The following is a 60948-nucleotide window of genomic DNA, read 5'->3' as shown; positions in this document are numbered from 1 at the left end:
GATTGTAAACATCCAGCATCTTATTGCCTTATGCTGCTTCACGGTTCTATACCCCCCCCCTCTTTTTTAATTACCCATACCCCCCCAACCCTAACCCTAACCCAGAGACTGTGGTGTTTGAATCCTTCATTGTTCTGGTCTGTTTTTAAATGTCTTAACGGTCTTGCGCCTTCTTATTTATCAGATATTTTAGTAAGATATGAACCCTCGCGGACCCTGAGATCCTCTGGCACTGGTCTGTTAACCATTCCAACTGTAAAAACTAAAACCTATGGAGAGGCTGAATTTCAGCACTATGGCCCCCGTTTATGGAACAGTCTGCCGGAGGACCTGAGAGCCGCAGAGAGCATCAATGCTTTTAAGAAAAGGCTCAAGACCCATCTTTTTAACCTGGCTTTTAGCTAATTTTTCACTACTTTTATGTATTTATTCAGTTATTTATTTATATGTACTTTTTATTTTTTTTATTCATCCATTTTATCTTGTTTTATGAACTTGAATCTGATTTTAACGCGTTATTTTAATTTACCTTATTTTAATGTTTTATTGTTTTTATCAATATGTTTACTTGTTTATTCTCATTTTTATTCATTTTATTTCCGGTGCTTCCTCAGCTGGAACCCCTCCTTCTGGGTCGGCTGCTGTTCAGCCACTGCGGCTCTGGATGGGGACCTGCATCACCACTTAGCTGTGGTGGAGCGGTCCCCACCTGTGATGCTGCATTTGGCTGTCTATGCGGCTGTTCACGGAGGGGGAGGTTCCAATTATTAGCGTTTCCAGCATCCCTTTTTTGTGCTCAGCCTATTTCTTACTGTCCTTTGCCATCACTTAGGGGGTAGGAGGTGTGAACGGAGTGGGGGGCTAGGTACGGGGAGGGGGGCCCTATTTATTTATTTATTTTTATTTTATTTATTTTTAAATCATCAATGTTTGTTTTTATATTTTGTTGTGTTTTAATGTAAATCACTTTGTGTTATATTTATATATGAAAAGTGCTTTATAAATAAAGTTTGATTTGATTTGATTTGATCTGAAAAAGAGGAATCACAATGACCTTCCAGCTGTTTTTTTTTTTAGGTCAAAGTTTCTCACCAAACCTGCAGCTAAAAAGATTAAAAGTTATCAAAATCTCAGCCTGGAAGCAGAAAATCCCAGAAATCCTTTGGTGTGATAGCTCTGTTTTTGATTTATAATTCTAAACTCTCTCAACCTTTATATTAAAGTTGGTCTGAAATATTGATAAAGACCGTTGTGCATGAATATGTAACAAAACACTGTATCGCAGAAAAGGGATTTTGGTGCGTATTTAATTTATTTTTTATCAGACACTGGTTTGTTTTGTAATGTAAAACGTACCGACATGTTTCCGTGGAATGTCTTCCACCTTCATCAGGGTTGTCATCAGGTGGTGGTGTGTGACGTCTTTAAAAAACAGCTGATTGTGACTGAGGCGGAGTCACCTGTCAAACTTTGACAGGTGACTCCGCCCCTTGATGTCCGTTTTTTGCTGGAGGATGTTGCTCCAGGTGTGGGAGAGCAGGAAGGCCCCTTATCCCTGTTCATGGAAGTGTGGGCTCACTTTCTTATCTCCACCGCCTCCATGATCCATCTGCGGTGTCTGTTGTCTTCAGTGTGGAGGATTTTGGCCTTTGGCCCTCCTAGGAAACACAGACTACCATTGTGAAAATGCAAAACAGCTGGCAGAGGAACTCAAAGACACAAAAATGGAAGCAAACGAAATATTCATTTCACATGATGTAGTATCATTATTCACCAGGACTCCAGTAGAAGCCACACTGCAAATAGTCCAAGAACAGTTAACAGCAGACAAATCGCTAAGGAAACGCACAAATCTCACAGTTAACGACATTACACAACTTCTCCATTTAATCACTACATCCACGTATTTCCAATTCCGTAACACAATTTACAGACAAAAGGAAGGCTTTCCCATGGGCGACCCACTATCAGCCACAATGTGCAGCTTTTTCATGGAGGACCTGGAAAAGAAAGCAATAACATCTGCACCAGAGCACTGCCGTCCAACCCATAGAAACTTACGTCGATGACATTCTGGAAAAGATCAAAACAGGACACACGCAAGAGATCACAGACCACCTGAACACCATGGACGATACGGGACAAATCAAATTCACACATGAAGAGGAGAAAGACAACTCCATCAACTTCCTGGATATAAACATCACGCACACCGAAAACAGGGACATAAAAATAAAAGTACACAGGAAACCAACTCACACAGATCAATATTTATTATGGACCTCAGAACATCCTACCACTCACAAAATATCTGTCGTAAGAACCTTATTTGATCGTGCAGAACTGGTAACGGACGGGGAAGACAAAACATAGGAAAAAAAACACATACAAAATGCACTAACCAGGTGTCGATATCCTTAATGGGCCATAAAAAAGGGACAAACACAGGTGGAGCAGAGAAAATACAAGGAAGCAGGGAAGAAAAATCTAACGAAGAAATCGAAAAACAAAGGCATGGTTACATTGCCATACATCAGTGGGAATAACAGAACGCATCCAAAGGGCCATGAAAAAACATCACATCAGCACCCCAGTTAAACCGTATAAAAAACTCAGGCAAATACTTGTTCACCCGAAAGACAAGATCGAACAAAATAAGAAATGCAACGTCATTTATGAAATCCCATGTCACACCTGCAATAAAACGTACATCGGAGAAACAGGACGCACCTTCATCACAAGAAAAATGGAACATCAAAAAGAATGTGAAAAGGAAACAAATAAAATACTAACAAGAGCCAGACGACAACAGGCAGTAAAAGAAAATATGAAATCAGCCATAACGGACCACTGCAAGCAGGAAAACCACATCATGGACTGGGAAAAGGCCAAAGTCCTCCGCACCGAAGACAACAGACACCGCAGATGGATCATGGAGGCGGTGGAGATAAGAAAGTGAGCCCACACTTCCATGAACCGGGATGAAGGGGCCTTCCTGCTCTCCCACACCTGGAGCAACATCCTCCAGCAAAAAACTGACATCAAGGGGCGGAGTCACCTGTCAAAGTCTGACAGGTGACTCCGCCTCAGTCACAATCAGCTGTTTTTTAAAGACGTCACACGCCACCACATGATGACAACCCTGATGAAGGTGGAAGACATTCCACGGAAACATGTCGGTACGTTTTACATTACAAAACAAACCAGTGTCTGATAAAAAATAAATTAAATACGCAGTATAATCTTATAGACACGATGAACCTCTTTGAATCAAGTGATTTTGGTGTTTTTTACATCATTTTCTGATGATGGAGCACGTGCAGTAAGAAAATTAAGATTGGAACCGCTTTTCTTTGTAATTCATATTCAAATCGTGTTGAATCAGGAGCAGATGAAAAGAAATAGCATTGGGAAAACCCCCCACTTCCCACCACCCAAATCCACGTAGCCGGGGAGGAGCCAGGCAGAACACGCCCCCAAGGGTCAGAATCCCCCACCCAGAGCATCCAGGACCCCAAAGGGAACCCTTGATCTCAGACGCCAGACCCCCAACCCCACCAGAAGACCCCAACTGCCCCCATCCCCCCAGGAGGCCGACTTGTTACTTCTTTTGGTCATAGTTCGATTCTGATGGGTTCTTCAATGCCCCATCCAATAAAACTTAAAAAACAAACAAACTAGGAGCTGCTTCTCCAGAAGAAAGTGCAGCGTTAAATGCTATATTGATGAATGAAAATAAAACTAAAAGGGTAATAATTGGCAAAAAAACAATAAAGAAAGAAATGATCAAAGTTGACCATAAATTAAGTGAAAACAGCACAATAACAAAAAGTACATATTTGTGAAAGATGCCAAAACAGGGATTCAAACCAGCAAAGTTCTGCACCTCAGCTCACATGTCATTTAATAGCACCACCAACCAGGTATAGTGAACAGGACATAATTATAAAAATAATAGTAATAATAGTGATTCACTATTTGCAGAAAGAGTTACAAAATACTCAGATTTCCTTCATTGAGCGCCAGCTGTTTCTGTTTAGCATCACTTTCACTACAAGAACTGTCAGAACACCATTTCCCACAATGCATTGTTTTTTCAGTGATAGGCAGTTAGTGCAGTAACACATGTCCAACTGCGCTCGCCTTGGTAGGCCTCTTCAATATAACTCATTGGGCCCCTTGCTCCCGCTGCTTTCTCAAGATATTTTTATGATGATTGACATGTGACCAAGCAAACTACCAGCATGCACCACACACCAGCTGATCTGCTGCGTCCGCCTGGGTCATCTCAAACACCCTTATTGTAAATCACAGGGCATGCAGCCAGTGGTAGTTGATTGTAGAAGGGGTCCAATTTGTGGCAATACTAGCATCTGAAGCCTGTCCTTATTTTCCCAGCATGCTTCACGTTTGCATGTACGATCAGAGGACTCTAAAATATATATATACCATAAAATTACCAATTTCAGGCAGTTTAATCTTCCAAAAATATGTTTTTATGATCAAATAGCTGATCTAAACCATTGTCTGGGGTGTAAGTGTGTAGGGGATCATTTTTCAACACAACACCGAACCTTCTCTTTTAAAAATAATAATTTTCTTCTTACATTTTATTCATACACAACATATAAATCAAAAGTGTAAATGCCAATTGGATTAAAAAACACAACAAAAACAACCGGAAGTTCTTTTCTGGCGGGATTTATTTCCTGCATGAAGGCGTGGCTATCTGAACTTCAAAGGGACTGGTCCCGGAAGAGCAGCTGGTCACGTGCTCGACGCACCTGCTGATAAATGTGATTGGACGCAGGTGTGCTGATTGGGCTCAGTTCTCCGGCATGCGGCTGCAGCGGACGTTCAGGTCAGTGGCTCTTCATTCTACCAGGTTTGTTTGAGAACATTCTGCTTTTATACCAGAACTTTGGAGTCAAATGTGATGTTTTCTGGAGCTGCTGTGGGATGTTTAGAGGTTCCGTCATCATGGTGAACGACGAGAGACACAGAGGAAAGTTTAGACTCACTGACGGCCTTTTTTTAGTTAGAGGAAAACATTTTAGTCGGTTTCGCTTTATTTCCAAATGTTCTTTTTAAATCATATTTGAGGATTTTAATAATTTAGTTTTGTAAACTATGCAAGGCAAGTGTGCTGTTTGATGCAATGCAGGAGCTTTTGAACACATCACGACTCTGGAGACAGTCAACGGCGTCAGCAGGTTTAATATTTAAAAGGTTAAAACTGAAAGCAAATGATAAAAAACAATTAATGTGTATATGCATAACATTGCATCATAATTGTACAACACTCAAAAAATAATAGACTGATAAAGGCATTTCTTTTACCAAAATCCAAAAGTCCCCAAATTAAATTTTTACCACTTACCAGCGATGAGACCTCTGACTTGAGATGTTTGCAGCAAATTCTTTCCACTGAAACAACAAAGTGCGTGCATGCTGATGCTAGCGACTCCTACATGTGCACTTTGAAGTACATTCTTGGATGTATTTAGTTCTCCCCTTTTTTTTAAATGCAGAAGTGTCTGTCGGCCATGTTTAAAAACCGATTCCTATTGGGAATGAAGTTGGGACTTTTCCTGCTAAAGCAGAGCTTAATTGTGGCTGTATTCTGATTTCTTTCCCAGGATTCCTTGCAGGGAATATGGCACCTGTCCAAGAAAATGAAAGTGGACCTGAAGCATGCGAAGAACAGAACAGATGTTGCTATTGAAGGACTACGTTCAATCAGAAACCTGAAAGATGGCTGACCATGAAGGCTTTGGAGGGCAGCTCTTCATAATGGGGCAACTTTTAAACAACTTCAGGAAGATCTTCAACCTGTAAGTCCTTCATTTCTTGGTTTGGCCGCTGTGCCCATCCTTTCCTCTTTCTCAAAGCTTGCATTGAAGGTGAGTTTCTTTCTTTGGTTTAGTGCAGCAGTGAACGCTCGGCCTCATTTCGATGGGTCACCATAGGGATAGAACTTATTGTTTTAGGGCCTTTTCAGCTGAAGCTTCCAATTTAAAATTGTCATTGCGTGTTGCATTTGCATTAAGTTTCATTTGCATTGGGGGTTTTCATTGGGTTTTGAATTTCTTATTGCATTTTCATCACGGTTAACATTGGGTATTGCATTTGCATTGGGTATTGAATCTCTATTTGCATATGCATTGTTTCATTAGCATTGGGGTTTATGTTGGGTATAGAATTTTTCATTGCATTTTCATTGGGTGTTTTTCTAATTGCATTTTCTCTGCAGTTTACATTGGGTATTGCTTTTGCATTGCGGTTTACATTGGATGTTTTCATTGGGTGCATTTCTTATTGCGTTTTCAACGTGGTTTACATTGGGTATTGCATTTGCATTTGGTATTGCATTTCTGTGTGCATATGTATTGGGTTTCTTTAGCATTGCAGTTCACATTGGATGTTTTTCTTATTGCATTTCATTGCTGTTTGCGTTGGGTATTGCATTTCTATTTGCATATGCATTGCGTTTCAATTACATTGGGTATTGCATTTTCATTGAATTTCATTTTCATTGCAGTTTGCATTGGATATTGCATTCCATTTTCATTACGTTTTCATTTTCATTACATATTGCATTACGTGTTGCATTTGTATTGTAGTTTACATTGGATATTGCACTTGCATTTGGTACTGTATTTCTATGTGCATATGTATTGCGTTTCATTTGCACTGGGGCTTATTGCATTGGGTTTCATTTTCATTACGTATTGCATTTTCATTGCGGTCTATATTGGGTATTGCATTTGCGTTGGGGTCTACATTATGGTGTTTTCATTGGGTGTTGCATTTCTAATTGCATTTTCATTGCATTTCATTTTCATTGCAGTTTGCGTTGGGTATTGCATTTCATTTGCGTTGGGTGTTGCATTTGCATTGGGTGTATTGCATTTTCATTTCGGTTTATATTGGGTATTGTATTTGCATTCGTATACATTGGGTATTGCATTTGCGTTGGGTGTTTTTTTTCTAATTGCATTTTCATTGCATTTTATTTTCACTACGTTTGCCTTTTATTGCGGTTTGCATTTTCATAACATATTGCATTTCGTATTCCATTTGCATTGGGGTTTACATTGGGTGTATTGCATTTTCATTACGGTTTATATTGGGTATTGCATTTCATTAACTTTCATTTTCATTGCAGTTTGCATTTTCATTACATATTGCATTGCGTGTTGCATTTTCATTACGGTTTATATTGGGTATTGCATTTGCGTTGGTTTACGTTGGATGGTTTTATAATTGCATTTTCATTGCATTTCATTTTCATTATAAAAGCTTAAAGGTAAAGTGTTAAATGCAAAAAGATTTAAATGTTCCTTAGAATCAGACTTAAATTACTAAATGTTACTGAGTGGAATCTTTCCCAAGTGTGCTAGCTTCCCAAAAATAGGTTAACATCAAAAACAAAACAAAACAAATTAGGTTTGGTTAGGTAATGCAACCACATGGAGCACAGGCCAGTGCTTCCATGCGCCGGTCCCAAGTCCGGGTAAATGCAGAGGGTTGTCGGTGAGAATCTGACGTAAAAGATTAACCAAATCTAATGTAGCCATCAGAAAAGTAAATGACTGCGGTGGTCCCTAAAGGCAGGCAGCAGCTGACATGTAAATTTGATATTTTAACGTCAGAACTGTACTTGATCATAACATCCTCTACATTTGTTAGTCACAGAATCTAAAACCTTTGAGAAACTGAAAAATCTTCTTTATTGCAGGTCCAGTCCAACATGGAGGACTTAGAAAAGCCATCCTCCCACCTGAAGCATTGAGACCTGTTTCCAGATGGTTCTGCTTAGATGACCTTTTTTTTTTTTTATAAACTCCTTTTATATCAAGCCTAGAGGTGCTGATGGGAATTTAATCTTTTTTTTTTTAAGTATGCAGAAAGTTTATTGAAACTTAAACATAAGCTTAAATCATTGAATAATACGATTTAAAAGAGCCAGAAATGGGGATTTCCTGCCAGCAGTTGCTGAGAGACACGGTTTGTTTTCCAAATGTTCCTCAGTTAGAATCTAATTGTTTTTTTTTTTTTTTTTTTTTTTTTTTTAGGACCAAAACCAAAAGTTTGCAGTTTCAGCCCAGCAGGTCTCAACAGAACCGAAGTTCTGGATTCCCCCAACGCTTCCTCCCCAGAATTTATTTGCAGCTGCCATGTTTTAGCCTCAACTGTTTAGAACTCGTTTTCACGTGTCCCTATGAAAGTTTTTAGGTCAGTTTCCTGACTATAGGTATAAAACACACGTCCATTGAACGCATGTTGATTTGAAATTCTTTATTTCAAGCAATCAAATGTAGAATACACAAACATTACCCTAACCATTTGATTACATGATTTATCATTATCCGGTTCATAACTTCTGTCAGACAGAATTAAGAATCCTGAAATATCAAAGGACATGACAAAGTATTGACTCACTCTGCTGATCTCTGCAACATTCTAGTTTGTGCGCATGCTAATGGGAGTGATTATGGGTAATTTCACTAAGGTTGGTTGACCTGCAGCGCCTGACATTATCAGAAGTTAATTGCAAACTCAGATGAGCTTTTCTAATGCATGTGCAGACAGATCTACTGCTTTTGTCACCTCCTATAATCCACATGTTCTTATTTCCATTTAAAGATGGTTGAAATAAATAAATGTTGTGATTTTACTCTAAAAAAAATGTTTTTGATTTTGCTCAGCTGTAGTAATAGAAATAAAGTTTCAGGGTGAATGACTGCAAGAGTTCTGTTTCAAGGAAACATCAGTGAGGTTTTTGGTTCTAAATGTCCAGAAGAGACAGCAATGACTGAACGGAGAAGCTTTTTTTTTTTTTAAACTTTTGATTTGATTACTTTATGCAATTACATTCAAAAAATGTTTTAAACTGTTTAGAGCAGGGGTCTCAAACTCAATTTGGCTGGGGGCCACTGAAGGCAGGGTCTAGCTGAGGGAGGGCCGCAACTTCAACGCACACACGCAACTTGAGTGTCTGAGAGCCAGTAAATTTGTATGGAACATATACTATACTCTATTAACAGTTTTCTGCACAAAATTTGCTTATAAAACTCTGATTCAGATAAAATCTAAATAAAAAATCAATAAGTAAATAAATCAGTAATACATTTCTGTTTATTCTTCTATATCTATTTCCTCATTTAAACATCCTTATTAACACAGTTCAGTTAACACTTTTGAATTCTAACTATTAAACACAAAAGACTCCAATTCTATAGTTCTGTAAATCCATCAATGGTTCTTCTGAACACGGTTTCTCTTGTCTTCTTCTTACTGATGGACACTTGGCAGCACTTCCTCCACAGCTGAGACCCTCAGTGTGGATGAAGATGATTTTCATTAAGTCTGGACTGGACTTATTGAAATTGAAGGTGGAGACGTCAGAGAGGATGTGCTCTCAATTCTGAGTCTGTGTTTTGTTTTTTAAGCTTGCTTTTTAAAACACAAATCCGTAAAGGAGAAACAAAATTCAGTAACCATTTTTGGATTTTCTTATGACTTTTAGAACATTTAAACCCTGGTCACAAGTTATTGTAGAGCAGCCAGTCAGCCACTCCCATATTTTTTTATAAAAAACAATGGAAATTCATCTTAATTATTACTAGTTTCAAAATAAGCGTGTTTGAGATCACCCAGGTGGACGAAACGCGGCAACAGATCACCTGGTGTGTGACGGATGTTTTTGCTTTTCCTCCAACTGTCAATCATCACAAATATCAGGAGAAAGGGGCGGGGACAGCAAGGCCCCAACCTGAGCGAACGCAACTGGAAATGTAATACTATACTGACTGTAAGCCGCCAATCGACTACAAAACAATGCATTGTGGGAAATGTGTCCTGATGGTTTTTGTAGTTGAGTGATCAATTAAAATCATTTAAAATACCTATTGATTAAAAAAGGATACATGCATTACAAAACGTTCAAATCAATATAAAAGATATAACAGATCGTACTAAGGGGAGAGGCAGATTAAAACTAAATTGAATCTTAAGGACAACTCCAACTTCCTGTCCTCCACTGTTACTGCAGATCCCCCCCCCCCCCCCCCCCCCCCCCCCCCGAGCCTGGTCTCCCCAACATACAGGTGTGGCGCTGGTTCATCTCAAACACGTCTACCGTTGCATTTTCACACGTCACACATATTTTCAGTGTCTCAGACTAAATCGTGTTGTCTTCTAGCACGTGTTTAATTTTAGAGCCCCGTTAGGTGTCACGCACGTACGTGTGGGACATTTTTTTGCGCAGCGACCCGACTCTCCTGCGGGAGCAAAGAGACAAGTTTGGTCGGGGTTGAACGCCGCCGCGCGCCTAACCGTAACCATAATCCTCCTCCGGGTCCATGCGACCCAGAAACAAGTTCAGCAACTGCTGCATGGATTTAGAAAATTACGAACGAATAAATACGTTCTAAAAAGGAAAGTCAAGAACTCCTTAATGTGGTGGGGGAGGGGGCTGTCAGGTTTCTTGCCTTAAATGTTTTCCTGCTTTCAAGCCCGGAAAATGTCCCGCCCCAAGAGTATTTACCCCACTGTGATTGGTTGGTTGTCAGCTCCGCGAACACTGAAAAGGTGTCATTCACACAGACTGGCGGGCCGCATTAACATTAAACTTTCATATTGAGGCGGGGGCCGCAAAATATCATCTTGGGGGCTGCAAATAGCCCGCGAGCCGCGGGTTTGAGACCCCTGGTTTAGAGGATGCATTTGTTCTCTCTCCTATAATTATTTAATTATCTTGTGCTGAAATGCCTGGCTCAGTAAGGCCTTTCTGACCAGAATCACAGGATTTCTGAGAACTGTGCTGCAGCCACATAAAGCCGTGTTGATGGCTTGTAATAGACATGCCCCACACCCTGAAAGCTGCAGCGCCTGATGGATGACTGAGAGCTTTGAAGTCAGAGCTCACTTCCCAGCCTATCATCTCACGCCTCTTGTTTTGTTTTTTGAAATGGAGCAACAATGACCTCATAGGCGCCTGAAACCCCAGAGTATAAAACACAACAGATCCATTTCTGATTTCTATGTCAGTACTTTAGCTAAGTATTCCAGAGATGCATCTGTTTTAAAAACTTGGACATTTCTTGACTTACTGAAGCCCTCAGGAAGTCTTTAAAGTCAGTCTCCTCCTTTTTCAAAAAATATAATTTGATTTGCATGCATTTAACCATAAGGTAATGCACGGAAGTCCATTTGAAAGAACGTAAAAATGTGTACGCTCAAGCATGCAGAGGGGTTTCCTGGAGGGCTACAGCCTTCGTCTTTGTCTGCCTCTTTAGAACCATGCAGCTCTCCAGAACCTGGTTCCCTATGAGTTCGTTTTGTTAGTGCATGTCTGACTGTCGATGGATCATTTACTCCAGCAGCTGCCATTCTAAGGTTCTAACTTGTCTAATTGATCGCTTTATTCATTACTAGCTGGGGGGTCTCACCGAGGTTCAGAGATCTCCTGAAACTTTTTTTTTAAAGTCTGGAAGTGAGAGAGAAGAGGCGGCGCTGAGACTCTCCCTCTTTGCTTCCCGTTACTCCCGCTCTGTCGGTTCCCGCGCCTGAGCCGTGACACACATTAACCGGCGTCTTCTGCTCCCCAAACTCCAACCTTGATGAAATAACTGCAGCAGTGTCTGAGGAGCTGTCAGCCACTGACTTGAATGAAGAAAATCGCCCGAAGGGACTGAAGCAGCCGCAGACGAGCCGTGACAGCCGAGGGAGGCAGGAGTCTGGCCGAGTTCCGATGGAGGCGCGCGGCTCGCGGGACTAGGACGCGCCGCCTGTAGAAACGCTTGGTGTTGTGGATTAAGCAAGTGCTGATTTTTGGCACTGAACGGAACCGAGTCTTTCCACCAAATTCTCTCAGACCATGAACGATTCACCGGCACAGCGGATGAAAAGCATGCGACAGCTGGCTTTGGAGATTGGAATCAGAGTTCTGCTTTTCGGAGTTTTCGCGTGAGTAAAGCATCAGCAGGAGACTTTTCTTTGCCGTGAATAACCTGGCTGTGCGTGTGGAGGATCTGAGATCTTCTTCCTGAGGTTATCTGTCAGTCTGCTGTGGTTTAGATGTTGCGGAAGTCTTGCGGTTCCCGCTGATCGGCGCGGGTCCTTGTCTTGAGCCCTATTTCAGCACCATGGACAGATCCGCGCCGCGTTAACAGGTTGCCAGCAGGCAAAGAATCCGTCGAAAAGCGGTGATTTGGTTTGATACCTACGTGTGGTGACATGTGGCGAAAGAGCAGGCGCTGGTTTATTTCTTCTCACCAGATGATCAGAAGCTGCTGTCCAAAGAACCGCAGGCGAAGAGCGCAGCGACCATCCATACAGAACCTGATTTATGGAGATTTTCTGCAAGGTTATGAACATTAACAAACCTTGCTGCTGATGTTTGCTCTGGACTTTGGGGAAAAAAGGGTGAAAAGAAAGTCGTTATGCATCTGTGTGAGGGAGTTGCATGGCTTTGTTGCTCAACACTTTGGGTTAAATAGTTAATATCTACTAAATGATTACACTGAAGCTGCACGTTCAGTGTTCAACATGGGTCTAACCAGGTGGAGGGACCAAACTGGGTCTTGCATGAAAAAGTTCAAGCAGGAATGATACCCCCCCCCCCCCCCACCCCCACACACAATACATTCATGAATCAAATAATTGATTCTGCCTGAAGTGAATCAGCTGCAAAGTTCTCGAGCCTTTTTCTGGAGAGTTTGCTCTGTCTTTGCATAAAACTTTCAACATCTGTGTTGTGACATGAAGAAAAATCTGTGCTTATGCCGGTGCAATTTTCTGCTTAATTCCATCCAACTATGTCACAAGAATAGGCAGATGGCTGGATCCAAATGCAGCAGGTTTATTAGCTCAGCCAAAAGTCCACAAACTAAAATCAGGGTCAGGCAGGCAGGAGTTGATAGTCAAATCCAGGCAAGGTTTGGGGCAGGTGGCGGGCAAACAGTCAGGGTCAGGAGACAGAAAATCAGGTCCAAATGCAACACTCATGGCAGAAAGGCACAAACAATACTTTGCATGGGGCTGAGCTCAGTGAAGTGCATAAGTCTGCTGCGGTTGGTGAGTGAGTCAGGTGTGCAGCATCCAGGAAGGGTGGCGAGAACTCTGGAGATGCTTCCTGCTGGTGACCAGAGGGGGAGACAGAGATCTGACAGTATGACGATGACACAAATGAAACATCTAATGCAGCTGTTCTCTAAATGCTTCTTTGCTATCTGTGAAGACCTGACTGCATGTTTGAGTAGCAAAAGCATTTCCTTAGCCTTACACACATGTGTATTTTGAATAGTCTGTGTTCACTCGGGTATTCTTCAAAAGGTACAGCAATTGCAGAATTCACCTTAATTTCAGCAGAGAATTGACTTCTGGTCCTAAAGAGCAAAGGATAATCCACGTTTTCAACTTAAAAAAAACATTAAGGCAGACTTTTTAGGATCAGATTTACAACCTTTTTTTTTTTGTTTTTTTTGCAGAAGGTGTAAAAATGTTGCTCATCTTTAGCTATAACCACATTTAAATGAAGCAAATATATTTTGTTTTCTTGGATACTTTTAAAGGATTATGAAAAAGATTTTTTTTGTCTTTTAGCTTTTCTATCTGAAAATACATGGATGTATTGAGAGAATTTCTTTCAACTGAAATGCCAGACTTGTAAATCTGATCAAACACAAGCCTTCATGTGTTACTGGAAGGGTCGGGTCATGACAAACACGCCAATATTTTAATTCAGAATCCCCAAAAGATTCATTATCTAGACTTTGTCAAAACCAAATCTCTTCAAAGAAAGTCGGTTTTAGTTTCTGCCACTTTCTACGTTACAGGCTGGCAGCATTGGCTATTGCCTATATCATGCAAAATCAACTTAAGCATTTCAAGTGTTTTTTAATGTTCATTCCTCGCTAAAAACAACCCAAAGTGGTATTTTGATCAGTTCACGCATGAGTACTCCTCTAAAACCTGATCTCTGAGCATTGTGACATCACATGAGAGAAGCAAAAACGCCATAACCAATTTCCTTTTCTTTAGAATTCCTTGACTTTATTTTCAATGTTGTTCCGAGCAGAAAACACAGCAGCTCTTTCCTCCGTGTGGTTGTATGAAGCAGCCAGAGTAATCCGGCGATTCTCTGCTTTCTCAAAATAAAATATATAATTCTTGAAAATGTGTAAATTGTCTGCAAATATTACAGATTTTATCATGAAGATAATCATCTGAGGATGGAGATTATTGAATAAAGAATGAGGCAAAGAAAACAATGAGAGCAAAAACCTTTCAGAAGTGTTGTCAGTTTTAACTCCGAGTAAAAGTAGGTTAGCTGTTAAGCAGACGTTCAAAACGCAGTAGAATACATTAGTTTGAGGAGCAGCAGCCCAGTCTGAAGGGGAATTGATTCTGTGGAAAAAGGGGAAAGTAATGCGCAAGAATCCGTGCATGGCACAATATGGACTATCTGCTTAATCCAGATGTGACTGAAACATGTCAAATGAGGTCACCAATGCAGGCTCAACCATAGTTTGTCTCTGAAAACAATTCCTGCTGCATTCTCAGAGGAAAATGTTCCCCCCAAAGCCTTGTAGAGCTTTTGTCTTGTGAACGGTGGACCGCAGATCTGAGAGCTTTTCAAAGGTGAGCAGGATGTCCATCCAGAACACCAGAGACCCTGTTGGAAATGTCCCAGCATCGGTCTATGCTGAGGACGAAACAGAACCTCAGATCAGAAACAGTTTTTCCTGCAGTTTCTCTGGTTGCTTCACTAAACTGCAGCACTAAAAATAATAAATACAAAAACCGTGGAAGAATAAGGGAGTGTGCTCTGCTGCAGCCTCTATTACAGCTCTGTAATTGAATCTCACTCCTGTTTTGCCAGTTGAGTGCTTTTAATGTGAAATATAGCCTCGAGTTTTACATTCACAAAGAATAAAGACACAAAGTGATGCTAATGCGCTCTTAAAGATGTCAGCTGACATGCAGTTTACATGTAAATATTTATTATTACCTAAGAAAATAACAAATGATTCCCCAGATTTCTCATTTCCTGCTGTCATTCTATTGGTTGAGTTCATCTGTTGCTCTCTTTGGTCCATTCTACTGGACAGAATTAACATTTCTTCATCTCATGTTCATCATTTCCTCAGCAGACCTGTTCCTCATTGGTTGGGTTAGAAGAACCTCTTCAGGAATGATTCCGGTTTACGTTTTGGGGCCGACAGTCCTCATCAACCAACAATGACTCCTTCTGGAGGGGACGTTTGTGAGGCTGCTCCTTTCTGCAACTTTGTCTGCTGACATTTTGCTCTGAAGCCGATTTGAAGTGACTTCTTCTTTGACCCATCCTCAAGTTTTCACTGAGACAAAGAGGATGTGGAGAAAGGTGCTGCTGGAACCACCACAAAGATTTTTGTTACTCTACTAAAAAGAGGAAACAGTTTTTTTTTATTTTTTTATTTCCAGCCTAAATTTGATAGAAAGCTGAATAAACCTGGATCTAGTTCCTGCACTTGTTGGATCTTTTTGCTTCTCTCTGTCATGACGGCTGTTGAAGATCTTCTTTCACATGATTCAGTAGGGAGAGCTGGTCCTCCACCCCCATCAGCTGCTCCACCCTTCATCTGAGGGATGACTTTAGCACTTTGGCTGAAGCAGATTTTTTGATGTTTGTCCTCTTTAGGCAGATGCATATGACCCCCCCCCTCACCCAGAAAGGCCTTGTATAGCTAGAAAACGGTCAGGTTCAGCATCAACTGTAGCATCAAAGTTTCCCTGGGGGTGGGTCCTGGTCCTTGCCCCTGGGCGCTGGGCCCCGCCAAACTTCCAACATGGCCGAGCCTGGTCGGGCCATATTTATAACATCCCTTATGGGCCGCCCTTTTTTCCCCGGGGTTCCCCCCTCCTGGGCGGGGGCGGCGGGCCCCTGCCTTGCTCCTACCTGGACCAACCGTGGGCCGGGTGGGTGGCTGCCTGGAGTGCGGAGCGGGTCTCCCTTGGGGGGTCCTGGCTCGTACCTGGGGTCGGGGCGGGGGGATGCCCGGAACTCCTGGGTGGTGGTGGGGTGCTCGTCTGGGGCTGTGGGCGTCCCTCTCCGGTGGGGCCCTGCGTTGGGCTCTTCCGGCGCGGCGGGGGGCTGCTTTCCTGGCTGGGCTGGGGCGGCGCTCTCTTTCCCTCCGCGCCTCCCTGCTCTCTGGCTCTGGGGGCCTCGCGGCGGTCCTGCTGGCCCTGGCCTGGGTGGCGGTCTTGGTCGCCCGGGGGGCGGTTGTTCCCTGCCTGTTCCCGTGTGGCGCTGGGGGAATTCCGGCTGCCGCTGCTGCTGCGGCGGGGGTATGGGTGTGGGGGTGGCTGGGCGCTCCTCCTCCTTCTTTTCACATTCCACCATCCATTTTAGAAGAACATAAACACTCACCTGAGCACAGGTGTTAGCTCACCTTTGCACTAATAGTTTGCATGATTGAATGAATGAAAGATTTCACACTAGTTGGTTTAAAGGCATAAGTATGCGTTCGTGAACACTATCTGTTTTGTGTGCATGTTGACATGTGGACATTTCTGCGGCTAGCAGGTGTGTTGATAATATTTGAGTGTGTGTGTGAACAGGCCCCGCCCTTTTTGTACTACATGTGAACCGTACCGTAACGATAAACAACCAGTAAACCTGCCTGCTCTATGCTGCTTCATGGTCTTACCCCCCTTCCCCTCCTATTATCACCCTCCTACCCCCCCCTCTCTCTAACGTCCCTCTCTCTTGTTCCCCTCTTTCCTTTTCCGTCCGGTCCAACACCAAAGATTTTCAAACATGATTGAAATTAATAAAGTTTGGCCTCAATTACAAAAGGGGTTTATTCAGACATACCTTTGGTTTGTCTGAAGATGAATAACCCCTCTTGTTAGAATAAAATATGTCCAACACAAGAGGCCCTCAGCTCTCATCTGTTTGCCTAGCTGCTGGACAGGACAAGTTAAAAAAAAAAAAAAACTGTAGCATCAAAGTGGTGACCAATCATGAAAAGTGGTCACTTGTTTGTGTTGAGTCAGTTTCCTCATGTATCAGTAAAACATATTGGAATTATGAGCTAAAATTACTCAGAACAATTCCTTTTAAATCATTTCTTTATAGTTGTGGTGACTAATCTGCTTCCCTGCATGGATCCACAGAACATCTAGCATGAATCTGTTCCTCTGGACTGAACTCCTGATCCATCCTGGTCCTATAGAGAACCTCAGCATCTTCATCTCTGCTGCCTCCACCTCTTCCTCCTGCCTCTGCCTCAGTCTCTAAACCACCAACATGGCTGCTCTCTCCAGTCTTCTACAGCTTTCCTTTGGTCAAACGTCAGACCTGGAGCCTCCCTCCACCTGTTCCAACCTGCTTCCCTCTTCATGTCTTTCTGCTGTTCTGGACTTTCTACCCTAAAGTCCTCCTTCCCCTCTGCTCCCTGTAGCCTCCCAGTTCCTCCCATTCAGCCACAGATTCTCCGTCTTGCTGCGACTGACCTCCTTTTCAGAGCAAACCTCCACCTCTCTGGATGTTCCTCCACCTGCTCTCACTACAGATCAGTGTCATCTGCAAACATCCTGATCTATAGAGATTCATGCTAGACGTCTACAGTAATGTGAAAATCAGGAGGTTGGCTTTTTTTGGTGATTTATTAAAAATGTCAACTTATATTTAATTAAAAATGTGATGTTTTTATTTAAATGAAACCAATCCTTTGAGGTATTTATGATGAAACTGATCGTGGACACACCCTCCTGTCTGTCCCACATGGTTTAAAGAATAATTCAATAGTTTCATATTGATTGTATTAATTCATAAAAAAATGAGGAAATGTGTGAAGTGAAAAAACATAAATCAATGTAACTATTAAAAGAAACGGTCCTCACCAAACAGCAGAGGACAATAAGACAATATTCCCACAAATTTGCAGTTAAAACTTCACTACAGCTTTTTTTTTGAATCATTTTAATTGGAAAAGAAATTTGGATCTTTCATCTTTGTAATAAGATGAGGCTGCACGGTGGTGAAGCGGTTAGCGCTCTTGCCTCACATGCATGTTCTCCCCGTGCATGCGTGGGTTCTCTCCGGCTTCTTCCCGCCGTCCAAAAACATGCTTCATAGGTTAATTGGCAACTTTAAATTGTCTCTAGGTGTTAGCGGGAATGGGTGTGTGTTTGTGGACATTCTACCCGGCGACAGACTGGCGACCTGTCCAGGGTATCCCCTGCCTTCGCCCACAAGTGGCAACAATAGGCTCCAGCAGCCCTGTGACCCCGAAAGGGAAAAACGCTTAAAATGAATGAAAGAATCTTTGTAATAAACTATGTAAACCTCTCCAAACAAGAAGAAAAAACTGCTCTTTGTTTACTGAAATGTGAAAGTCGGCCCTTTAAGGCCAACACAGCAGATTTCATGAAAGGCAGAAGTAAACTCTGTCAAGAACGTCTAATGTGGAGCTTTTAGACTCGGTATTGTTCTAGAATGAACGATCGCGGACGCAGCGGCAGACTGATCGATGTGCAGGAGCTCGCTGACGGTATGCCCACATGGACGGCCTCTTCTTAGTTTTCACGCTCAACATCAATGTGATCAATGCCTTCTGACTACCTTGGTGGTTCTTCATTTGTGACGGCTGGCATCTGCAGCAGACCATCCAATCTATAGGCTGCATTATCTACCTGTGCAGAATTAACAAACACTTGTCACCTGGATGGTGACAATGCAAATCAAGACGGCCAGAAAACGCTGACCTCAGATCTGTGGCCTCAACTGGTGCTAATCCAAAGAAGCTTTAATGAACACAAAAGACCAAATCGGTTGAATTAGCCGTCTTGTTCTTTAAGAAGGCGCTTTTGTAAAGTGGGAGTCCCACTCACAGAAATCCAAAGAAGCCAAACAAAGATGTAAAACTGAACGGGAGAGCAAGAAAAGAAGCAAAAGAAGTGAAAAAAGGGAATCTGGGGCCTGAGCGGGCTATTAGGAAAAAAAGGCTTGATTGGTGAAAGTATAAAAATACGACAAATTATGAAGGTAAAGTTTCAAAATGGACAAGCTTGTAGATTTGATGTGAAAACTTGTGAAAATTGAATGTGAGAATTTGCTTGCCAAAAATTTCAATCTGGGTATAAATCTTCTGTCAAGTCGACCAATCGGAGTGCAGCACTCAGAGGTAAAGTTAGATTTGGACTTGGACTTCCAGCCTCAATAAATCTTCTGATAAACGTTGAAATGTGACAAAAGTATTTCAATTGTTTTGTATTAACTCAGAGTGAACTCCAAATGCATTTCCAAAAAAAAAATGTTATTTTAAATATATAAATATGTCTGCATTTATATGAGCTGGTAATGAAGACTCTACAGCAAATTCATGCTACACTCAAAATTTTGTCAGAAAGTCAATCTTTATTTTATTATATATATATATATATATATATATATATATATATATATATATATAAAAAAATAAAGATGCTCAATAGCTCTGAAAATATTGAAGCCATTGTTGCCAAACTTTCTGTACTGACTAATCATGACCTTCCTGTCCTACTACTAGAAAGATTGTCATAAATACACTTTGTTTATTTTTAAAATTTAAATATGGAGCATATGGTACCAGATACTGAAGCTAAAGTAATGTTCTGTCAGAGCAGTGATTTGAGGTTGTAACTCTAAATGAATACATGCAAATGGTATTTTGTCAGTTGTGATTTTATTTTTTAAACTTTACAGCAGAATATTTTTACACACAGATGCAGATTTTTGGTGAGCAAGTTCTCACATTCTAGTTTACAAGTTTTCACATCAAATCTACAAGCTGGTCCATTTTGGATCATTAATACTTTCATAAAAATGAAGCAAAGGTGGGATGCTAAAAGAAAAAGATGGCGAGAGAAGGGAGGGAGGAGTGACGGCCGGGAGCAACGGCCGGCAGATCAGTCTTTCAGTACTGCAAGTGACTCCTGGCATTTCCTTCTGCACACTCATTTGATCTGCTCATTATGTGCCGCTGCCTCTGCCGTCGGTTATCCAGTCCCTCTTTTTATCTTCCGTCTGCCATTAGATCATTCAGCCTCTCTCTGAGTTTTTGTGCAGACGCCACCCTGAGTCCATCTCTGCATTAGGAAGAATTTGGAGTGAGGACAACAAAACATTGCTCTGTGGCTTTTTTTTTTTAATGAACTTGTAGATCCGTCAGATTACTGTCATCTCTTAAAATAATCCATGAAAGTAAATGAGGGGCTTTTCTCCAATACACAAAGTCTTACTTGGTGATTTCCATGACAGGATCAGAAACTATAACAAGCCAGCTGCTCTTCCTGAGGGAGAGCCTTCATGTTCCTTTGGGGGTCCCTTGGGGCCCACCGGTTTTTTTTTTCCCATCCCCTCAGACTTGATTACTCCCCCCATGGTCTTCTAGCAGCAAGAGCTCCTTTCTACCGTCTGCAAAGAGTTCCTGCATCGTCCTGGATGGATCGTAGTTTGAGGAAGGAGGAATGCAGAATGTTTCAAATGTTTTGTGCAAAAAATATTTCTGGCACTGATCATCTGGATAAATCCTACTTAGTTATCAAGATAATGAGGAATTTCTGGAGCTCATCCCGGCTGCAACAATTATTTTTACGACAGTCTGATATTTCTGAAAAAATCCTATTAACTATTTAAGTACAATTTAAGTATTAAGTATTTAAGTACTATTTAAGTTCTGTTTGTTTAATGTATAAGTAAGTATATTCCATAAATTTCATAATGGCTGCTCAGAGTTTAATCTCTAGTTTATGCCAATTCTGAGAAGAAATGTCATAAATTTCATTTGATCTTTAGAAAACGCATCAATAATTTACGCTCTACATCACCTCAGATTTGTTACTCATCCGTCTCCATCCCATAATCAGTCGTCTGCACATCAAACTCATATTGTAAGAAAAGAGTTTGAATCCTAACGCAGCTCAGGTTAGCCATGAGTGCCTCCAGCTGTCCAGACGTTGACCTTGACTAATTGACCCTCTCAATCTGCAAATGCGGCGATGCACGGCAGACGGTTTAATTCAAATCAATTACAGTTTGCTGATTAGAGCTGATCTCAGGACTGACAGCCTGATTGAACAGCCCTTGACTTGTCTGTGCGTGACTGTCTGACCTCTGACTCGCTGCTGTTTTTGATGGCTTGATTACAACAACACGCCTCGGTTTGAACACATTTCCAAGAGCCTCCAAAATACTACATGACTTTCACACAAAAGACCTTTCTCTGCTTCTCTGTAGTTCTGACTGTTCAGTGCAGGGAAACACTAACGAAGCGTGTCAGGAAACCAGCCTTCACACTGCAGCTTGGTGTTTCAACATGCCATTGAAACTGATGGTCGGACACAACACTACTCTTAATAGTAATACAAAAGCAGACAAAAACGCACCAAGTTTGGACAAATCCTTCCCCATAGAAAGTGTACCTCTGGTTAAACTGTTCAGAGAAAATTTTCAGAGGAAGTTGATTCTACCCAGAGTTGTGTTAAAGTGCTTTTATTTTGAAAGATCTTGACTAGTTTAGTTTGATGGGGGAGCATCAGTTTCATATTAAGTGGAGCCTTTGCATCCGGGTCACTCGGAAAATGGAAGAACAAAAGAAGGAACCAAACCACCAGACGTTATCCTGCAGTTCCAAAGATAACCAGATGGGGGCAGTAATACATGAAAGAGTTTTGACCAGAAATTAAAGATATAATTGTGAAGAAGAAATCAGCGTAGTGATCTCATGAAGCGCCCGCATGTACAGTATTTACTGTGAAGAAATGTTCAGACTTTTTGTTTTTTGTTGGGTACTGCTTTAGACTCTTGCAGTGGATTCATTTTTCCTTTGTCATATCTTTCACTTCCAGTGTTGTTGACCGGACGGTCATTCACACTGAAGTGGACCACATACAATTGCAACCCATTTGCATGTAAACTGGACCCGTCTTTTTAGGGGACCAGAGTTGGCACGTTTGGTGCACACCTGGATTCAGGTGAATCTTCACTCTTGTGTTCAGTGCAAAAGGAAATAAGGAGTCTCCACATTATTTTCTGCATGCAAACCTTTGTTTGCAAGCTGCAGGAACCAGAGAGGAGGTCCAGATTTTGGTTCCCCTCTTCCTAACAAAACTTATTGTCTGTATGGAGAAACAGGCTCTGATCAAACCTGTGAGCGTGCTTCTTTGTTCTAGAAACCAACTGTGTTCAAACCGACGCTGGACATCAGAGCGCTTCCTTCACTTGGAAATAAGCCAGTTAAAATAATTTGGAAAGCTGTCATGATTGCCCCCCCAGATGTCTTGCTAGTGAGCCCGTATGTCCATCAAAGGAGACCCCCCAGCCGGGAGGAGCTTGGTTATCTCCTGGATGATCTAAAGGGGTAGGCAGGGTCAGGGTGGCGTGGACATCCCATGATGACACTGCTGCTTGTCCCCAACAGCCTGGTTTCACCTACGCTTACTTTTCACGCAAATGGGGAGAACAAGAAATCATAAAACCAACAGTGGTGCTTTTTGTGGCTCCAGCAGCTTCTAAAGCTGAGCTTCTTCCAAACTGCAGACGGGTTGATTAACCTCTGCAACCCCTGATACCAGTTATTCTGCTCAGTGGGTTCAGTGTCTGGCCTGACATTACTTTTCTAAACCATTTCAAAGTATAATAAATCACCTAAACCTCACAGATGAAAGTATTTTAAAACATAAAAGCTCATAAACAAAGAATATAGATAAGTAATGTAGATATAACTGTCTGAAAACTCAATTATTTTCTACTGCTACTTCTTAAAAGTACTATTACTTATACTTATTAGTATTTTGTTCTGCAAAATTAAGATTTGTGACGTTTGAACTTTACACTTCAATGGAATCATTGTTAATAATAATGATGATAATAAACGTTATTTGTATAGCACCTTTCAAGATAGAAATCACAAAGTACTTCACAGTAAAACACAGAATATAAAAATGATGAATGATGCAAAAGCAATTTTAACAAGATAACTGTTTGCAACTTTAGCTGATCAGTCTGTGAACAAACTACAGAGGGCATTTTAAGTAAAAACAGAAACAGAAATAGTTGTGTAGAAAACAATCTCATCTCTAGAGCATCACAGACGGTTCTAAGATAAAATGCTGACTCACTGCTGGATCATCATGATTTCAGAGCTGATACTGATTTTTTTTTTTTAGGAGACACTTAAACCTCCATCAAGCTGCTGGATGTGAATGATGAAAGGAGGAACACTGGACAGTCTGCTCAACATGGCCTCAATACCTTTAGAACAAATGCTGCAGTCATCGTCTCTACGTAGAGATAAATCTATAATATTTACAGGAAACAAAGCATTTTGTTTCTGTTTTAGGAACGTAGGGTTTAAATGCCATCTGGTGTTTCTGTGATGCTAAACTAGATGTTAGCAGTAACGCTTGAAAACCCCTTACATCAAAATATTCAGCCTCAGAGATCAGGATGTCAATCACCAGTTTCATAGAGGTGCTCTTCTGAACCTACATTTAAATCAAAAAATCCGTCCATCCATTCCTTGTCCAGCTCTGGTCTTCAAGGGGGAACGTCTAGACACCCAAGCTTCCCCTCTTTTGCTGCACTTTTCTAGGACAATCATCGCGAGACACCAGCAGAATCCGAATCCTTCGCCTACATTTATCCCTCCAAGCAGAGAGATGTAGGGGGAAAAAAACGTCTTCACATCCGGACGTTACTACCCCTCAATGATGTCATCATAGTCCCTGGTGAGCTACGTTAGCGCGTAGCTGCCAGCGCTGGGAAAGTACACATCCTCGGTTTGACAACTTTAAAAAGTCGTGTAAAAACAAGCATCCTTGCGTTTAAATGTCAATTTCTGTGCTTGAGAGAACATCCATGTGAAGAAATGAGTTTCGACACCCAACCCAACCCTAAGTCACTGTGGCTCCTCCTTGAAAAACACTTTCAGACACCACTACAGCTTCAAATGCCCCTACGATTGCAAAGATGGGGAGGAGCCAGAGGGGTAGGGAAACAAGGTTGGACATGAATGTAACTTTTTGGAAAAAAAAGAGGTTAGCTCCAAATTCCATTTCAATAAGGGGGATCTTTTCTGAAAGATTTAACAGAAAAGCATGAATAGTCAGAAGTCTTTGGTGGTTGGGCTCTGGGCCGGAGAAATCTTCCATGTTTGCGATGACCTCGGTCCAAGTTAAAAGACCCCAGAGCCCGGACGCTGATGGCGGTTAAGACCAGACCGCGGCGAATCAAAGAGCTAAAAGGAGAAAAGTACAGAAGTCTGTGACTAAAGAAATTACAGTCAATTTAAAGGCAGGAATTTGATTGTGATGAGGAAAGGCGCTATTGGCTCAGAGTGAAGACCAATTAAGTAACGTTTGAGTGATGAATCAGCAAAGCCAGCATACCTGGAGCTGAGGTGGATCTTCCTTTTTGCAATTTCATCAAAACTTCATATAGCCGGAAGTCCCACATCTCCTTTCCTGAGTGCAGCTGCTCTCTTAGGACGATCTTTTTATCATTTGTTCTTCTGCCAAGAGTCAGAACATAATCTGCAGTTTCAAATCTTCGCCTTTGGACTTTTACTGCAATGAACAGTAGAAAGTTAGCATTACGCAGTGATCAGTCTCACACTCCATCCCTTTTCTTCAAATCTTAAGAGAATAGTTCGACAAACTGCCACTTATTTTTACCCTGGAGGATGAATTCCTCCGTTAGCTGGCTAACTGGAACTCTTGGCTCCAAATCTTTGATTGTGACAAAAGGAAGTTTGAGGAAGCATTGAATCCAAACTCTGAAGCTCTCTTAGACAAAGCCCTGCACCACTTCAGGCTGCCCTGGACATGACTGTCAGAGTAGGTTATGAACAGAATCTGCGACAAAGGGCAGCTCTGACAGACTCACCGCTGGTTACACAAAGCGTGCTCCTGCTCCGTTTGTGTGCATGTCAAACAGCTTTAAGACAGTTTGGTCTGGGTTTGATCCAGTTCTGTTCATGATCCTCATGTTTAACATCTGGAGGCGGTCTAAGAAGACGTCTTTTTGCTGCAGCGTTAAATCCATCATGGGGTGCAAACCTTTTGTGCAGCTTAATTCACTGAGTCGTCTGAAAGGAAATGCTCCTTAAAGTTGTGTGGAGTTGTTGGAGGGCTCCTTTTAATGGACTGGTTCACTAGTTTAATGAAAATGGGCAGAAAAAGTGACTCTTATTTTGCATAATGCCTTGGCTGGACTGAATGATCAGCAATTACCAAACCTGAGTGCAGGAAGTTTCAACAGTTTAATCCATTTACACTTGAAACATCCAGAAATGTAAAGTTCAGACTGAGTCGTGTAGGAAGCCTGTGATCCGTAAAACAGGAGAGAAAACAGTTTTTGCTGTCAAGTTTGACACGATCAAAAACAAAGTTGTCTTTAAAATACCTGAACATGCAGCACTGCAGTACCTGTGTAAAACATCGTCCTCCTGCTGACAGTCCCAGCCATTCAGTCCCAGTGTTTGCATTTTTTTATTGTAGACTTCAATAATTTATGTTTGAAATAAACCAACCAATCAAATCAACAAGTGCTAAGTCACGAGTGAGAGCTTTTCTTCCTTTTAATTAGCGATCAATCCATTTTGAACAAATGTCAAACTGGAATAAAAGGTTAAACATTTGAAACACGATGAGGAAAAATGATCAACCATTAGGTTCAACAGGAAGATGCAGGACTCCACCAGGAGTTTTCTTGAATAGACTTCCACCAAATCTTTGTCGTCCCGCGGCTCCACTCTTTGCTGTTGTGCTGTGGGATATCTCTGTACGCTTTCACACATTTCACACTCACTTCCTGAATCCCTAACTGTCCGTGTGGCTGCATCATGAAAGCCTCAGGCTTCTGCACCTGTTCTATTCTCCACCTGCCTCAAATCCACGTCTGTGGCCATAGGCATCTGCTGCCAGTTGCAGAGGGATTTATTTCAGCCTCCTAAATTAGACATAATCAGTCAGGAATGAAAATGAAATGATGTCAAACTAAAACCCCTCTGCCCACTGAACAGCCCACCAAACTTTTTTGTGACATTTCTTTCTTCCTCTCCCCTTTGGCCACCTTGAGAAGGGATCTCTCTGGGGATCTTGCTGAGTGTCACCCAGCATCTCCCAGCTCCCTGCCTCTGACAGGCCTGATGCTGTGTATTCCCGACACGTTCGGCATGCAGCGCCATGACTATAACCAACACAGAGAGGGGGTGTGACATCAACTTCACATCCTGATTTACATTTTTCACCATAATCAAGTCTGTGGTTTGCCAAAGAGAATTGACAGATGGAAGTGTGACTTCAATTCTAATCCAGATGCTGAATACAAATGATGAATATTGTTAGGCAAATGCTGCTGGCTCTGTTTTAAAGTCCCCATCCTTAGAAATGGATTCAGCATCATTATATGAGCCTTTAAACCCTTTGCTGCCTTTGCCAGCGTTCGCCGTCTGCTTCCTGCTGTTTCCCAGGTTCCTGATCTTTTCAGCCAAAACATTCGCGGCTTTGGGTGTGATCAGACGCTCGGAGTCCCCCAGGAGTCTGTCAGGGAAAACGCTGCTATAGCTGGATTGACACTTGCATGCATAAACATATAAGAACAATAACTGAAACTGCAGATGATTATTATTATAATTGAGGATAGGTCTGCACAATGAATTTAAGATATGTCATCACAATATCAGACTGTAACGTATGTGTATCACAAAACCTGGGGTAAACTGCACAGAATGGCTACCTTAAGACCCCACCCCCCCACCCCCCAGTGAAACAAAGAAGCCACAGGGCAGTTTTTTTATGCCAGCATCTCTCCTTACCTCCTCTATTATGAAACTATAGAAGCTGAGCTTAAAGACCTAAAAGGTGTTTTGGGGTTTTTAACATGTTCTTGATGATGGACAATTATAGAGAACTTAATCTGAGTATTCTTTATTTTTAAATCGGTAGTAAACAAAAAAAATCTGTTTGACAAAGAGCCCCAGGCTTCCTGCTCTGCTCCATTCTGATCATCCACTGTCAGACCAACGGATCCATGAAGGTCTTTGTTTTCCTGGTCTGAGCTGGAATCTGGATCAGAACTGGACTGATGGATCTGATGTTGCTGCTGTTTTTAACGCTAGTGTTAGGTTGGGGGTGTGAGGGGCTGTAAGCTAGTGAGAGAGAATGTAAACAGAGAGCTCTCAGCAATGAGGTAGAGAAAGGGGGGGATAGGTGGCTGTGCATCAACTGTCCCGTCTACAATTTAGAGGTGAATTTTTGATTAACTTGTTACTGTTAACTTTACAAAATAATTCAGGATCTGACATGAAATAAAGAACATTAAACTGATTTTTATTTTTATTTTTTTTAAAAAAACAAAAAAAAAACTGATTTTTATTTTTGTCTGGGATGTTTGTCTCTGAAAAGAGTACATTTTAAAGCATTATCGTCAGAGTAATAAAAGTAGACAATATAAAATACCACAGAGTTGACAACTTTTTTTTTTTTTTTCATTTTAGTTTAGGATTCAGGAGGACAACCAAAGCAGAGAAACACACAGGTTAGACTTATTAGAGAGAGAGTTGGAGGAAGTGGATTTGCCCCCAGATGCACACGTGGTAATCATGGCTCCACGTTTGGGGTGGAGATGATAAAGATCTCTCTGGCAGAAACTCCGACAGACGATGACCGACGTCGAGCTGCGTCTCTAAGTGAGGCAAGAGCTTCAGACGGAGGAGAAATACAGGCAGGAACTTCCAAAAGGGACAGGCTGAAACTCTAAATCTAAGGCCAGAGACGGGTCGTGAACGTGAAAAGGTGTCACTTAACTGACGCGCTGGAACGGGAAAAGACTCAACCAACTGGCAGTGTGGAAGTGAAACTGAGCGCCTTAAATAGTGTGAACACAGCCGGAGCACAATCAGGATTACTCAGGAAGTGAAGGTGCAGGACTGAACCATGACCATTTTGAACAAGACATCCAGTCTTTGCCACTGAGATCCCCCTGTTACAGCATTGGATTGTGCTGTCCTCCTTATTTCATTCTTAGTTACCCAGAAAATGATCATCAATAAAAGTTGTTTGGGATTCAACAAACAATAAAAATGAATATTTGAATACAAAAATATATTTAAGCACTTTCCTTCAGTACAGCAACTAGAAATTGTTATGAAGCAGAAGAACTTTCATTAAAATATTCTGAAGGAGTGGGAGAGGACATAAGGAATCCTGAGTCAGACTGATATCAGCAAAAGTCTAAATAATGTATCAGGTTTTTATAGGAGCACCTCAGCCATAAGTTTTAAAACATGTAAAAACTAAAAGACCCCCCTTCACAAGAACTCCTGTGGGAAAACTCTAGACGTGATTACTTTAGGAGACTGTTGTCCAAACCATCCAGCACATAGAAATGAGGGAAAGAAACTCAACGAAAAGACTTTTTCCAGACAAAACAGTATTGAAACTTCAATTCAATTCAATTTTATTTGTATAGCCCGAAATCACAACAGATAGATGTAGGGTAAAACATAAAATCAAAAGGATCATGAACACACACAATTCAATAGATTCTAAACAGAAAAAACTAAACTAAACTGGCATCCCTGCCTTTAGACCCTCCTCTGTAAGGAAAAACTCCTAAAAAAAAAAAAAAGATTCTAGCAAAAACAAAGAAACCTCAGGGGTGTCCACATGGAGGGCTCCTCCCCCAGGATGGACAGGCGATGTACCAGAACTCAGAGAGAGGAATTAACTTATCTAACTCTACAACTACATGTTTAAAGTCCAGCAGACGAGCTTCATCCAGACGGAGTTGGGGGGGGGGGGGGGGCGGCTGGGGGCGCAAGGCGAGCTGCAGGCAGAATCCACAGCCAAGTGTAGGAGCAGGAGCAGAGACGAGGTACACGGTCAGGAACTGGAGCACGGATGAGCCAACTGGAATCTGGAAGCTCTCCCACTCCCCAGGAGGGGAGAGGAAAAGAGGGACAATACATGAATCACTGCAGCAAACAGAGGCATGGAGAACTAAATGATAAATAATGATCAAGAATAGAGGAGAGTAGAAGAGAAGTGGATGAGAGTAGAGGACAGAACCCCAGATCACCATAGTTACCCCAGCTTCTGGTTAGAGTTAAGCTTAGAGGTCAGGGCTGGGCTTGGGGGGGGGGGGGGGGGGACTTCTTAAGGAACTCTTAGGACACGCTGCTAACAAGGAGTTACAGTAATCCAGCCTCGACGTAACAAATGCATGGATGAGTTTTTCAGCATCACTCTTAGAAAGTATATTTCTGATCTTAGCAATATTCCACAGATGAAAAAAGGCAGTTCTACACGCCTGAGATATGTGAGCCTTAAATGATAAATCCTGGTCAAATAAAACCCAGAGGTTTCTAACTGTGGAATTGGGGGCTATACTTATGCCATCTTCAAGCAATGATTCTAGAAAGTCTACAAATCCAAAATACCACAAACAGGCTTTAAGAACCAAACTAAACATCCTGAGCTGGCATAAATAACTATGCATAACCATTAAAGAAGCCTCCATGTTTGACCTTAAATGTCAAAGGTAACAGAAAAAAAACACCCCGTTAGAAAAGAAACCAGCAGATTTAAGACATGCTTCTCTAAAATGACAAACTCTCAGGAAAAAATCTTCAGCAAACATCAAATGTAATCCAATGACAGAAGCTCCTCATGTTTGCTGCTATGCATCCATAACTGTGTTAGAAACACTCTAATCCCCCAGGATCATTTGAATTGAAACTACAACAGGACATTAAAATCTCAATTAGAAACATTTCTGTGAACTTACATTCTTCTTTTCATCTTGTCTGCAGCTGTAATGTCTCATATAGCTTGAAGTACAGCTGTCAATCAAATTCATCCAATGTTTTACTTCCTGGGAATTCAAGCTGGATGTAATCAACTTTTAAACTAAGTTAAAAAAAAACTAGAACAGGATAACTAGAATAAAAAAAATAAAATAGAATTAGACTTTATTGTAATTTGATATCGCCCTCAGCTGTGAATTTATTGTCATTAAATATGCAAATTCTCTTTGGACAGGCGACAGACAGTAGTGGGGAAAAAGGACCTAAATGCCTATTATTTATTCAGATCATATAAATATTTTATTCTAAAATGCCAAAAGCTCCAGTGGAGGGTTAAGAGTCACATGTGGCTCTTTTAACACGTTCTGACTTTAACACTGAATCATACTGATCAGTCTGAACTTGAATCCAAAACGCCTCCTTATCAAAGCTTCTCCTGAAAAGTTTTCTCTTAAGTTTTAATCAAGACCAAAAGGCATCAGTGGAGTCTGTGCATGCACGGGCATAGCCAAGCTCACATATTTCACCAAGAGGACCTGCGGGGCCCGTTGGTTACCATGGTGATTGCCACCTTTTCAATGGAGAAAGGGGAAAACACAGGATCATTCTGTCTGGGAGACAAAGAAGAACGAATGCACAATAATAGAAAAGAAGATTTCAATTAGTAAAGAATCTTTATATAGGAAAAAACAAAAAATCAAGTAGTAAAATAATAAAAAAAAACACGTGGATTGTATGGCTTTTTAATTTTATTTAACCCTGTCTTTAGCTTTTTACAATGACTATAGTCTATAGCATGAAAGAATAAACAAAGCTCTCTTGGCTGAAAACTGCTGTCATAAAATGAAATGTTTGAGCACAAAACCTCCTCAGAACATGAAAACATTCTACAGAAGGATGGACGACATGAAACAAAGGTTGAAGATGAAACAGGAGGAATGAAGAGTCTGCTAAAGGCAACCAACAATTAAGTTAGTGTGGGAGGGGCCTCTAATTAGAGACAGTAGTGCTCTTTCTGCAGGTGGCCACTAACCACTGAGAAAGAATACTGTTAAATTAGGCAGGTAGCCATGTCTTTTGCTAAAATGTCTTTTTTTTTGTCTTTCCAAGTCTTTCTTTTGAATTTGCCAAATCTCATAAAAAAAAAAGGTGAGCCGGAATAAACCCTGAAGGGTAAAACAAAGACCCACTTCTGGTCTGCTGGTTGTGCTGGTTTGCCATCTGTTAATATTTGGTTATTAACAGCAAAAGGGTGGGGAAGAGGAGACAAGCTTGTTCTGTGCCAACAGCCCCGCCCACAACTTAGACAAGAATTTCTAATGACCTTCTGCCGCTCTGCAGACACTATGTCCTAGAAAACAGCACAGGTTTTTTGATTTAGTTAAACATAGAATAATCATAAATTTAAAAAAAACTGGGAACTCTTTAAAAATAAACGGACATGACGTATACTTATGCAGAACTTTTCTACCTTCTTAGAAAGCTCCAAGGACACTTCAACAGAAGGGCGTGCACCGAACCTGAGATCTTCCAATCAGAGGTCGACCACTCTTCCTTTGCACCATGGCTGCCTCACAAAATAGATCGAACGATGATCGGAGTGGGACTTTAAACAAATTCAGAATCAAAATAAGTTTTATTTTATAGTTTTTTAATCTAGGCTTTGATTTTTGGCATTTAACGTTTAGCATGTCTGCTTAATGGTGAGTGAATAAAAATCACTATAGAAACTGCTTCTATAATAATAAAGAAATAATAATAATAATAATAAATAATACTAATACTGCTACAACTAATAATAATAATAAAAAGAAATATAGTAAAATAAAGAAATAAATGTTTATATTTATAAAAAACTAAAATAATAATAATAAAATAAACCCACCCAAGTGAACCCTTTAACCCCTGCTGTGAATGCAACATCGACCCCCGGGGGGCCAGGCCACGCGCCAACTGCTGGCCATGGGCGAAACACCAGCCATTGGTAGACGACCCCAGGCCCCAGAACCCCAAGCCCCCCCCAGCCCCCGCCACGGCGGCCAGCCACCCAGCATGGCACCCGTTCCCGGTCAGCCGCACAGCCTACCCTGCGCCCAGAAGGCACCCGCCCAGGAACCCCTGCCAAGTTGCCGGCAGAGAGCCCACCCCCCCAAATCCACCCCGGCCCACCCAACCAGCCAGGACCCGGCTCAACCCATCACCATCCCACCCATCCCCATCCCACCCCTACTAGGTGATGTGACTAACCAGCTGGAGCCAGGGAGAGTCTGAAGCCGACAGGTTAAAGTCGTCATGTCGACTTAATCAAGTTTAGAGAAAAAACTCCTCGGCACAAAGTTTCGAGAAAAAACTCGTCTTGTCGAGATAAAAGTCGAAATAAAGTATCGAGATTAAAGTCGCAATGTTGCGCGCGAGAGAAAAATTCGTAAATTTACGAGATTATTGTAGAAGTGAGCATGCAGAGCAGCAGGTGAACGCCGTGCAGCAGCAGAGCAGACCGACTAAACTTTGTTGAACAGGTGAGTTGAATGATTATTGATAACGTTCCAAATGTCTGGAGGCTCATTTGATTGATTTACGATTCATTAAAGTTTTATTTATTGATGGTTGGTTTGCAGGATCTCTGCAGCCCAATGATGAAGCCGTCATCGGTTGTCCCTGCAGCTGTTTGCTTGAATCATTTCTTCCTCCACCAAAGACCAGATCTCTACGTTTGTGTGATGCTTCCGTCTGAGGAGGAGGAGCACTTTTTGCCTTTTTCAACGTTGTAATGCTAATATAATAGACTATTTTCATTCATCTTTGTTTTTTAATGATCAAACGGGTCGCTTCATCTGCAGGAGGGGGCGTATGGAACACTGTTTACTTCCGCATTTATGTTCGGATGACAGGTTCATGACGTAATGTGACAGATGAACTTCAGGTTATGTGAATGAAAAGGAGAATAAAGGCTGCAGCAGTCCTCTACACCCAAACGTGTCTCTGAGCTCCTTATTTTACATATGAAAGTCCGCTTTACTGACACCGAACCCCGGAAAGACTGCTACACGGAAAATAATCTGATTCTGAGTCGCCAAAAGACTCAGAATCTCTTTGTTTTAAACCTATAATCCGGAAATAAAGCTTCACAAAAGGCTCCACATATTTCATCTTCAAGCTAGGCTCCGATAAACAGACAACTTCTGGGTTTTCTCCTTGTTAATCTATGACTTTTTTCCCGTAAATTTACGAGTTTTTATCTCCTAATGAAATTACTTTTTTTTGGTGGCCATATAACTCTGTCATAAACTCTTAAATACAAAGCCACTAGCTCACTAACAGCCATAACACTGAATACTCCTGAAAGACTCAGCTTCACTGCTCTCGCGCAACATTGCGACTTTAAACTCGAAACTTTATTTTGACTTTTATCTCGACACAAGGAGTTTTTTCTCTAAACTTTGTGTCGAGTTTTTTCTCGTCATGTTGGCCAGAATTCTTTTTCCTCACCGTGGCCCTAAAACTCCGTCGTAGCAGTGAGAACCATATAAGCCATGTTAGATTCTATATTGATTTTATTCAGGTCACCTAATAAGCAGAGTTTGGGGCATGCAGGAATCTTATGATCAAACCGGATTGATAAATCCTCACAGACCTTCCAGAATGATTGGACAGATGGACAGACCCACAGGTCATGCAAAGAGTCGTCTATGTTGTTACCTATGCACTGTGTGCATATAGCAGACTGATTGAGATCCATTTTAAATAACCTCTGTCTGGTGTAGTGAATTCTGTGGAGAATCTTGGATTGAATAAGTTGCAGATTAGGACTTTTGGTCATATTAAACAAAAATATTCAAACAGATCTGTAGCCAACATTGATCACTAGGATTCAATGATAGCTCAGACTCCCATTTTGTCACGGGTAAGTAAATTGTTTCCTCTATGTCAGATAGCATCTTATAAATTTTGGAGGTGAGTTTGGGATTTTTAAGGTCCATGAAATGTGTTACTGTAAGGGGAGGTCTAGGTCTATTTGGGTCAGGCAGTATTTAGTGCTTATAGCTGATTTAAGCTGCTGATATTCTAGAAATTTGTTTATACTAATTCCATAGATTGAGGATAACGTTGAGAGGGACATAAATGTTCTATTCTGAATTATGTGCTGGAACTGCTGGATTCCTTTGTTCTTCCATGAAGCAAAGTGAATCATGTTTTTGTTAATTAAAATGTCAGGGTTATTCCAAATGGGGGTAAGTTTACATGGAAATAATGTGAGGTTGTTTTTTTTAAGAAAATCCCACCAGGCTGTTAGAGATGAGCTGATGTTTAAACTTCTGAAGCATTTGTGTTGTTTAATTTTAGAACTGAAGAAAGGTAAATTAGAAATATCTAGGTTATCACAGAGATTTTGTTCTATGTCTAGCCAAGATTCATCTAGCACACCAGGATTCAGCCATTTTTGGACATAAAACAATCTGTTCGCGCAGTTGTAGTCCTGGAAGTCTGGAAGGCCTAGTCCTCCTCTATCTTTAGGTTTTTGAATAGTTTTTAAACTGATCCTTGGTGGTTTACCTTCCCAGAGGAATTGGGAAATGAATGAGTCTAATGATTTGAACCAAGTAGTTGGAGGAAGGAATCATTGAGAACAGGTAGTTAATTTTGGGGAGAATCGTCCTTTTTATGGTCGCAACTCTCCCTGTTAGAGAAATGGGTAGAGTTTTCCACTTCTATAATGATATTTACTTTTGTTTTTGTCGTCCTCTACACAACCCGGAAGAACAAAAACACATAAAAAGGGAGACCAGAAAATGTCAGCTTCACCTCAAAGTCCAGTATATTAAAATGATGCTATTAAGACATAAAGGGCATAGAGGTTCAACTTTAAATATGATCAAAATGCATGCAAATTCAAGAACTCCTTTCCTTTACTGCTGCCTTTAAGAAAATAAACTACAAAGGAAATTATTGTGAAAGTTATAACGCAAATGTTGCATTTTTATACGTTTACCTGAATTTTTTTTTTTTGGGGGGGAAAGAAATATACAAAACATTAAACATGCATTTATTATGTGGAGACAATTTGCAGCCCTAAGGTTTTCTCCATATCTCAGAAAATTCTATCTTAAGTTAGTAATAATGGTTAGAGGTGCTTCATATCGCATACTTTAGGAGGATGAATAGACTATCATACTGCACTATACTGTCTATGTGTAAAAGCTCTTAATGCTTCAAAGAAACAATGTTGACTTCCACTTTTTTCTGTAGTTCTGTCTCATCGCAGTACTTTTATTGGCAGAAGTACTCTTATCATTGTAAACTGGCCTTTAGAGGTATTTTCAAATGTGTTCTTCTCTTCTTCAGCCTAATAGATGTGAGGGAACAATAGAAAAGTCATGCATGACTATTAACCTGAAAAGACAGTGAATCTGAATTTCCATCAATCCACTCCCAGAAAAAACTAGACTCCTGCTGTATGATTCAATGACTGCAGTAGTAAATGGAGAGAAACACGTGGCGGCAATTAGGATGACACACCACTTACCTGGTGGGGAAAACCCATTATGACTTCCATCCCAGTCTGGCAGATGGTCAGATGCACACCCTCAGTTCTTCATCTCGTATGCATTTAGGGCATTTGCAGCAAAATGTGCACCTCTGCAGAGAGCACTTGCAATCAGTGCTGCCCTCCAAAGTGCCCCGATTTCTTCTGTACACATCACCTGATTGCAGGGAGCCATGGCTTGGTAGCTGGAACTGACTTCAGGCAGCAGAATGAGTTGAAACCTTGAATCCTGCATCAGATTGCTCAAGCTGAACAGTTTTCCCAAAGCGCGTCTCATATATATTGTAAAGCTCCCTGATGTTGTTCCGTTCCCTGAGAGCAGAATGTTGCACTCTGTCTTCTGTGCACTGCTTCTGTTTCTTTGAGGTTTTAACTTTCGAGACATAATACAAGGGAGAAAAACTTTGGAAACATCATTATTTATTTAAGACGACAGGAGCCAGAGCGCAGAGTTGGTAGAAAATAAATCAGGCGGGGCATTTTCCTTCAATGGGAATTAGAAGGGTAAGATACTGTACATCAGCTGGGTGACGCCATTCCTGAGAGGGAAATCCTCTAAAATACCCACTGAACTCAGCGAGGAAATGTCCCCACTGGATTTGTTGCACAGGTGGCGTCTTGTGACAGTTCTACGCTGGAATTCACGGAGCTCCTGGGGGCTTGATTTGATACACCTGTGGCCAGGCCAAGTGATTCAGACATCTGATTCTGATCATTTGGATGGATGAGCCAATACCTTTGTCTTCTTGGGTGAAAACCATCATAAGGGCAGTTGACAGCAGGTGAGGGGGCAGTCGGTCTGGAGGTACATCGCTGTCTTTTACAGTACTTACAGGGTATTTAAGTGGTAATTGTATGGTACTTTTGTTGTACCTACTGGGTACTTACAGGGTACATGCTGTGTATTTTTGTGGTACTATATTTGCTTAATACTTGTCTGGTACCTGCTTGGTATTAACCCTTGTGCTATCCTAGGCACGTTAATGTTGGGAGTTGGGTCATCTAGACCCACTAGACAGTGCTCTGAACCTTTTTTCTTCAATGATTTGTGATCTTCACTGGTGTCCATGGATTACATGAAATCTTTCCACCTTTATCCACCTTTGTCATGGTAGGGAGAACACCTCAATGGAAGGATCGGGTCATCTGGACCCCATAAGATAGCACAAGGGTTATGCTGTAAACACTAGGTTTTTACATAGTACTACCTACAGGGCATTTATGTGTTGTTAATGTTTTTTTTTTTTTTTGTATAAATACCAGGGAACCACATTGGCACACACTCTCTTTTGTCGATCAGTTGAAACAGGAGTTTACAGTTGCCATTGTTGGAATTAATAAGTTGTGAGTTGAAAGCTGATTTGGACTGAGCGATTTGGTCCTTAGAGAGGGATAAGTCTGCAACAGATTGGGGACCTATCCAGGGTGTCCCCTGCCTTCGCCCATAAGTAGCCGGGATAGGATCCAGCAGCCCCGTGACCCCATAAGGGACAAAATGGAACAAGATGGATGGATAGAGGGATAAGTGAGCTTTGTATGGTTCTAGGTGGGTGTTGAGGCCTGTTTTCTTGCAGAAAAGAACACATTACCCCTGTGTTAGCTTCACTTGGATCTAGAATCCAGTTCAAAATCCTCTTGCTAACCTATAAGGCCTTACATGGTATGACCACATAATATATGAAGAACCTCTTAGTGCCTTACCATCCAAACAGAACGCTTTGTTCACAAAATGCAGGCTACAACCTCATAAACTGCTTGTAGTTCAAAGACTTTCTAAAGGTACAGTTGGAAGTAGAGCCTTTAGCCACCAAGCCCCTGTCTTATTTAAATCGCTGACCTGCAGTCTTCCTCAGACTGTTTTGCACAAACTGTCAGTCATCAGGATTCTGTAAGAACAGACCAGAATCACAGCCGACGAGGGGCACAGACGCAGGAAAAAGACAGATCCAACCCACACTGAGCCAGTCAGGATCCAAGACGAGGCGTGAAGAAAGGAAAACAACGTCACTATTTAATACATCTGGGGAATAACAAAACCCAAAGGGTCACGAAGAAACATAACATGAACACTGTGAGCAAACCTCACATCAGAACACAAACAAGTGGAGTGACTGTGACGAGGGAAAAACAACTTTACAAAAACCAAGAACACATAACTGCAAACTAAGCAAACCAAAGGGCACCATCCTCACAAAAATGGAACAAGACCAGAAATGCAATGAAATTCCAAAATCCAGAGTACGTCCTGAGGAAAAGCTTACGTTAAAGAAAGAGGACGAACATTTAGCACAAGGAGGGAGAAGAAAATGGACAAGAGAAGGAGCCAAGGGAAGACTTGCAAGATGAAATCGCAACAAAATCAGCAATCCCATCATGCATTGGGAAGACACAACGGGAACTAAAAGAAATAAGTTCAGAGGAAAACGAGAACAGAGGAAAAACTGGGTTGAAGAGGCAAACGCACTCATGCATTATGGTCATATGCAAGAAACACAAGCAGAAAGAGGGGGCGTGGTCACAGACAGGCCACGCCCACCATAAGCAGCTCAGAGTGACACTCCATGATGGATTCAAAGCCCTCAGAGGGTGACTGCAGGCTGCAAACATGTCAGTGTGAGCTGAACCTTTATCCTTCAGTTGTCACACAAAAACTCCTGTGAACGTACATGAGAGTCAAAAAGAATCGGATTGCTCCAAAATCGTCATAATTATGCATCATTTTGAAAACGGCTGCTGACTGGGCATTCCTGAGATTTAGTCTTTCATGCTTTCTGTCTGATTGATCTCCAGAGGGGTTACAATCTCATCCTCCACTTTATGCAGAAATGCAGCCCCCCCCAACCACCACCACCCTTTTGCTGCTTCAACTGTTTCTCTGCTTTTAGTTTGTGTTTCTGGTGCTTCAGAGCCCCGGTCCTGGGGCCTCATTTATAAAACTTTGCGTAGGATTTGCGTCAGAAGTGGCGTACGGATGAAACATAGGACGTGCGTACGCACAGAAATATTCGGATTTATTAAACCGTGCGCACGCACATCCTACGCATCTTTACCTTAATAAATCACAACCGATTCTAAATGCAGCGCAGCTTTTGCGGCTTCATGACACGCCCATAGTTGCCCATAAATAGTCCGCGAAACGCCCACAAATGAATATTCATTGATTGCGAAACCATGGCAAACACAGAGAGGAAATCCAAAAAACGTAACTTCACTCAATGTGAAGTAGAAGTTATCGTTGGCGAGGTGGAAAAGAGGAGAAAAGTGTTGTTTGGAGGGCACAGTGTGGGCATTACTAATGCCAAAAAGGCACGTGAGCGGCAAACGGTGGCAGACGCCGGAAATGCTGCAGCCTCACAACCTCGGACCGTGGCCGAAATAAAAAAGAAATGGTCGGACATCAAAGTCGAGGCAAAAAAACGTCTGGCGCTGCATCGCCAGAGTGTGTCTGCCACGGGTTGGGAGTGGGGTGGACACACCGGAGCTGACCCCTCTTGATGAGCGACTGGTGGCAATAATTGGGGAATCCCTTAAGTGGAGTGGTGACTGAGGCGCAGGGGGACACGAAGTGCCAGATGCACCGGGTGACACCCCCCCAAAAGCTCGCAGAGGAAGTCGGAACCGGCTCATAAGCCACTCGTCCTCGTTTGCCAGCAAGTCTTCTTGCTGTCTAAAGATGCGTTCACTCCCAATTCTTCCATTTGCCACATCTTCTAAGAGCCCAAGATCAGCCATTGTGCGTCATTACGCATTGTGATGGGGCATTTTATTTCCCTCCATTTAATTACATCTGACAAGCTACAGATATCGGTAATAATCAACGTGGAAATGGGAAATTGATCAGCGCAAATGTAATTTCTTGTTGCTTTCTGAATGGTTGAGACATACGCCATACATTGTTTTATCAAAAATAAAACAAAAAAAGAGAAAAAAACAAAAGAAAGATATTTTGGTGAATTATAGTGTTCGAAACTTGTTACATGTCAAAGACTGTAAATATTATGCTAACGTGTTTCTTTCAATCTAACATTTTTTACATGTAAAAGTTGAAAGAATCAAACTACGTTGCCTTTAACGTCCTCGTTTCCGGCGGCAATTTAAAGCAACTGAGTTGGTGGTTTATTAGAGCAGCGCTAACAGAAACCCTGAATATAGGAGAGACAGTCTGAAGTTGGGATGACAGAAGTTTACCTAGTGGCTTTGCAGCACACAGGAAAACCTCTAATGCGTTTCCCGGAAGATGGATGGCTACTTTTTTATCAGTAAATGTCAACAAGAAGCGTGAAAATCTGTTCTTCATCCTCCGGACACACAACACAAACCCTAAAAGTTTGGAAACTTTTGAAGAGCTCCGAAGTTTTGGGAAGAACCGTGTTGCGCAGAAATGTCAGAGCCAGCAAAGGAGAAGGAAAACATTCCTGACGAGTCTGCAGGAGGAAAACGGATTCCAAACGGAGGGAATGCTGCGAAAACCAGGGAGGACTTTGAGTTGGCTGCCATTTACGTGTCAGATGCTCAGTACAACAGGAACATCTACTTTGACACTTCCCCTCAAGCTGTCAGGCTCTATCTGCTCTACCATCACTGGATCCTTAAGATGCTCCTCTACTTCTTCATCGTGCTCAACTTGTCTCTGGCCATCTTTGAGGAGCCGGCTGTCCTCCCGCTGCCCACGTGGGCCACCATGCTCGTAGAGCTCTTCTGTTTGCTCGCCTTCACCCTACGAATGGGTCACTATGCTAAGGTGATCCCTCGAGACAAGTTCTGGAAGGACCCCAAAAACCTCTGCGTCATCGCCACGCTGGTGCTCACCTTGACTGACATGGTCATCTATGGTGCCCTGAAAGCTGCGGACTGTTACGGCGTCCGCTGGTCCAGAGTCCTGCGACCGCTGCTGTTGATCAACGTGACAGAAGGACGGCAGCTCCGTCGAGCGTTCAGGAGCATCCGGAACGCTCTTCCTCAGATCTTCTACGTCTTCCTGCTCTTCATGTTCAGCATCCTGCTGTTCTCCCTCATGGCTCTTAAGCTGCTGGGCAAACGAGATCTGAAGACCATCGATGGAAAGCCGTACTTTACAAACTACATGGATATAGTCTTTGATCTGTACGTCCTCGTCACCACAGCCAACAGCCCTGACGTCATGATGCCAGCGTACAACGCCAACGTTGGTTTTGCCATATTCTTCATCTTGTACATCCTCATCAACACTTACATTTTTATGTCCGTTTTCTTGGCTGTGGTTTACAACAACTATAAAAAATACCTAAAGGAAGAGGTACGGCAGCTGGTCAGGGCCAAAAGGCACAAAATGGTGCGGGCATTCGCAGTTCTGCAGGAGCAGAGGGAAGAAGGCGGTCAACCTGTGGTGACCAGGAACAACTGGAACCAGCTCATCCCGCTGGTGCAGCCCAACCTGTGCAGTGCTCGCAGACAGCTGATATGGAGTGTCTGCGACGACAAAAACCAGGGCTTCCTTGATAAAGTGGCTTTTATTCAGCTCGCTGACCTCCTCAACATTGAGGTGATCGCTCTTAAGCCTCGATCGCACCCCTTCCTGAATTTATTCCCCAACTTCTACCAGTCTGCTCCAAGCCGCTTCGTTTGCAAAGTTGTTCAACATCGGGGCTTTGTGATCGCTTTTGACCTCATTGTCCTTGTGAATACCGTGTTTATCGGTCTGGATGAGAAGAACCCTTTGATCTCCAACTCTGAATGGGTTTTCCTGACTCTGTACCTGCTGGAGATCCTATTGAAGCTCTATGTGTTTGAGCCAAGAGCTTTTTTCTCCAGACACAACTTCTGGAACTGGTTTGACACCATCATTGTCGTCTCTGCTCTCATTGCCACCAGCGTAAACTCCGCCTTGGGATCATCGGGGGAATACACCAGCCGCCAGATCCTGGACATTGTCTTCATCCTGTGAGTCCTCCGGCTGGTCCGGGTGGTGGACAACATCCAGAGGTTCCGCACAATCATTAACACGCTGATCCGGATCGGACCTGCCATCTTTACGTTTGGACAGCTCATTGTTGTGGTGTATTACATCTTTGCCATGCTGGGAATGGAGATTTTCAAGAATAAAGTGAAGTTTTACGACGACTCCAGCGACCCTGATAAGCAGTACTGCGGAAACCCGCTGCTCAAAGGCACGGCCTTCGCAAATCTCAACTACTGCAAGAACAACTTCAACAACGTGGTGTCGTCCTTCGTCCTGCTGGTGGAGCTCACTGTGGTCAACCAGTGGCATGTTCTCAGCAGCGGCTTCGTCACTGTCACAAACGTGTCCGCACGGATCTTCTTCGTCATCTTCCATATCACTGTAGTCATCATCATCATCAACATCTTTGTGGCGTTCGTGCTTGAGGCCTTCTTCTTGGAGTACTCTGACCTGCAGACATCGCTGGAGAAGAAAATCGAGGAGCTCAACCTTGCTATGGAGCAGGAAAGGTTAGACAACAGTCTGGTGAACGCCATGGAAACCATGGACAACAACCTGGGAACAGAGGAATCTCCAACCCCAAGTCGTTCATCCATGGTGTTTAAAATATCTTCAAAAAGATATCGGACGGTGGACGCGCTGTTGCAGCGGATTTTCGAGGCGGATCTGGCGCCTGAAGATTTGCCGGAGAACGACGAGGCTGAAGCTCAGAACACTGGGAGCTTTTCAAACCCAACGTTCGGCTCTGGCCCAGCATGAAAACAGCTTCCACTTTTATATAGTTTTACTCATACTGTACCAAACATACTGACGCTTATCCTGTGCAATGGGACAACTGTTGGATCAGGTCATTTCTAGTATTATTTTTTTTTTCATAGTTTTGTGCCGCATTTCTGTGGGACACACAGATAAACACTGTTTTTCACATAAAGAGTACTTACACAAAAAAAAAAAAAATAAAATAAAAAAAAATAAAAAAAATAAAACAAACTAAAGGCATATGCATGAATACCATAATTCCATAGCTTATGAAGAAATGTTTTACTATGAAAACAACTTTCCCCAGTGGGCAATTAATGCATCTCTATCTATCTATCCATCTATCTGTCTAATTGCACCTATATCTGCTCCGCCAGACGGACACATTATAAACGCGGCTAATCAGTTTTGTACATTATTTCGTTCTGTTAAATATATTATTTATGAGGATGAATTGCACAACATGGCAATATTGCAGAACATATTTCACTTTTCTTTTTGCAAATAAGTGTTCATTTGAATTTCTGTTGTAATTTTCGTTTGATTTTTTTTTTTGTTTGTTTCACTGCTGATCGATCAAACGGGTGTTCGTGTAGCTGTTAATTGTCAGACTTGCTTTGTGAAGTCTTCAAGTTATTTCTGAGAGGCAGTATTGTCATTTTCACTTTCACGTGTTTCTTCCATCTGCCGACGGCGTCGCCGTTTCTCATTTCACCCGTTTTTGTGCGTACGCCTGGGTCAGAGCTTGCGTGAAGGACCGCACATTTTCCCGTCAAGTTTGCTTCTTATAAATCTCAATTATTGCGTAGAGAGTGGCGTACGCCTTCTTTTGTGCGTACGCAACCTTTAGAAATGAGGGCCCTGGTGTTTAGAAAAGTGGGGCTGATGCTGGAGTTTGTGTTTTTAATTTTACTCTTGCTAGGTCTTATTTACCCCTATTTCAAACTCTGCACTCACTCACCTCATCATTCCCAACGGTTATTGGCGTGTCTTTCTGCACGCTGCATCCTCAGATTAGTTTGATTTGTAGTCTTTTGATGGTCGGTGCCTGCTGCGCTGTCTGCTGTTGTGACCACCTGCTGCTCCTTAAGTTTTCTCTTCAATTAGGTTTGATTATTTTTCTTTATCCAGCTCCCTTCTGTTTACCCGTCCTGCATGTATGTCCTTTTAGAAAAAAAACATTTCAAGATACAAAGGAAAATATAAAAATATTCACAAAGTGCCAATAAATGCAACTCTCTGCCACAAACACACATCCTCCATAAAGGCTGTTTGTGCCAGGCACTAAGCAATCTGAACCCTAGAAATGCCTGTGAATGTCTGAAAAATGTCTATTTTCTTTGAAACAGGTTCACTGAGTTTCTGGAGCCTTTTGAGAGAGTCATTCAACCAGAGGAGCTTTGGCTTTACAAGAATCCTTTGGTGGAGTCGGACCACATTCCCAAGAGAGTCATGTTCGTAAGTACCTGCTAATAAATTGTGCATGCCAACAATGACCACAACAACTCTTATCCTTTTTTCCTTTTGTGTGCAGCATGTTTTCTAACTGTAGCTCCTCCTGTTAACTATGGATCCCCTTCACTATGTCTGCCACTGTGATGGTTCCTGGATTCTGTTCAGGGAGCCTGCTGGCTTCTTTTCTCAGCCACTGGGCATTGCTGTTATGTCTTTCTCCCACATTGGGGCTAAAAATCGCCTCCAGCTGCGTTAGGTCGTTTACACTTAACCAATTCTTTCATAATTCACTCAAAATTATACCTTTTTTAAGCCTGTAATAAATACACAGGCAATAAAAGCAAAACAAAGATTTAGTTTAGTTTTCTGTCTTTTTGAAATATATGTACTTAAACACTGTAATAGTTGTTCATGTTTCCAAAGTTGCCACAAACACACAACGACTTTGAAATCTTTTTGCCCCAGCTTTTTTCCTCCCCAGTTATTGTTTATAACTGAAGGTCAACGCTCATAAACAAGCATCAGACCTTGGATTATTCATCATTAAAAAAGAAAAAATAGAAAGTTTAAATCACATTTAATGGGCAAGTATTTTTGTGAAAGTTAGGAGATATTTCTGTCAATTCAGCACACATTCCATCATGGATGCAGATCATGTCTGTGACAAAAAAACGGTTTTCTGTTGTGGACACGACTTTTATTGTACATCTGTGATGCAGCAGCAATTCTTGGATCTATTGTTTGTTTTTTCCTGACAGGCCATTTCCTTCCTCACCCCGCTGGCCGTCATATTTGTGGTGAAGATCATTCAGAGGACGGACAAGACTGAGATCAAAGAGGCGTGCTTAGGTGAGAGCAGGATTCCCTCCCAACGTCAGGATGCTGTTCCTTTATGGCAAAAAAAAGTCATTAAAAAAAGAATGGGTTGGCGTCCTTAAATTAGTCTGGAAAATTACATTTTTAATGATTCTCCAAAGAATTTTTTTTTTTTTGTCGTTATCTAAGTTGCTTTTTCGTTTTTTCCTGACATATAATTGGTCACATTAGTTCATTTATTGTGCTCAACAGTTGAGATCATTAACTCTGTGATGGAGCGTTAAAGCCATCATGGTTATTAATCGGAGCCACAGCAGCCATGAGGATTTCCTCGTTTGAACATTTTCTGCTTGTGGTTTGATGATCAAACAGCATGAGGAGGTTTTCCTGACGCTCCGTTTTCTCTGTTTACTGCCTCCCCCTGAGCCCAGAATCCAGCAGAGAGTTGGGCACATCAAAGCAGAAGGAAATCTCAAGTCAAACCCCATTAAAGACACAAACAGAGACAAATGAGGGGGAGACAGAAAGTGCCGTTTCAGGGATGCAAAGACTTTGACAAGGAACAAACCTAAAGCTTCATGTTCTGCTCAGGTTGGGCCTTAGATTTACATGAGTATGAGCTGCAAATCATTTTAGTGGCTCCATGGTTAAAATAAGAGATGATTCTGCTTTTTTAAGACAGGATTGGACAAAATTAGCAATTCTTCTAATCTAGACCATTATTTAACTGATGCAAAGACGTTGGATTTGGACATGCCTTTGTCTGGTTCCGCTGTAATTCTTGGTTCATTCCTCTCTCGTCTTTGTTTCTTTGTTGAACTGAGCTCAGATGAGCCCTCTGCTTCCTTTAAAATAAACTTTTATCATTTCCAGACTCTTGCTGCTTAATGAGATGATTATCTGCTGTAATGAAGTCATTTGAGGATTGGCTTTTCTGCACGACCACACAATGAGAAATGAGATTATCTGCAGTTCATGGTTTTCATTTTGACAGCAAAGTATAAATACTATTATCCATCATGCAAACATGGTCTCATAAGTGATGTGCAAGCATCCTTGCCTGTTGTCCTTATAGTGAAAGTAATCTTAAACCCAGAATTCAACAGGCGGCTTTATTGCTGGAAGTTTAGAGCTTCAGCCTGCAGTTATTAAATGTCCGCTCTGATGTTTTACTTGCATGTCAGCTTTACTCAATTTCATAGAAGCATAATCCTGTTTTTATAAATGAGTTGTAAAACCTCAATAGGGATTGATAGTTCTTTAAACATTGAAATGTTTTCTACACACGGCTGTGCTGTGGAAACTCAGAGGCTCCAACTCACTGCAGTGCTGACCTTTTGGTCGGGAAGACTGATGCAGGTTACATTTATTAGATAAACTGTTGGGGGTTTTCAAGAGTGGCCAATCACAGCACTTTGCTTCAGGGAGGCTGTAAGTCAGGAGGTGAAAAAGTTCTCTGAATGTAGGAGGCTCAGTTCTGCCTTTTACTGTCTGACAGTTCATGTAACCTTTGCAAGGCGTCGAACAGCTGACCTGTTCCAGGCTGGCAGGACGCACGCCACCATGATCCGTGAGGATGGACCCCAGTTTACTTTGATTCTTTTTGGCTCAGATTATGTCACGCTTTCTTTCTGTTCAATCTCAGGGGTGATGGTTTACTTTTTGAATTATTCACAGCTAATTCACTCTTCAGTCAGTCGCTCTTCTCTACACTCAGAGCTTGGATTTTCACATTTTTCATAGCATTTTTTTTTGTCAAAGAACTTTTTCCTCAAGTTTCTGCCAAGCATCTCCTCTGCATGTACGCCCTCAGCATATGCATCCTTAACAGTCAACCGAGAGGAAAAATTCACTTTTGTTAATGCACTTCATAATTCAGTAGGAAGATATGTGTTAGTGAATTGCACAGTATTTGTAAATGGAATAAAAAGAATTCTGGCCATTTTTAAATGTATTTTTTAAAAACGCACAAGAAATAATCCCTTCAAAAATAATTAACATATTTTCTATCTGTTTTTTATTCACAAATGCTGTAAAATTATATACACTTTTTATTTTCAAAAGTACGGAGCCCGGGATCTGACATGGGTGAAATAAATAAATAAATAAAATAATACATTTTCAATCCCATGGAATAAATATCCTGTTGTCTTTGAACGCACCACAGGTACAGGGACAATTTGATTGGTCAGATGCATTATGGGATATGTGTGATGCATGATGGGATACGTAGCATGTAGCCTTCGGATGTTTAGTGACTGCTAACGAGGATGTTAATAAAAGACAAGTCCTGAATATTATTATTCTTATTTGACCCTAAACTACAATATCCCATAACGCACCTGGCTGCCCGTCTACCGGCCAGCTATGTCCGGAGAATCGCTGCGGTATGGGAAGGCAGCAAGCTTGGGCATCCTAAATATTATGACATTTTTCTTATTTTCATGATCCAGACAATAATAAATCGATCATTCTTGTTTTTATTTTTCCCTCTTGAACGAATGTGGGTCACAGAAACACGGAAGTAGCAGCTTTTGCAGCTGGATGGAGACCAAACCGGGATGTGAATGAACGCAGACATGATTACCGATGCTTTGTGCTTTCTTAAATAAATACATTTGATCTCTAAACATCTTCTGTGTCTTCCATGCAATATAATGAGATGAACACAGACAGAAATGTGAAAGTCTCTGCTGTAAATCCAAGTATCGCTAACAGCCGTGCTTATGAATGACTAATCACGTGAATAATTATTTTGAGGGAAGGGAATATTATTTTGTGGCAACGGAATATTTATTGTTTTACCCTTGTCAGTTCCCGGGCTCCGTACAAAAGTACGATTTTTAGGCATAAATGTTTTCACCAAGGTAAAGGGTTTCCTTGAGCACTATTCTCAGTCACGTGCACTCTGCCATACATTGGGGATATAAAGAGCCACTCTGATGAAAATGGTGGTTTAGGTGTTTTTAACATGTTCTTGTGGCATTTTTCTGATGATTACGGACATGCATGAAGAAAAAGATCCTATTTGTGACGTAGAAAAGCTCCCTGCTCCACGATGGGAAGTGGGGGCGGGGTTTCTGTGCACCAGTGGCTACCCTCACAACTCAGAGGTGAATTTCTAATGAACTCCTGCTGCTCTGCAGAAACTATGTCCTAGAAAACAACAGTTTTTTTACATTTTGGCTAAAAACAGCAGCATCATCATCACTAAAGACCACCGGGAACACTGTGAAAACAGATCAGAAGATGATCAGAGTGGGACTTAAAGTCTTTTTCAGAGACATTTCAAATAAAACAATGTCGTATTTAAACATTAGAATAAATGCATGTACAGCACATCCTAAAATAAGTAGGTTCAATTAGTTATATGAGGGGCACGCTACGGTTACACAGGGTGACCTCAGACTCAATGTAAACAGATTAAATTAAGAGAAAAAAAAGGTTCCTATGGAGGTAAAACCAAAAAAAAGGCCACCATTTTGGCCAAAGTTTTTTTTTTCTTCATGAATTTATCACATGCAGCTCTGACCAGGTTGGCAGGGGCAAAAGGGTAACTGCCACAGCCAACGGTGGCGGGTCAAAGACTGTTGTCCTGATATAAAGAGACACCTTAACCCTCAAGTCAGGGCTGGTATGATTTGATCTGTTTGATCTGCTTTATTTTTTACCCATTTTCCCCTTACCCCTTGTGCTGTCTTGTGGGGTCCAGATGACCCCCACCCTTACATCGACGTGTTATCCCTAAAGGTGGAGAGGATTTCATGTAATCCATGGACACCAGTGAAGATCACAAATCATTGAAGAAAAAAGGTTCAGAGCACTGTCTAGTGGGTCTAGATGACCCAACTCCCAATATCATCTGGACCCCACAAGACAGCACAAGGGCTACAGCAGTAGGAAATACACCATAGCTGTCCAGTTCATCTTATTACTTTGACTTTTATCCGTTCATTTTCTCCGTGCATCTCCATAGAAAGCCTCCATAACTGTGCCTCCTCACCTGCAGCTCCACCAACACAACATGCATCCTCTGTCAGTCCTCATAATCTTTAAATGAACCAATCAAATTAAGGGAGATCAAGTTGATTTCCTGCTTTGAAAATGGTGAGTTTAAAAACGCTGCAGGTCTAGTTGTAATCTAAGTGTAGCACTATTAAGAAAAATAAATCCAACAACAGTGAAATTGGACTTCCACCCCACCTTTTGGTAATTACCAGCTTAGACGCATTACGGGCTGTTAGTAGCTGCATGTTTGGATTTTTAACTGGGCAATTAACCCGTGAGAGAAGACCCTACCTCCACTATTAAAACTGATGAGGATGGCAGGTTAATGAGGATGAATTACTGTAATTTTACAAAGACGCAGTGTAGCAGCCTTCCTCATATCAGCCAGCTCACCTTTGCAGAATGAAGTCATTTTGGTGGGAAATGTCTGAGGAGCTCAGTGGGTAGAGAAACTTTGGCAGAGGATCTCTAGTGCCGTAGCGGCAGGAGGACTGCTTTAAGTCAAAGGAGGCTCTGAAGCAATCTATGCCTCTGTTAAAGATCGGTAATGGGAAAAACAGGAGGACTGCAGCTGCTCTGCGGGTAGATGTTCCACTTTGACTGAACACTCTTTCAATTAGCTATAAAGGAACCCGCTGGGAGTCATGATCAGGAAGAATGCATGCCCTCCTAATTTAATCTCTGCAGTTGGCATTGAGTCGGAGGTCAGCCGGTGTCACGGCAGAGAAAACGCATTCCCTCGCATGGCTTTGAAAATGAGCTCATGTGTGGGTTAGCTGCAGTCATTTCAGGTTAATTGTGATCTGTTGACCACTTCCACTACACTTCATCACATCCACATCATTTCTCATGCAGGCCAGGCAGAGGCTGACTAATGCACATTGATGCACTCATTTGGTTTGCTAGCTGAAGGCTGCAGTGCCTTTGACCAGCCTGGAGAGCCCCAGGCTTTGTTTTATAGTGTTGGTGTCAGCGTAGAGTACTGATTGGGAGCATCGGGTTGATCGCCTACGTAGAGCCGGAGTGGATCATCAAATTCCTGTGAGAGACCGTGTTCGGTATTAGAAACACCAATAGAGGGGAAAAAACAGCTAATTTGAGGAGGTTATGATTTTAAGCTTCACAACATTTATACTAGACCTGCTGGAAAGACAAATGTTACATCCAAGAGTGAGATTCTGACACTAAGATAAGCGGAAGATCTCTGCCAGCATATCCATCTTCCCGGGCCCGTAGGTGCAGGTGTGCATACTTTGTTAGGGTGGGAGTGGGAAGGAGCAGGCGGATGCGCACAACCAGGGGAAGAGGGTTCCCAACCATTTCATTTTGTGGTTGCCTGGGGGTGACGGATAGGTCCATGTAATTCTTAGAAGAAAAATGACATGTTTTGACGTTCTTGGCTACAAGGCTTTTTAGTTAGCCACGCCCACATTCCTAATATGTTCATTCAGATGTCGTATTGTTTTGTTCAGCTTGAGCCATGGATTCATCTATTTCATGTTTGCAAGATTCTGATAAAAAGACGTGCAAGTGACCACTTTTGTGAGCTCGCCACGCTAACACCATTGAAAACTTCCAACTCCGACATTTTTTGCCAAGTAGCTTCCCAAAGATGCTTGAGGAGTTGGGAGGGGGTAGATCCAAATCCCTAGGAGGGGCCTAAATGTGTAGAAATGTGTAGCTGGTACTAAAAGTGTTCCCTTCCTTCCATCAATAAAACTTTGGCTGTAGACTTCAGCTGGCAGCGTGTGTGGACGTTTTGTGAAGACCGCCTTGTCAGTGGATTTTGACATGTGTTTTTGGCCCCGTCCTATGATGTCATCATTTTTGGTGAGTTTTTAAGTTTGTGGCGATGGTGACATTTTTGCTCAAAAGTGCAGAAAGACAGAATAATAATAAAAACAGTCTGGTTCCAGTCGGGTATTGCTGCGGGACGTAAACAGGGAGCCGCTCTCCTAAAATAATCAAAGGTTTAATGCGTGTTCCTGAAAACAACCATAAAGAAAATGGAAATCTGTGTTTTTTCCTCTTTAAAGGTTTAAAACACTTTTTTTTTTACTGCTGGATATTTGGGATGTTTGTCACCTTGTTTCCACAAGCAACCTCCCTTTGGTGCTCATGAAACTCGACCCGAGCTGAACCTTCTTCCTGCTGCTCTTGTGAGAAATGATGAGCGGATGTTCCACATGGAAATCCTCTCAGGAATTATTCACATAATCCCTTCAATCTTCTAGATTTTTCTTTAATAGGAATAGAAAATTAAGATCCCTGCTGCAATGTTTACCTCCAAAAGGTTCGTCTGACGCCATCCTTTTTGTTTTCTTATGCTGTAAATGTCATCAAAATCGGATTCATCTGGAATATTCTATCTCTCTTCTCTTCTCCAGCTGTGTCTCTGGCTCTCGCCCTAAACGGAGTCTTTACAAATACTATCAAGCTGATTGTTGGAAGGTAAACGAACTTAAACATTTTTACCAAACGCAGGACTTTTGGTTGAGAGCTAACTTGTTTTTGGAGACAAATCAGTTTTCCGATCATTCGTTTTCCTTTCCAGACCCAGACCAGATTACCTGCAGCGCTGTTTTCCAGACGGACAGTTGAATCCAAAGATGCTGTGCACCGGCGAGCCGGAGTTGGTCTCTGAAGGACGGAAGAGCTTTCCCAGCAGCCATTCCTCCTGTGAGCATCCTGGAGCAGACACAAACGCACGGCCAGAGAAACCAAAACCTTCACACCAACACATGAAAACTGCAGAAAGACTGTTTGATCTTTCTGCTTCAGGCTACATTTTACGAAGATGAAATGTCTGAATGCAGGCCCACTGGAGTCTCTTTAATTATGGGATCTCTTCTGAATGTCCCAAGGGGGGCTGATAGGACAAAATCCTGAGAATGAAATGTGGGATGACTTCAACACACCAGCTGCTGGAGCTTGTTCTGACTTCCTGCTGCACCGTGTGATGCACACCAGTGAGAACTTGCTTCACAGGCTGCTTCCACCTCAGCTGCACCTTAAATAATTCAGGCTCCTCTGTTGTCCAGCAGATGACTTCAGGCTGAGAAGGATGGGCTGTTTCATGAGGAGTATACACATGTATGATGGATGAGACGTGTCAGCTAAAACCAACCGCGTCCTGCTGCCCCCCAAAACAGAAAAGATCTGTTTTGAAAGTTTCATCCGGTTGTTTGCTTGTGTTCCTATTTCCCACTGGATTCTCAGGCAGCTATAATAGATCATTTAGCAGAGCTCCTGATAAAGTACTGCGGAGAAATGTAATCATGGGGACGGTTGGACCCTGTTGAAGCTCTTGATTGCTGAAGGTTAATATGCTTGTAAATCTGCTGCTGTGCTGTGAGGATGAAGGCTTGGAGCTGCTCAACAAGTCTGCAAATATAAGGAGGGGACCTGTTTCAAAAACGTGACAAGAAACTTCAGGATGTGAGGTGTCTTTGAAAGGAAAAAGAAAAGGCAGCAGAAGCTGTCATTTCATGCTCTTGTCTGATGTTTCAGCACACCTGCTTTAGCTGTGAGATGCTTTGATGTGTGGACGGTGTCCCATTAGAGAGGGATGATGCTCTGTAATCCACTCGGATTACATTCGCCTCTGTGTGACACGTCTAATGGCTTCATGTTGTTCCGTTGTCAGAAAATGACAGCAGCGCATCAGGAACGCAGGAGAACCCAAACGTAGCGTATTTAGAAAACAGGAAATCTCAGGAGCGATTGTGACCAGGACTGACAGCCGTATGTGCCTTAAGTGAGAAATCTGCATGTTGAAAAATTAACCAAAGAACAACACTTCCTCCATCTCCACCATTTTTTAAGTTTATCATGCAGTGATGATTGTGATGCAGCTCATTCTTTCTGTGATTACATTTACTTTCTCACCTCGGAGCAAACTTGCAAACAAGGAAGAATTGAAGGAGACAGGTGTGAGACAGAGGAGAAACCAGCAGGTAATCAGCAACTCCCCTGAACCCACAACTCAAACCGAAGCAGCAGTAAAGCCAGCAGCGCCTCCAACAATGGCCGTTACTGTCAGCATCTCATTACATTCATCACTAACATAAACATACAGAAAATATATGCATCTTTTGTGGTTTGAAGATTTTTTATGGTTGTGGGAGTAAACCTCACACCAGCTGGATGTCCCTTTAGGGGTCACCGATGATCCACACAGGTGGTTTGGCAGAGAGTTTCACGCCGGATGCCCTTCCCGACACGGCGCTGTATTTCATGCCGCTATAACGAGGCGAATCCAAAGAAGCCGGTTGGTGGAGACTAGACAAAACCACACCCCAACACCAGAACGTACGGAGTAAAGGACACCCCACCACCCCAGAGAACAGAAGGTTGACTGGCCATCTCTATGGTTCTTTAGGAACAGCACCTTCACATTTTCTCTAGAAACTTCAGTGATGAAGAACTCAGGCCGTTCCTCTCATTAGTCACATCTGCGTCTTCTTGGGTAGATTCAGTTCAAGAGGTGTTTAAGATCCATTCTGAAGATGTTTCTACCCTCTAAAGTCCTCTGGCCTTTCAGGGACTCCTTCCTCCTCCTGAGAGCCTCACTCCAGCTCCATAGGCACTCCTCTCTGAATGACCCATTAGCAAAGGCCAGAGTTAGATGATCTTCATTGAACTTCTAATGGTAAGTGGATAAATATATCTAACCTCTGAGGGTTCAGTCTGAGCCAGTGTGTTCCTTGAGAGATCTCCACGTCTACTTCTGACTGAGCATCTCTGCTGTTGCTTACAGGCACAAAGACAAGCAAAAAAAACGTCCTGCAAACACGACTCATGTGTGTCCCACTAAAGCTTAACAACAGGTCAACGCAGCGACAGACGCAGAAGACACTCCAGGAAAGTCTGACTATCTGCCTCCATTCTAAGGCTGACATCCTCTGTCAGCAGGATGAGTTTACGGCTCATGGAGAATTCATTCTGTCTCCCCAACTCCATTATGGAATTGGCCTGGGGAGGGAGATGGTTAGAGTTAAGAAACTAGCAGACGATGAGTTTGACAGACCACTGTGGGTTACCTGCCCAAACCTGGGTTTCCTGGTCATCTCCACCATGCGCCATCTTACAGTCTAAAGGGCGGCAAATAACCCCCCCCCCCCCCCCCCCCCCACACACACACACACATTCTCTGTTAAAGCTAAAAAGGCCTGGTTTAGAAGTTTACTCTAGAGGCCGTCCTAACTGTTTTTCTTTGTCTGTGTGTTTGGGTGGGGTGGGGGTGGGGGCTTTTACAGTTCGTTTCGTTCCAATGCTCACCCATGATCATGAGCTCTGGGTCCCGGCCTAAAGAATGAGGTCCCCAACACAAGGGGATGATGTGAGCTGGAATCTAAATCAACACTGAGAGTGTAAACAGAGAGCTCTCAGCAACACTAACAAAGTCTCTGCCGCTCTGCTAGAATAGGACAGTTTAAAAATCGGCGTAATCATAATAAAAGACCACTGGGATGTTTAACGACATCAGAAGATGATTGGATTGGGACTTTAATGATCAGCAGTGGTTTAAAGACAATGCAGAGCTCAAGGATTTGATTATTTTACAAGTTGAAGTCAGCCTCATTTTCTGTGCTGTGGGCGTCCCTCTCCGGTGGGGCCCTGCGTTGGGCTCTTCCGGCGCGGCGGGGGGCTGCTTTCCTGGCTGGGCTGGGGCGGCGCTCTCTTTCCCTCCGCGCCTCCCTGCTCTCTGGCTCTGGGGGCCTCGCGGCGGTCCTGCTGGCCCTGGCCTGGGTGGCGGTCTTGGTCACCCGGGGGGCGGTTGTTCCCTGCCTGTTCCCGTGTGGCGTTGGGGGAATTCCGGCTGCCGCTGCTGCTGCGGCGGGGGTGTGGGTGTGGGGGTGGCTGGGCGCTCCTCCTCCTTCTTTTCACATTCCACCATCCATTTTAGAAGAACATAAACACTCACCTGAGCACAGGTGTTACCTCACCTTTGCACTAACAGTTTGCATGATTGAATGAATGAAAGATTTCACACTAGTTGGTTTAAAGGCATAGGTATGCGTTCGTGAACACTATCTGTTTTGTGTGCATGTTGACATGTGGACATTTTTGCGGCTAGCAGGTGTGTTGATAATATTTGAGTGTGTGTGAACAGGCCCCGCCCTTTTTGTACTACATTTGAACCGTACCGTAACGATAAACAACCAGTAAACCTGTCTGCTCTATGCTGCTTCATGGTCTTACCCCCCTTCCCCTCCTATTATCACCCTCCTACCCCCCCCTCTCTCTAACGTCCCTCTCTCTTCTTCCCCTCTTTCCTTTTCCGTCAAAAAAAAAAATAAAAAAATAAAATAAAAATGTAAGACCACTGGGATGTTTAACGACATCAGAAGATGATTGGATTGGGACTTTAATGATCAGCAGTGGTTTAAAGACAGTGCAGAGCTCAAGGATTTGATTATTTTACAAGTTGAAGTCAGCCTCATTTTCTGTGTTTGCTGTAGATCTGGAAGCTTCCTTTGCTTGACTGAGTGTCACCATGAAAGATGTGTCTGCAGTCTTCCTCCTCAGGCTTCACTCTTCATCCTTTGTGTTTTTGCCAGCTCATCATTTCAGGAGGAGGTGGGCATCTGAAATGTGCTGCTCGGGCTGCTGCCGTTAGACTAATATCCTCGGCTTTCACAGCTCCACTGTACCCCCACATATTCAGTGATGAGACCCCCAGTGTTTTCCTCACATTTCCCAGCAGATGTTAAGTTTAGGGGCCAGCAGCTCACAAACGGTTTAGTAGAAAAAAAGCTTTATTTTTCAGTTGGAACTTCAGGCATGACTGGACCAATTAAAGTTGAAGCAGCAATGTCATCTATCATTTTAATTTTTGTTTTTTCTTCTAAAAATCCGTTTTTTTTTCTTCAACAACATCAACCTGAATAAAATCTGGCATTTTTCTGTCCTGCCGCCGTCCTGGACTGAAGAACCAGCCTGTTCACACAAACGCAAACCCTCACCAACATTTGCACGCCGAGTGTCCGGTAACAATGGGAGACACCAAAAATACTTTTTTAAATCCACTAACAAAACGAAAACACACATATCAGGATATCCAAAGGAATCTTCCAACGTATTATGGGATGGCTACAGGACCTACGGCTTGGCAGCTATCTTTGTGGCAAAGAGTGAAATGTGGTGATTTTGAAATTTTCCCACAATCTGTGAAAAGGAAACTTTGGTTCCAGTGATCTCTGTGAAATTTCACACACACACCACCCTCTTAAGTCTACATGCACAACCAAAGTCTTGCTGACCTTTGACCTCACGTAGAAGCCTCCATCGTGAACTAACTCTTTAGTATGTTTTACAATTTCAAACTCCTAGTGAGGTTGATCTATTGCCTTCCAACTCCGTGAGCATCTTTGGGAAGCTAATTGGGGAAAAACGCTGGAATTAGTTTGACGTGAAAATTATGTAAAATACGAAATCAAAGCTAAAACGTTCCCAGGCTCTTCTGGCTGAAGCTTTAGTGTTCATCTTCAGTCAGTGATCCCCCGACTTTCCAGATGTACAACATAATGTCATTCACAGCCAGAGCTGTTCCCAGAATGCAATGCAAACAAGGATCCATTAGCATTTATGAAGACAGCATCACATGGTGTTCAATTTAGCTCTTTGTATTTTATTTCCAATAATTCAAACGTTGGCTGCAAGCAGACCTTCATCAAGAGTCTTCTGGAGTGAGCAGCTGCAAATCTGTCACAATGATCCTGGCGACGCTGCTTTTCCTTTGTCTCAAGTGCTGCTCTCTGATTCTGCAGAAGCTGCAGCTGCTGATGGATTCACGCCGTCTGCAGGAAAAGAGCAAATCTCATCTGGAGGCTCGGAAGCTGAGCTCACATCTCGTCAGCGCCAGAGCCGGCAGAAGGAAACGCAGTCTCCACAGTTTCATCTCATTGTTCTTTGAAACGCAACATCTTTAATGCATTTCAATTCATTCAGATTGACTTTGGGGATCTGAGCTCCAAAACCAGAGAAGACGTGTTTAGATCTGATAATCCGACAGCTTTATCTCCATGTTTAGTGTGGTTTGTTTTACAGAGCGCCGCATTACCCTGCCGACCACCTGGATGTGTCATGATTCTTCATTTTAATGTGGATTTGACAGGCAGAGCAGCGAGATGAACTCTAAATCTTTGAACCTTCTCCCCGTTTTTCTTCTGTCTGTCAGTTGCGTTCTCTGGCCTCGGCTTCACTTCCTTCTACCTGGCGGGAAAGCTGCAGTGTTTCACGGATCAGGGTCGAGGTCGCAGCTGGCGTCTCTGCGCCGCGGTGCTGCCTCTGTACAGCGCCATGATGATCGCGCTGTCCCGTACCTGCGACTACAAACACCACTGGCAAGGTCAGTGTCTCAGAGTCATCAAGACGTTTTTCCCGCTGCTGTAACACCTCCTCCTATGGAGGAGGAGTCAAATAATTACTGTGTTTAGAATACATGAGGATATGTTTAAATTAATGTCATTAATGTCAGCCATTAATTTAGTTTTCTACAAATACATAGAGCAAGTAGACTGTAAGTAAGCAGCAATAGTGCATCCATTTAACATCAATTTACTTCCAGTGTAAACACAAGCTGGAAACTCCCATCAGCCCATCTGCTTCACCGCTTTGTGGATATTCATTTTTCTCACCTTGACGTTAAAGACATGAAAAGACCCAAACACTGAATCCAGGCACAGCTGTTACATTTAACTGATGGGTCTCGGTACATACGTCTGTGGACTTTTCCAAATTGATTCCAGAATTTCACTTTTCAACCAGAAACCAGCAGTTTGTGGTTCAGTTTGAGCTTCGTTCAGCGTCTTTGTCTTCCAGCTCAGTGTGAGGTTTCACGATGCAGCGTTTGTTAAAAGTCGCTTCTCAGCTTTTGACAGACTGCCTGTCCTGAGGCATGAAAATAAAGGGGCTTGCTTCGCTTCCTCACTTCTGCAGGTTCTGGCTCACCATGATGGATGTTCCCAAACGCTAACAGCAACACTTAATTAGCTGTTCTCCCTCTAAGGCTGGAGATGTTGTTTAACATGCGTTCGCTCCTTCAAATGTGTTGTCGTGGCTTTGCAGACGCCTTTGTGGGAGGAGTCATCGGGTTGCTGTTTGCGTACATCTGCTACCGCCAGCACTACCCGCCTTTTCTGCACTCGGACTGCCACCTGCCTTACGCCAGCTTGGTGGGCCCCCCCAGCACAGCCTCCCAGCCTCAGGACGACCCGCAGCCCACCGACAACGCCACCACCCTCCCTCTAGAAGGCTTGACTGAAGGGCCAGTATGACTGGTGGCCACAGCTGAGACGTCCGCCGACCCTCTCAAGTGCCCGAGTCGTCCTCCTGTGTCATAGTGACTTTACGTTCTACTGAACCCCCCCGTCATACATTTACATTCTCTGGTTCTGCCCGGGTCAGTCAACACTGTTTGGTTTTCCTCCATAGCTGCCATTAAAATGTATTTTTAGATAGGAAAGATGAGAAAAGCTTTAATGAGCGCCGTGGCTGTCACGCCGCTTGATTGGAACACAGTGGTTGTGGGCGTGTATTAGTGGAGCCAGAGAGGTTCTATAGGATGGAACCATGAACATCAGCAAGGAACGGCAGACATGACATCACAGCATTTAGATGCATTTTCACAAACAAAAAAAAGGCTTTTGTCTAAAATTCAAGGACTTGCCGGACCAACTCCACATTTATGCCTCCTGCGCTTTTCATCAGTTTCTGTTGCCCATAGCAACCAAACAATAAACACAAAGCGAAGACATTCCTGGAGAAGCTAAAACAATATTCAATATTCTGGTTCTCTCTGCTCTCCTGGGCCAGCAGCCCTGAAATTCTGCGCCGCTTCATTTCTCCTCCTCTGCTCGCCACATCTTCCCTCACAGGCGCTGAACACATGTTCCACCACGCTGGACAGAGAAACTCATTCTCAACCACTGCAATCAATTACCGGCAGGTGAGCTGGCAGAGCGGCGTCCTGACCGGCTCAAACCGGGAACTGATCTGGCATTAATCCTCATTAAGTTTGGCCAGCACTGCTGCTATGAGGGTGTTACGGCGGTATGAGGCGTCCTGGGAGCTGACCAAACATGGAGGAGAGCCGTTAGTGTCCTGACGCCCCACAAACAGACAATCTAGCACTAAGCAGAAGACAGACTGCCACCTCGGACTTTAATTTAATGTATTTTTCATGAATTTACCTCCATTATTTATGACAGGAACTGCTGTTTGAGACAAAGCAGGCACCAAAGACATTCATCCTCTCTTTTAATTGATTTTGCACTTTTATATCACACAGCGAGATCATTGGCACTTTGTCCTCCACATACCGATTGCAGCATTTGTAAATGTGATTCAAAGTACTGTCTTTGTTGCCTGGGTTTGTGTTGCCATGGATGTAATATTCACTGGAAGACATCCTCCCAGTTGAACTCCCCAACCTCCCAGGAAGGTTACAGCTCAGAATCTTTATATCCATCGTCTGCATTAGGCTGTGTGCGTGTGTGTGTGTGTGTGTGTGTGTGTGTGCGTGGCTAACACAGCCCTTTTCGCACTGATGCAATACAAAAAGAAAATTTACAAAGAAAACCCTTCGCAGGGTAAACGGTGCTCCTCTCTGTGTATCGGGTTCTGAGGAAAAACCCGACTGACTCTAGAATTTGACTTTAACTGAAGAACAATCTTTTTGTGGTTCCAACATCAACCTGAAATCTGTGAATGTGGGATTGTGGAACCTTGAGGCAGAAGAAAATGATTGTAAGATGTGTATTTAATTGTGTTCTATTGCATTTGCTGAGCTGGAAGTGTGTACTTTGTCAGTTCGTGCTCTCATGTGGTGCCGCGTACATTGATGCAAACGTTTTCCACAGATAATTCTACTTGTTATGCTTGAAAATTTTCACTGAAGAGGTCAAGCTTGGTGCGATGTATACTTTTGTAGCAGTGTGCACAGTTTTAGTGGACGTGAAAAAAACTCTTTTTCTACCAAACAAACGTAGAAAAACCTCATCTTACATTAAACATGCCTCCAAGGCTGAGAGGGTAAAAGAAACTCAAACCTGTAAAAGAACAAAGAAATAGCCGTCTGTCGTTATTGTGAAGAGAAATTAGGTGTTTTTCTGTCCGTGGCATGCCGCTTTCATTTGTGAGAAAAAACTTTTCTATGACTAAGCATGCCAGGCCTTGAAAACTGAGTTGTGTTTTGCTGTTTGTATAACTGGAATGTAATAAAGAACTGCAACAGTGTGAGCTTTGTCTGAGTAAAACACAGTCTTCCCTATGATTGCTGAAGACTTTTCCCCTGTAACATGCGGATGAACTGTTAGATGCATCACCATGGAGCTTCTTGTCAGTTCGTTCTTCAGTAGACTTCTGCAGTCTCTGAGAGCTGAGGAGTTTCTCACAAAGACCTGGGTTCTTGCCTGCTGTTGAAAGGATCAGCTGGACCTTTTTTTTCTTCCTGCAGCTTCTCAACCATGACAGCTCAGACACTGGGAAGACATTTCCATGGAAAGGTGCAGCACCAGAGTGGAGGTGTGATCTCCATCCTCCTTTCAGCCTCTTTCTGTAGAGTTTCTTCAGTTTTCTGCCTCTAAACATAGCTTTTGGATGGGGATGAGGAGTAATTGGATTCAGATTCTTTGTCATTCATGCAGAGCATCAAAGATGCACCGCTGAACCAAGTTACCACAACAACACAGCATCCAATCCTCATCAGTAATAGGACATGGAAAGGTCTAAAGCGGTCAGTGAAAACTAAAAACAGCATCTGCAAGACAGAGGTGGATGAACAGGAGAATTTGGAACCTGCAGGTTTTTGTAGGAGTTCAGAAGTTTGACGGCAGTAAGGAAGAGGCTGTCATGCTATTAACTCTAAAGTCTGTTCAAGTGGATGATGGACAGAAAACGTAGAATCGTTCATATTAGAACTGATTAAGTCTAAAACCGTTTTCTGTCTGGGGGACATTTGAAATTACTGTACAGGGATCAGCAAAACTGAAGTCTGAAGAGTCATTTCAGTTTATAAAGCCCCCGTTCACGTCTGTATGGAGCCCCGAATTGGTCATAATTAAAAAAAACTCATTATGAAATAAGTCATTCTGAAAAAACAGAATTTTATTGATTTTAAAGTCTGAGTTTCTAAAAAAAATTGCCATAGAATTATAATAATATTCAACATGATTAAAAAGGAATATTTTAAAATACTGTTTTAAAATACTGAACAGGTTTTTACAGCAAATTGAAATGTATTTAATGTTATAATGGCTAATTTAAAATCTGTGTGCAGGTTTTTCACAATTACATGATCTGTTTAAATATTTATGAGAGATTATTGGGTGAGTGATTGCACAAGGTCATATTTATTTTTTTAATTATGAACAATTTGGGGCTCCATACATCTGAGGATGTCTCAAAGTGCAAGAAATGTCAAAAAAGCTCTTATTAATTAGAATAGTTATAATCCAGTTTAGTCCAGACTTTTCCAGACAAGTCAGATTATCCGAAATAAACACTGATATTCTATAGATGAGCATCTGATGAATTTGGTGTAATAAAGTAGTGACGGAGCAAAAGAGAACAATAGT

At 42.4% G+C, this 60948-nt stretch overlaps 1 protein-coding gene and 1 pseudogene across 3 annotated transcripts; both read left to right on the top strand.

The window, feature by feature from the left end:
• The first annotated feature begins 4760 nt into the window (after positions 1–4760).
• On the top strand, positions 4761–59611 carry plpp4 (phospholipid phosphatase 4). Of its 3 annotated transcripts, none has more exons than XM_020709792.2 (8): positions 4761–4861; positions 5640–5834; positions 43438–43546; positions 44302–44392; positions 50755–50818; positions 50922–51046; positions 56550–56720; positions 57440–59611. In XM_020709792.2, the coding sequence occupies exons 2-8, from the start codon at positions 5755–5757 to the stop codon at positions 57646–57648; spliced, it is 849 nt and encodes a 282-aa protein (XP_020565451.1). In that variant the 5' UTR covers positions 4761–4861; positions 5640–5754; the 3' UTR covers positions 57649–59611. The 3 variants fall into 3 exon arrangements, with proteins under 3 accessions (XP_020565451.1, XP_023819065.1, XP_011483060.1); XM_023963297.1 differs by having other exon boundaries at positions 4782–4885; XM_011484758.3 differs by lacking the exons at positions 4761–4861; positions 5640–5834 and adding an exon at positions 11490–11973.
• Positions 39567–42178, top strand: LOC101173809 (annotated as a pseudogene).
• Positions 59612–60948: the final 1337 nt, after the last annotated feature.

The sequence above is a fragment of the Oryzias latipes genome, chromosome 15 (genome assembly GCF_002234675.1).
Source record: "Oryzias latipes chromosome 15, ASM223467v1".
In the NCBI taxonomy this organism is placed as follows: Eukaryota; Metazoa; Chordata; class Actinopteri; order Beloniformes; family Adrianichthyidae; genus Oryzias; species Oryzias latipes.
Note: the sequence above shows the minus strand (reverse complement) of the source record. Positions and strands in the feature narration are given on the sequence as shown.

What these genes read in the sequence shown, in the direction of transcription:
- plpp4 (XM_011484758.3), top strand. Translation starts at nt 11,885, where the DNA reads ATGAACGATTCACCGGCACAGCGGATGAAAAGCATGCGACAGCTGGCT. An exon ending in GATCAAAGAGGCGTGCTTAG is followed by an intron (nt 44,393 to 50,754) that starts GTGAGAGCAGGA and finishes TCTCTTCTCCAG; the next exon opens with CTGTGTCTCTGGCTCTCGCC. An exon ending in TCCCAGCAGCCATTCCTCCT is followed by an intron (nt 51,047 to 56,549) that starts GTGAGCATCCTG and finishes TCTGTCTGTCAG; the next exon opens with TTGCGTTCTCTGGCCTCGGC.